This window comes from Notamacropus eugenii, chromosome 1, assembly GCF_028372415.1.
Source record: "Notamacropus eugenii isolate mMacEug1 chromosome 1, mMacEug1.pri_v2, whole genome shotgun sequence".
Lineage (NCBI taxonomy): Eukaryota > Metazoa > Chordata > Mammalia > Diprotodontia > Macropodidae > Notamacropus > Notamacropus eugenii.
In genome coordinates this window covers 280,725,308-280,796,106 of record NC_092872.1, presented here as the reverse complement: position 1 = coordinate 280,796,106, position 70,799 = coordinate 280,725,308, and the positions used below count along the sequence as shown (strand labels likewise).

The following is a 70,799-nucleotide window of genomic DNA, read 5'->3' as shown; positions in this document are numbered from 1 at the left end:
CTCACCTGTAAAATGGAAACTATAGAGGAGATGTGGGATCTAGAGGGAAGACCACTGGCTCTGGGGTGAGATGATCTGGCTTTAAATCTTGGCTCTGTGGCCACCTGTCTGACCATGGATGACATTTCAGCTTCTTTGGCTTCAATTTACCCATCTGTAAAATGAGGGACTGACCCACGAGGTCCCTTCCCACACTAAATCTGGGATCCAACATTGGTTAAGGTGATCTGTGACAACTATAAAGGACCACAAATGTTTTCTTGTATTGTTCAAATTGAGAATTATTTAATAACTCCTGTGAAAGCTTTAGAAGGTTTCTTCTGGGAGAAATGAGACCACACCCTTCAGCATCAGATCAGACTCCTTAGGTCTTTTTTGCCTGGGCCAAAAAGCAGCCCTTCAACTAGAATCTTATAATACTTTATCCCAGCAAATGTTAAGCTAATCTGACGATAAGTGTAAATTCAAATTGATAAAGTTTTATATGTATTTCTTAATATTGCTAACGAAAATTAAGTATATGTCTGTATTGTGAAACTTGGTAACACCGACATAGTTAGAAAGAGATTATTTTATTTTATTTGAATTACAATGAGGAAAAAATGTTTTTGTTGTTTTTATCCATTAAGATGTTTGACATGGTTATAAGTTTATTTCAGCTCTGCTAGTGAAATGTTATAAATTCTATAATATTTAAACCTAAGAGCTACAGAGAAGAAAATACCTAGCATACCTAATTAGAATGAGGAAATCTGCAGATCAATTTATGTAATTTCCACTTACTTTTATTCAGGATGATTTTCTATGGAAAGTAATTTAGAAATACATTTGACTGAATTGAGGTACCTTGACTAGAAATGAGTTTTGTTTTATGTTTCAGATCCATAATTTTGTTTATAATATTGTACAGATATACCATTAGAGTCATAACTTCTTTCTAATTTGGATGTTGTTACATTATGAACTTTACTGTTTTAAAAAAAAGAAAATGATTGAAAACTATTGATATTCAGAAGTACTTGACTACCATGAAGAAGAAATTTCACCTAAAATTATTTAGCTATCACTTATAAAAATTATAAGATTATTGGTTATTAGTGATTATTATCATAAGGCCAATCTAAGTGGGTATATTTTAGGCATTGCTTCACTTAGAAAACTGAATTTTCTCCTCTATTGATGAGGAAGTTGGTAAGGAGGAATTTATTTGTGGTAATTAGGAATTTATATTATAAGACTGTTGTGAATTATGAAGTTGTATTTGCAATGGTCTATACTACGAATAAGCTCCTCAGATGGAAGCAAGGTGAGGTCTCACTCAAATGGAAGAGGGAGGCCCTCATCTAGCTCAAGGGGAAATTCCCTGAAGTCTCCAGGGAAGCAAACTGGAAAGCAGAAACATGCTGAGAGGTCAGCTTTCCCTCCATGTACGGAATATTTTCTCTTTCTCCTTGTTGGAGTCAGGACTGAAAAGAATCTCAAAATAAGAATGAAAACTGTCTTCTCTCCAAAGTTCTTTCACCAATTCTGCACCTCATTCACATATGCATCATGTTAACATTTGTGCCACTAATTAGGAGAGTCTCATGCAAAATGCTCTAAACTTGTCTGGAAACTGGGGTTATATTCTATTATATCCTCAAACTCTAATTTGTTTAATCATTCTCCAATAAACAGGCACCTTCTTAATTTCCAATTCTTTGCTTCTAAGTGCTCTCTTAAGTATATTGCACTCATAGAACTTTTTCAACTTTCCTTGATCTCTTTAGGGTATAGGTTTATTGTTAGGATAGCTAGATCAAAGGGTATGAACAAAGTAGAGGCACTTTTATGGGCATAGTTCCAAATTGCTTTCCAAATTGACTTAACTAATTTGCAGTTCCATCAATAGTGCATTAGTGTTTCCGTTTTCTCCATCCAGCATCCCCAGCATCCAACCCCATCCAGCATTGATCATTTTTCTTTTCTATCATACTTTCCAATCTGATGGGTGTCAGATGGAATTTCAGAGTTGCCTTGATTTGCATTTTTCTATTAGTGATTTGGAGCATTTTTAAGAAATATGATGTTAGACAGTTTGAATTTCTTCCTTTGAAAGTTGCCTATTCATATCGTTTGACAATTTATTTATTGAGAATGACCCTAAGGTTTATAAATTTGAGTCAGTTCCTTATATATCTTAAATATGAGACCCTTATCTGAGACATTTGTTGGAAAGATATTTTCCCCATGCTATCCTTGCTTTTTTGAGTTAAACTGAACATAATGAATTCTGCTCCATTTGCCATTTTAACTCTGTGAGACTATTTAGATTTCAAATATGTTTTTTTTTTTGTAAACAGTATTGGGGGTAACTAGGTGGCACACTGGGCTTGGAATCAGAAGACTCATCTTCCTGAGTTTAGATCTGGCCTCCAAAACTTACTATCTGTGTGACTCTGGGAAAGTCACTTAATTCCATTTGCCTTAGTTCCTCATCTGTAAAATAAGGTGGAGAAGAAAACAGCAAAACACTCCATATCTTTGCTAAGAAAACCCCAAATGTGAGTAGGATACTACTGAAATAATTGTACTACCACAACAACAATAAACATATTGTTGGATTCTGCTTTGAGATCCATTCTGCTGTTCCCTCAGGTGAGGTCATACCATTCATGAGTATGGTTATGATTGTTAATTATGTATTCATCACCATCCTGCCTCTTGTACCTTTTTCTCTCTTTCTACTCTCTTTATAAAAAAAGTAAGGTGATGAAAGAGCAGTTTGTAAACTGTAAAGCATGCAATCTGTTTTAGTTCCTCCTCCTTCATTTCCCCATCCCTAATCATTTTGTTTCTCTTTCTTTTCTTTCAGTACTGAAGTTTGTGTTGCTTACCTAACCTAACCTTTCCTTTAAATCTCTCTCTCCCTTTTTCTTGTTGAGTTTGATATATTTCTATACCATACTCTTTGTGATTCCCTATGTGTTTGTATATATATTTAAGGGTGTGTGTGTGTGTGTGTGTGAGAGAGAGAGAAAGAGAGAGAGAGAGAGAGAGAGAGAGAGAGAAAGAGAGAGAGAGACAGAGAGAGAGAGACAGAGAGAGAGAGTTTTAAACTTTCCCTGATTCATTTCCCTGGCCTTTTTATACTTTTAGGAAGATATATATTAATGGTTCTCCTCTTGTTCTTCTATTGGTATTGTCCTTGGTTGCTGTATTTTGTATATTTCTGTTGTATAAGTTGTTTGAAAAGCAGATTATTTAGGTCGAGTTATTTTGTAGAAATACTTCAAACACCTCTTTTTGTTGAACATACTTTTTTTCATTAATAGTTTTGAGTTTGCTGGGTATGTTACCTTGGGTGGCATTTTGAGTTCCTGTTCTTTTTGAATCACATCATTCCCTTCCATGTTCTTTCTTTTATGCTTGAAGGACTTGCTTCTGGCTGCTAGTGGAATTTGTGACTTGTCACTGGAATTGTTAAATTGAAAGACTATGTATTTTGGAGTTTGCAGTATAGGCTTTTTTTTCTTTCTGGAGATAATCTGTGGATTGTCTTGACTGGCACTTAACACAGGAGATCTGGGCAGTTTTCCTGTAACATTTCTTGTATTACAGGGTTCAGATGTTTTGATGTGTTCTTCTGGAATCATTAAGTTATTTCCATACATCCTCTCTTCAAGATCAGTATAATTTGCTTTCATGGAGATTATCTTTCATTTTAGTGTTATTGCCTTTTCTTTCTCTTCTGTGTATTTGCTTTCCCAATCAGTTATTTTTTTCTTTTGTTTCTTTAGTGAAGTTACTGAGGGAGAGTGTCAGGAGGAGAGACTGGGAACAACAAAGGGAAGCAAGGAGTCATCCAACTCCCTTCCAGTGACCAGTCACTTGAGGAGTATGAGTGACAGTGGAATTAATGCCAAGTCGTCATGAGAGCCAGAAGATGGAGGATTGAAAAAGGAAAAGAACTGAGGAAAACGAGTTTGTTTATAACAGAGCAGGCATTTCAGAGGGCACAGTGGAAAGGCTAGCTAAATCTGGACTGAGAGACAAGGAGAACAGGGTTGAGAGGGATGGACTTAAGGGAACAGATAGCGATGTTGAGATAAAAATGATCCAAAGGTCCATTGATTAGGTATTCCTGTCAAATATTGAATCAATGATACAGAGAGAGTCACTGCAGTTTTATTACTCAAACCTCACTGGACATTGAGTTAGTGAGCTCAGACTGCCAAACTGAGTGGTCTTACAGAGAATGTGAAGACATCAGCAGGATGGGTACAGTGGAATTTTACAGAGAGCAGAAGGGGGAGGTAAGGGCTTACACATCAGGAAACAATTTACAAGAAAAGGAGAAGACAAAGATCTGTACATCAGGGGTCAGGAGTTAGGAAAGCTCTCCCGAGCACTAGACAAAAGACCTGGGGTGAAGACAGAAGCTGGGATTGAATTCCTTGAGGCTGGTAAAGGGACCCTTGAGAAGGATCTGTCCTGAAGAGGATAGAGGCAGGTTTTTGCTGTTGTTTTTCAGTCATATTTTAGTTCTGTCTGACTCTTCATGACCCTGTTTGGGATTTTCTTGGCAAAGTTGCTGGAATTGTTTGCCATTTCCTTCTCCTGAGGAAACTGAGACAAACAGGATTAAGCAACTTGTCCAGGGTCACAGCTAATAAGTGTCTGAGGCTGTATTTGTACCCATGAAGATGAATCTTTTTTACTCCAGGCTAGCAGTGTACATACCATGGCACCATTTGGATGGCTAAAGGTAGGGATTGCTAGGTTCACTGGGATGCTAGGTTCACTGGAAAGCCTTTGGAGTGAAGACAGAAGTCAGGAGGTAGCTGGGCTGGCTGGTCTCTGGGAGGTCTCTGGTGTGAAGAGGTTAGAGCAGAGTGGCCTGGACAGGGCTAGCTGGGAAGGCCTTGTGTAAAGACAGAGGCCAGAGTGATGAGCGCCAGAAAGGAAAAGCCAGGAGAGAAGCAGTTTTGTGTGCTACTGACTCGAATGGAAGGGACCACAGACCTTTCAAAGGCTTATACTCTAGAACCATGAGTGCCCTAGACACATGGAGTTTTCTCATTTATGTACTTCTCTGTTAATTTTCTACACATCTGCCCATTCTCCCCCATGGACACTGTGGGTATTTATGGGAGAGTGTGACCCAAGATGACATGCAGACTGATATTTGATTGATTACCGCATTTGTGTTGTTACGTTGGATAGCTGTGGTGTTATGTTTATTCCTGCTTTTAATGTTTAATTTTTTAACTAAATGTAAATTTATCTTTTTAGTGTTTAGTCTTTTAATGTTTAACTAAATGTTTGAACCAATGTTTAATTAAATTTTTTATGTTGAAGATCTAACAGTGTCCTGGTGGCTGATTTTTGGTGACTGGAATCTCCTAACTGTATGCTCCAGCTAGAGGATTGACTGAGGACCCGGAGAGAATTTGCTTCTGCAGGTAGGTAGCCCTTCTCTGAGAAGCAGAGCCCCAAACTGAGGCCAGCTTGGCTATTGGAGGCAGTCCAGGGAGTGAGACTGAGCAGCCAGCCGGCCAGCCTTTCCATCTGGAGGTGACAAGGACATTGTCATCATAAGGAATCACTAATGAGAGAAAAGCTGTCTTTGGGCTGTGTTCCTAATGGGGGGGGGGCAGTTCATAATTTCATCCTGCTCCTCCTTTTTACCTTTTTTCCCTCGAAGAATATACTTGGCATTTCCCTTTTTCAGCATCACCTGTGCCTGTTTTAGTGCATCTGTGTATTTATTAGTGGTGGTGGTGGTGGTGGTGGTGGTGGTGGTGGTGGTGTGTGTGTGTGTGTGTGTGTGTGTGTGTGTGTGTGTGTGTGTGTGTGTGTGTGTGTGTGTGTGCGCGCGCGCGCGCGCACGCGTGCTCATGTGTGTATACTAATGGGGCGAGGGCTCATGCGTGTACATAGGGTCCAGGAGAATAATGGTGATCCAGGTCAGCAGTGGGGACTTGGGAGGAGCTGGGTTGGAGGAACTGTTTTAATCGGTGGCCCCTTTCAGTTTCCTTTTCCTGATGCAATGCAAATGGTTTCACTTTTGAGTTTCTCTTTCTTTCAGTGGAGAAGTGGAAACCTAAGTTTCTCATTTACATAATATCGACTATTTAAATTCAAGGGCTAGGAGACTGAGAGACAGATCTGACTGCAACTGTAGCTCCAGACAGAGGGGGAGTCTTCAGCCGCATCTGGTCAAGTCTGTTCTTACCCTGCAGACATGAGGTAAACCTCTCTTGATTTCTCTGCAAGCTTGTCACTTTTCCCCTTTCTCTTAGACTGGACTTGGACTCAGGAGAGCAGGGTTACAACTCTAGCTTTGCTATAGCAGGGACACTTTGGGCAAATCACGTATTCTCTCCAGGCCTCAGTTTTTTCATCTGTAAAATGGGGATTATGATGCTAGAAGTGCCTTCCTTCCCTGGGTTGTTGTGTGTTGTTCAGTCAGTTTTTAAAGAGTGATAGGAATATGTTTCATGCTCCCCTTTTACCCGAGTGTTTCTGCTTCCTAATTTATCAAGTTGATGGGGATATCTCTTCAAATCCTTGCAAGCCCTCCGTATGTGTCACCTGAGACAGTTTAATCTATATTTGAATGTTTATGTGAATTTTAATGTTACAGCTCTGGCTTCAGCTCTCTGTAAAATAAGGTATAATAGAAAGAAAGCTGGGGTTTGGAATCAGACAAGGTGGTTTCAGATGATAGCAATCACCCTGGGGAGATGTGTGCCTTGGGAAAGTCACCTCATCTTGATTCAACTGCTTTTGTCCCAGGTAAAAAAAGACAGATCTCTTTCTATCCCCAAAGGCAAAGGGAGAGAGAGAGAGAGAGAGAGAGAGAGAGAGAGAGAGAGAGAGAGAGAGAGAGAGAGAGAGAGAGAGAGAGTCAAGTGCTTATCATGGAGGGTGATGGGTCATTGTCATGTAGACCAACATGGTTTAAGGTGAAGGATCATGAAAAAGTTTGGAAAGGGAGGTTGTGGCTAGCTTTCAGGTTCTGAATAGCAGGGAGAGGAATTTGCATGTCATTCTTTAGGCAATGGGGCATGATGGACGGTTCTCAAGAAATGGAACGATCTCAAAAAAGCCAGAAGAGACATTAAAAATCATTCAGTCCAACCTCCTCATTTTACAGATGTGGAAACTGAGTCACAGAAAGGCTTGGTGACTTGAACAGGGCCATGTAGCTAAAAAACATTGTTGGTAGTGGTCCTTTGTTCTCCAAGAGGACCAGTGACAACAGAGGGGGGTGTCTCGACTTGTGCATAAAGTAGATTGAAGTGAGTCATTGCTGCACAAAGTCATCAGCCTCACCTCACTCTCTCCTGCAGAGCAGAGACATCAAAGTCCAGTGGCAGGGCAGACAGCCTAGGATGGAGTGGATGACCTTGGCCTTCCTAAATTAAGGTCTTTCTCAGGCCTCAGTTTATCTGAGGTAATGCCCATTCACTGACTAAGGGCTAGGTAAGAAGTGAGATGAAAGATGGCCTAATTTACCATCAGTTAAATATAAATGGGGGGGGGAAGACCCTCAAAGTTTCTGGCCAGAACAGAAAACAATTGCTATTTACACTCATTCTAAGTCACCAAAACCTAAATCAGGAGCCCCAGAGACTCAGGCTGGGGGCTATGATTGGCCATTGTGCTAAGTGCTGGATACACAAAGAAAGGTGAGAGATGGTCTCTGATGCCAAGGAGGTCCCAGCACAGCAGGGGAGACAGCACCCAGACAGCTCTGTGTAACATGACATAGAGAGGAGGAAGAGAGAAGGCCCTATAGGGGACTGGGATCAGGGAAGACTTGGGACAGAAAGTGAGGTTTTAGATGGGACTGGAAGGAAGCCAGGAAGTAGAGGTAGGAGGGAGAGAATTTCAGTGATAGGGACACCATTAGATTGTGAGCCCTTTGGGGTAAGGACTGTCTTTTGCCTCTTTTTGTATCCCCAGCAGGCAGCCTAGTGCCTGGCATATAGTAGGCACTTAATAAGTGTTGATTGATTGACAGGCAATAAAAGCACCCAGAGTAGAATGTGGAGGGTCTTGTGAGAGGAGGAAGGAGGCCAGCAGGACAGGATTGCAGATAAGAGAGATGAGAGGTTATGAGAAGGGGTGACTGGGGTTGCTGTGTGCTGGAGTCCAGAAGGGATGGGACCAAGGGTGCACGTGGGCAGGAGCCACCTTGTTGTCAGGGACTGTGGGAGAGGGAGGGGGAGTGGGAGTGGAGGGATGGTGTCAAGGGGGTTGCAAAGTGTGGAAAGCATGTTACAACCTGACCAGGCTGTATAAATGTCAGGCCCCCGAGGGCCCATGGATAGATTTCAAGTGGTCTGTGAATTTGGATGACAATACACACACGTACACATACACACACACACACACACACACACACACATACCTCTTTATTTCACTCACCTTTGGTTCCTTTGTAATCCTATACATTTTTTTATTTTATGCACTTAAAAGCCTTATTTGGAAAAGAGTCCCAGGGGATTCAGCAGGTTGCAAAAGGGGTGTAGGACACAGAAAAGATTAAGAAGCCCTGGTTTGGATGTAGCCACACAGGAAGTGCTTGCCAATGAGCAACAGTTAGCTGATAAATATACAAAGCTGGACACAACCCAGTTCTTCCAGAATCCAGGTCCATAGCTCAACCCACCAGACCACTTCTTTGACCAGGTTACCTAGTGACTAGAGAAATGCCCTTGGAGTCAGGCAGACCTGAGTTCAAATGATCTGTCAGAAACTTATTAGCTCCTTCAGCCTTAGTTTCCTCATTTGGAAAAAGGGGTTAATTATAACATCTACCATGAGAATCAAACACACTCACATTCAGAGTGCACTACAAATGCTGTCTATGGTCCTTGGTACTATAAAAAAGAAGTGAGTGGTTGGGGAAGTTGGGAGGTGACTCTTGGCTAGGGCCAGCTGTTGGCTGTCTCTGAGATTGCTAACCCGATTGTTTTCCGATCCCTGCAGTGAGGTGACCAAAGAGTCACTGGAAACATCCCTGAAGCAGCTGAGCTGCACCTTTACATGGCAGTTATTCAAAAAAGAGCAGACCCTTGAAAACCTGGAGGAGAAGATCATAGACAGCATTGGGTTTCTCTGCCCTCAGTCGAAGGCATCTGCACACAACCTCCTGGCCTACCTGAAACACCTGCAGGGGCAGAATGAGGAAGCCCTGAGCTGCCTCAAGCGAGCTGAAGAGCTGACCTGTCAGGAACACCCTGACCAGGCTGAAGTCAGGAATCTGGTCACTTGGGGCAACTATGCCTGGCTGTACTACCACATGGGCCGACTGGAGGACTCACGCATCTACCTGGACAAGGTTGCGCAGACATGTAGGAAGTTTGCAAACCCATACAAGATCGACTGCCCAGAGATGGATTGTGAGGAAGGCTGGGCCAGGCTCAAGTGGGACATTCACAACGTAGAACGGTCCAAGGCTTGTTTTGAGAGGGCTCTGGAGAAGAAGCCAGACTGCCTGGAGCTTCGCGTGGGCCTGGCCATTGCCACCTGGTGTCAGGATGAGGGCAGCAGACCATGGAGGCCCCAACCCGTTGATGTCCTGAGGCAGACCATTGCCCTGGATCCTGACAACCATTTCCTTAAGGTGCTCCTGGCCTTGAAACTCCAGAAAATGAATGACATAGCCACGGGTGAAAAGTTAGTGGAAGAAGCCTTGGAAAAATCCCAGTCGCCGGATGTTTTCCGACTGGCCGCCAAATTCTACCGGAACCAATGTTGCCTGGAAAAAGCCCTCAGCCTATTTGAGAAGGCTTTGGAGTTCCAGCCTGACGTGAGCTTACTCTACCATCAGATTGGGTGTTGCTATCGGACCATGGCCAGCCAAATCATGCATAGAGAGAAGACTGGGGATCTGCAGGGCCCTGAGATCCGAGAGAAGGTGCAGAACCTGCGGGCCAAGGCTGCTGAGTATATGGAAAAAGCCCTGGAGAAGAAAGGCCCTAATTACCCTAATATGTACTCAGACCTCGCTGGCATGTACGGGGCACTAGGCTACCACATGAAGGCAGAAAACACCTTCCAAAAAATACTTCAAATGGAGCAGCTCACAGAGAAGGAGAAACAGCAGTTCCACCAGCGTTATGGGAACTTCCAACAGTATTTCCGGGGCCAGGAAGACATTGCCATTCACCATTATTTAGAAGGTGTGAATATACAAGAAAAATCTGTTGAATGTGAGAGAATGAAGTCCAGACTGCAAGAATTATATCACCAGGGAAACCAGAAACCATCCTCCTTGCAGGGCTGGCGGCTGCTGGGGTACTTTGCCAAGTTGAATGAAGATGAGTCCCTGGCCATTGAGTACTATGAGAAGGCTCTGGGCATCCTGCTCAAACACTCCAGCTCAGGGATTGCCAGTCTGTTCCCCTCTCCTCCCTCTCCAGAGGCAGAGAGAGAGGGGGACCCGAGAAGGGTCAACCTCCCATTCCAAGGGCCCAGAAATGGTGTTGCTTTTGTGCTCAATGGGGAGAATAAAACCAGGCATGAGACAGGAGATGCCTATGAAGATGTGAATGGGGCCAGGAAGGGCTAGTCCTCCCTTCTGAGGGCTAAGTGGGATGAGGAATACTGAGCAAGAACTAGTGACCTAGAACGTCCAGAGAGATGGGGGTGTTGGAGACATTGGCTTTGATGGAGTCCTAATAGAGCTGCCCCAGTCCCAATATTCTAATTTCATTATAGATTCCTCCTCAAGGCCCACTGTATTTACCTAGCCTCCCCCCTCTCACCTCCACTGTCCTAACTTCTTCATATATGACCCACTGCCCACTAGAATAACAGGTGTGCTTGTGAAACTCAGTTATCACAGAAACAACAGGCTTGGGAATCCAACCAATGCCTCTACCCAGCCATGACCCCTCAGACCCCTCCCCACAGAAACAGGTGTATGCTTGTACTCAACCACAATCATATCGTCGATTAGCCCAAGACAGGATCATAATACCTAAGTATCCATCTTTGTAGAGGGCCAGTACTGATGGAGTCTGGAATGTGAAGTACTATCTAGGTTTTACTTGAGACTTGTACTAATATAAGGGCTAAGCTTATCAGGAAAATTGGCTCACCATCCCCACTCTTGATATGCAAGGATGAGAACATCCTGACCTTGCAGAGGCACCCCAAGGTTGTCTCCAGGGAGGAACTAGATTAGGAAGTATAAGAAGTAAACTAAAAATATTCTCATGGGAATAACCTTGCTTGCTTGCCTGTAAAAACACTGTATAAATCTGTACCCCCATTATAATAAATGAGAGCTCTTCTTCACACTCTTTGCCTGGCCCGTGTCTATTCTTCTTTCACGGTCTCACAGCCTTCACAATTGTCACCCCCGAGGCAGATCTTCAGCTCACCTTGACCAAACAGGACCACAACAGCTAGCCAATCAGAAGACAGCACTACCAGGATGTAGATGGGATACTTGACCACCAAACTGTAGAAAGAGCCCACCCTTCCATAGCACTTGTGTAGTAATAGTAAAGAACTGACCTAGAATGAACTTAGGATATAGAGAGCCTTATTATAATATCAGTACCATATATACCCTCCAACTGAATGCATTATGGGTAACTACATGCGCAGTTCCACTGAGGCAAACCCCTCCTCCATTACCTTATCCCTTAACAAACTCTTCCTGTCTTTTTAATATTAATCATATTTCTATGTTCTATGTAAATTTTGATTGTGTAATCATATTCTCCATAAAATTGTATATCTTGCTTTACTGAAGTGGCTAAATTTCTCTAAGGGACTTAGCCACTTGCCACAGCATGAAACCTCAAAACTATACTAAGTCTTTCCAGCTGGCTTGGAGTCCACCTGAGTCTTTGAAATTCTTTAGAGATATCCCACCACAACTCTACAGGAACCTCATCAGCTGGACCTGGATGCTGATGGTTCCCTGACAACCTCCCTCTGGTCACAGCCACAGTCCTGTCATTTTTTAATGTTATGGGCAAAAGGACCTTTATCGACCTGGGGATGTGTTTGACTTTGATCCAAGACCGATGGATTTCTTCTTTGTCTTCTCTGCTCCCACACCTATAGCATCATTGCTTGACTCAGAATCTGTTAGTGGCTCCCCGTTGCCTCCAAGTAAAGTTTAAAGAGCTCAGCAGTTGAGATATGTGCCGTCTGACTGTCACTTATTCCTCTGGAGCCCTCACAGCACCTCCCTCCAAGAGCCCTCTGGGCTACATCTGAACTGGCTTCAAAACATGCTGATTCTATATACTACTGCACCCTGGATTGTGATATTTTCTTGACTGGAAATCAGTTCATCTGCCAAGGGGATCCATTTCCACCTATGGAAATCCCACCCATCCTTGAACAAACATATCCTTTCCTGTCCTTTTCCCCTAGCAGCTGGAAATAACCCCTCTCCCTTAAGTCTCAGACAGCCCTTATCTGCAGTTCTCTGATCCATGTGGTATGGTCAGTGTTGTTACATATAGTTCAATTCCCCTCCTGTTCCCCTTTTGACTTTGTAATATGTGGTCCTTAGGACAGTGCCTAGCATACAGAAGATGATTAATAAATGTTTGTTAATCGACAGGAAAGTGTTTTGGTCATCTTTGCATCTAGCACACATAGCAGGCTATATGTTGATAACTGTATTTCCACATAATTGTTTCTTTTGTCATCTATTTTGTCTTATTCATTTAAACATTTTATTTAGAGCACAGCTTTGCTAGAATGCTCAAGGGGTCCAGGACACAGAAAAGATCGGGAACAAGCCTTTTTCGTGGCTCTTACCACTGTTATCACCAAGACAAAGTGGGTGAGGCTGTCCTTCCTCTGGGTACACACTTCCTGCCTTGTTTCTATCTGCTCCCCGAAACGATCACTCTTATGTCTCTAACTGTCAGTGCTGGCTCTTCTCCATATCAATTTTACACCATTTTCACACCATTTCCTTTGGGACTACTCTCCATGTTCCCTTTTATATTCTGTCCCAAATGGGCTGCCTGGGAGAAAGAGCTCAGCCCAACTTGCTCTGGGTCCTATGTTCCTCTAAGGGTGTGCCTGTTATTGAGAGAAGGTAGCTCAAGCTAGAAAACATTCTAGGACACATTTGGTCAGGCAGTTTGGGGGCTATCACATTCAAGGGGGTCTTTGAAGGTTGTATAAAACCACTTAAAGATCATTGAACAAAACTGACCCACAGCTCAGAAGACTTAGAGTTGGGAGACACTTCCTTGGGGAAGTCATCTACTCTGGGCCTCAGTTTCCACATTTTAAAAATGGGAACAAGTTGACAGTGGAGTTCCTGGTTTTAAATCTGACGCTACTTGACTGATCTCACTTCACCAGTAAGAAGACTGAGGTCCAGTAAAAGAGAAAGCATATCATTCAATGTCACAAAATAAATGAAGATTAGAGCTGGGATCTATACCCAGGTTTTCTGACTCCTGATATATTCTGCTCTTGACCTCTCCTCACCAGATATGTGGTCTTCTTACTAGGACCTAGCTTGGCCAAAAAAAAAAAAAAAAAAAAGAAACAAATGTCTCAGACCAAAAAAACAAAAGTAGATGGGCTATTTTGGGGGGAAAGGAGGAACAGTCATAAATAGCAAAACAAGCCTCACTGCCCGCTGGCTATGGTTCCTTCTTCAAAGGGCAGCTGGTCCTCCGTGTCAAATGCCACAGTGAATACCACAGTGGCAAAATTTTCTTGGAATGGCTCAGGATCAGCAGCGGGCAGACCTAGATCGTCCCTCAGACTTCCTGACCCCCACCCCACCCAAAGCTGCCAGAAGGTAGTGAAAGGATCCTCCTGCCTCCCAAGAGGCATCCAGGCTCTGCTCAAGTACCCTGGCCATTCTTGGTCACAGGTGATGAAACCAATGGGGAAGCTGTAGGCTGTGGGAGAAGAGTGTTGGAGATGCTGTAAGATAGTGGGTGGGCCTTCCTTAACTGAGATTTTTGGTTACGAGGGAGGCAGTGATGTGTATGAAATGACGGGTAAAAAGCAAAAGGTGTCAAGAAAATAGGTTGTTTTTTTTTTAAATTTATTTTTTTAAATAATGAAGAAAAAATAGTCGGAGGATGGTTACCTTCACGTCCACTAGATGGTGATGGTGGACCTCAGGTTGCTGGCCTTCAGGATCCAGGCAGAGAAGCATCTCCCTCCCAGCCCTAGAAGACCAGACTTACCAGGTTGAGGCTTATAAGAAGGGCTGCCTGGTCTGTATTGAACTCGAAGAGTTTTATTTCCAGCTTTTGTTTTGACATCATAGTAATTTCTAGGTATAATTCCACTCCGGTCCTCCCTTGAAGACTTGCTTGTAACAGAGAAAGATAGCCAAGTAAAACAATTAAGTGGCTACTTCTGCTAGTGTATGTAGTATCTCACACCTGTAGTACCCCACTCCTAACACTTGTCCCAGGGGAAAATATTCTTAGTCAGGACTCTGCCTAGTTTGAATACTAAATTAAATGAGAGGATGAAGCAGATTAAAGACCCATTCCCCTGGCTCTGATTCTTTCTCTCCTTTTTTTCATTCAACTTTCTTCTTATTGTTTTTCCTTACTCTCACTTTTCTCTTTTTCCCCCTCCATCTCCTTTTCCTCCCTCCCTCTCTCCCTCCCTCCTTCCTTCCTTCCTTCCTTCCTTCCTTCCTTCCTTCCTTCCTTCCTTCCTTCCTTCCTTCCTTCCTTCCTTCCTCCTTCCCTCCCTCCCTCCCTCCCTTCCTTCCTTCCTTCCTTCCTTCCTTCCTTCCTTCCTTCCTTCCTTTTCTTCTTTTTTCTTTCTCCTCCTTCCCTTTTGAACCAGATTTATAATTTCATTGGTAAAGGGGATGCATTTTTTTTTTGGCTACAGGAACTCTCAAAGACCATCTCCTAAGTTACTGAGGGATTGTGACTGACTCTGGTTTGGAGAATATCCATAATGATGAAATTGCAGATTCATGAATTATTATTGAAGGGATGGCTGCTTCATCAAGGGAGGGCCTGTGTTGTTTCCTCCTTCTTTTAATAAAGATTTCCTCTATAATATCATGAACCATGTGTTTGCAGCTGGGGAGCTGGTCTTATGTGATGGGGGTGTAATTGTCTCAGGTTCCTAGACAGGGGTTGGAAATCCAAAGAGTGAAAATATCCTCCACCTTGAACCCAGAGTTACTTATGAGAATGACTCATATGTTGTGAAAGTTCTAGGGTTTCCCTTTTGTCTCTTCCTTTACCCACTTTCCTCTTTCTTTTGCTTCCCCTTGACTCTCTTTCCCTTCCCTTCCTTTGCTTCCTTCTCTTCTTTTATGTTATTTTTTTATCCAAGTAACTTTCTTTTTATTAGTCAGTCAACATGTATTTATATATTTCAGCATTTATTAAGTACTTCCTATGTGCTAGGCACTGGGTTAAGTGCTGTGGCTGCAAAGAAAGCCAAAAAAAAAAAAAAAGGAAAAGAAAGAAGGAAAGAAAAAAGAAGGAAGGAATGGAGGGAAGAAAGGAGGAAGGGAGGAAGGTAGGAAGGAGCAGGAAGAGCTCTATGGTCAGGACTACTTTCCACACAGAAAATCACATGGGAAGGAGAGAGATGGGGGAGTCTCCACCTCAGCAGGGTGTGTCTTGAAAAGCACCTGGTGCCCAGGTTGCTTCCCCTGATCTCTGGCACCAACATGGCCTTGGATGAGATCACAGAGCAAGAGAGAGGCTGTTAGGGGCAGACTATAGAGATCAGAGAGTCAGAGGATCCCACATTTATAGCTGGCAGGCTCAACCCCCTTGTTTTACAGATGAGAAAGGGAGGTTGGCTCAAGGTGAAGTGACCTGCCCAAGGTCACCCATCTTGGTAGTGTCTCCAGCAAAATTTGAGCTCATACTCCTGCTTCAGGCCTAGCCCTCTACCCATGGTGCTGCCTCTCTATAAAGTCATGCCTGGAGCTGACATGGAGGGCTGGCTCACTTTCTGAGTCAGAAAGCACTGGACTAGAGTCAGGAGAGACCAGAGTACAAAATCCTCTTGGATACCCACTATCTGTGTGACTGTGGGGAAGCTTCTGGGAGCCTCACTCTCCTCATCTGTAAAATGGGGATATTGCCTGTAGAACCCATCTCACAAGGATGCTGAGGCTCCAGTGAGATAATTAAGTGCTATATAAAGATAACTATTATTGTTATTATTATTTCTGTGAGGTGATATGGCTGGAACTGGGCTACCAGAAACTGCTTAGACTTCCACCTCAGCACGCCCTACTCTTTCTACCACCCATCCAATTGCCACATGGATGGCTACAGCATTTACCTCCTGTAACGAGGAGAAGGTGACTGGGACTTTGTCCAAGGTTGTCACCATTTTTGAGAGGGCATGATTCTTTCTTGGAAGTCTTTCAGCTTGCCATCCCTGTGACACCCACTCTACTTCTGGGTCCTGCCTTCCCTGCCCCCCCATTTTCTACCCTCCCAACCCCTGCCTGCTCTTCTCCAAGTCAAAGACTCTGGCTGTGACTGCCACCTGGAGATCACACTTAGAACGGAGGCTTCTATAGGTTTTAGGGTTGATTAAATGCTTTACAGACATGGTCTTATCTCAGGCTCCTAACAACTCTGTGAGGCAGGCAGTGTAGGAATTATTATCCCCATTTTGCAGCTAAGGGAACTGAAGTTCAGAGGGACCAAGTGACTTCTCCATGGTCACATAGCCAAGGAGTACATGAAGTGACATTTGAACTAAAGTCTGCTTCCTGGGCCAGTGCTTTCCCTCCCACTGACTTTTGGTGAAGTCTGGTATGATGGAATACAGCAAACGTAGACTGTGGACCCTTGGTGATTCTGTATAGACACCAGCCAGCCAGAGATCCAGGGCTGCTTGGAACAGAGACAGTGATGATCTAGAACCTGTCACCCTGGGGCTCAGGGCACATCAGTTTTGGTTTCTTTGGACTCATGATTTCATCACTGAGGGAGAGGCAGGAGGGGAAATGCCCTCTGCTCATCTGGAACTTGGCATCTTAGGGAGAAGTCACAGGCAGGGTATATCAGAGGGGAAACTTGACCCCAAATCCTCACCTTCAATCCATGGGGTTTCTAGCTTCTCTTTGAGACTCAGCTCAAGAACCCCTTGGGCACAAAGACTAACCCTTCCAGATGCTAGTTAGTATCTTCCCCCACAAATGACAGAGTGTCTCTTTGGTAGAGCTAGGCCCATAGTGGAATATGGATGACTTGGGCCCCACCCTGTCAAGGCTGTTACATCTTACCCTGTCATTTTAGGGACTCAGTAACTAGCACCCCAATTCCATTTAACTACTTAACATTGGATGAGATACTACAGAGGAATATTTTCTTCAAAGATATGGCAAGAATAAACATACAGACATTTCCTCCACACTGTAGGAGCACCGCCTCCCCTCCCCCCCCCCCCATACCTCATCAGTCTCTGAGGCTGAAAGAGATAAGGCTCATAGCTTTGCTCAGGTCCCTCATAACATTAGTACCACCAAGTTCAAGTCCACAGCCCTGCTGGACTGACATCTTCCTGGGACCCTTGCTCCTTAGGGCTTTAAGGCAGGGTTGCCTGCAATACCTAGTTGGAATTCCTGGATCCTGAACGTCTTCAGAAGGGCAAAGAATGAACAGAAAGGCCAAAGACCCAGGCCTGTTCCTGGGCATCAGGTGGGGGAGACCAAGGGAGAGGAGAGAGAGGAGGTAACCTCTTGTCTTCCCACAGGGTCTCAGTCACTTTAGCTATCAAACATGGAATCAGGTTGAAGTAAGGATGCAGACAGTTCCTAGTGTGTAGCCAATAGGAAAAAAAGCTGCTCCCAACCCCAGGGTAGTCTAACAAAGAGGGTCTGTGCAGGCTCCAGCCCTTCAGTCTCCTCAAAGCTGTCTCCTAACATCTTCCACTTGACCAATGCCATCTTAGCTGGTCAAGGAATGTAACAAATGCCTATTACAATAAGATTATAGAGGTAGAGTTTGAAGGGATCTCTAAGGCAACTTCATAATTTAATAGATAGGGAAACTGAGGCCACAAGAAGTTGAGCGAACTGCCTATAGTCATGTAGGCAGTAAGCATCAGATGCCCATGTTGTCTCTCCAATAGAGTGTAAGTTCTTGGAAGCCAGAGACAGCTTCATTTTTGTTTCTGTGCCTGGCATTCATAGAGTGCTTTAAGTTTTGTAAAGCACTTTACGAATATTATCTCTTTTGATCCTCATGACAACCCATGGGAGGTAGGTACTATTATTACCCTCCTTTTACAGCTGAGGAAACTGAGGCAGACAGAGTTTAAGTGACTTGCCCAGGGTCACAGAGATGGTATCTTCCCTTAAGCCCAAATTGCTTGATGACTATGCTAGCACATGAAAGCCTTTCCTGACACCGCCCTGACTCCCCTTCAAATGACCTATTTGAATATATATGCTTAAGTCTGATGAGAGAGACAACAGGAAAACAAACATATATGGAAAAAGCTATATTTTCTGTTTTGTTGAGTGCAGCTATGACTATGGATAGAAAGTTGGGTCTGGAGTCAGGAAGACCTCAGTTCGAAGAATGGAATTTATAATTTTTATATTAATCAATATGATATATGTAATGAATATACTAGTAATTTCATTTTCTCAAGGGCTGACTGGCTTGGGAGTCAGAGTTCATAATGCAGCTTAATCAAAACTCTGGCAATGCTCACAATCACTGAACCTGAAGTGAAGTAAATCAAAGATTGTAGAACCTGTTCCCATCACAGAACTCTGGTTCTGTACTTTAGGGGAGGTGGTACAATCCCCAAAAACTTGACTCCACAATTATTGTCTTGTTGGACTTAAGGGTTTTCTAGTGGGAAATCACTAAGTGATATTAACCCACCTTCCCCCTTCCTTTCCCAGTTGTGATTTAAGTATATAATCTGTTTTTACTTTAGCTAGGAGAACATTGTTCACTCTGAAACTGATTAATTAAACTACTTGATTACTGCATTCCTGTCCCTAGGCCTGCTTTGTGGGGCTCTGAGCATTCTCAGATTAGAGACTGGCTCAGTAAAAATCCTGTGAACAGTTCAAATCTGGCTTTACACACTTGGTAGCTGTGTGACTCTGGGCAAGTTACTTCACCCTGTTTGCCTCAGTTTCCTCATTTTTAAAATGAGCTGGAGAAGGAAATGACAAATCACTCCAGACAAGAGAGTCAGACAAGACTGAAACAACCAAACAACAATATGGAAAAAGCTGTTGACAAGATAAATTGAAAATAATTAATAGAGGGAAGGCCCTGGTATTAAGAGGAATGGGAAAAGTCCTTTTGTAGAAAGTGGAAGTTTAGCTGAGACCTGAAGGAAGCCAGGGAAGTTGGGAGGCAGAGATGCCTCAGAGACTCTGGGCTTTAATCCTCCTACTGCTGCTTTGTAGTTGTGGGACCTTTGGCAACTTATTTCCCCTACTGGACTCTTAGCTTCTTCATCTGTGAAGTGGAGGTGGGTGGGGTTTGACTTGCTATTTAAGGTCTTCTACCCTGATAGCATGCTTCAGTGGAATCAGCAGGAACTCTGGGGTCAAAAGACTTGGGTTCAAACCCTATCTCTGATAGCTTGTTACCTTGGGCAAGTGACTGAAAGACCCGATTTGTTTCTTCAACTGTAAAATGAGGAGGTTGGATTAGGTGACTTCAGAAATTCCTTAATTCAATTCAATTCCACAAACATTTATTCAGGACCTACTATGGACCAGGCAATGTCCTAAATGCTAGGGATGCAAAAAGAGGCAAAAGATAGTCCTTGCCCTCAAGGGGCTTACACTGAAATGGTGAAGACAACATACAGACATCCCAGTACAGGCTAAACGGGAAATAACGGAGAGGGAAGCCATTGGATTACAGAGGGCTCTCTAGTCTGGTGACAGTCTGTGCATGGACATTGCAATCTCTTTCCAGGTATCTAAGTTCTTAATTGTCCATGTTTCAAAATTTCTCCTGTTTTTATGGAAATTTTAACCTGCGTTTCAAAATTCCTTTTACATAGAACATCTAACCACAAAATGTTTCATTTTATGTTGATTTGTTGTTCAGCCCTGTCGGATTCTCCCTGGCGGCATTTAGAATTTTCTTGGCAAAGATACTGGAGTGGTTTACCATTTCCTTCTCCAGCTTTTTTACAGGTGAGGAAACTGAGGCACATAAGGTAAAATGACTTGCCCAGGGTCACATAGCTAAGTTATGGCCCCAAACCCTTTCCATTAGTAGTCTATTTTCTGACATTCTACTTTCCCTTCCACTTTGACCTTCTAAACTCCTTCCCAGCTCAGGCATTTTCTGTTCCAACGCTCAGTTTCAGAAACCTTTTGCTTGGACAATCCACCTCCTGTTTCATGTTCTGGGCTGTTCTTATATTCCGGATTGTCCCCATATTCTGGATTGTTAGGTTCTCATATTCGGGACTGTTAGGTCGCTTTCCCTTCGACAATTTCTGCTGTATGTGATGTGACACTCAGTTCTAACGCCCTCAGACACTCCGCCTTCTAAAGCTCCCGGTACTGTCCTACGTTCTAAGCTCTTCGCTCTCAGATAGCCCAAGGCTCAGGTGGGATCTGATACCCAGCGTTCCCAAGCTCCCTGCACTGTCCGTGCCCCGGCGTTCTAAGAACCCTCCCAGTCTGGTCATTTAAAGTTCTCGGCCGTTCTCCACCAGCCGCGGCTTCTCGGGCTCTCTGCGTGGCTCGGGTGCTGAGGGGCGGGAGGGAGAAGGGGGAGGATGTAAGGGCCGCTCCTTTCTCTCCCTAGGCCCGCCCCGAGCTGGCGTGGGCTGACGGAGCACGCCGGGGCCTGCACCCGCTGTCATAAGCGAGTCACCAGGCGCAGAGCCTGACTTAGGAGGAGCTCCGAGGGCACTTCCCTGGCGCCGGCGCTCCTGATTGGCGGCCCGCGGTAGCCTGAGAGGGGTCCCGAGGGGCTGGGGCTCTTCTTCCCCTCCCAGCTCCTCCTTCTCTGGTCCTGCTCGTTCGCGCCCCAGCCAAGGTTGCCAGATCGGACCGATTGCGCGTCAGGTGAGTCGTTTCCCGCTGCGCGCAGCTGGAGAAGACGCACTGGGACGGGTGGCGGGGCCAGAGTTTCGGGGCTCCGGGCTTGGGGGTGAAGTGTGTGTGGGGGTACGAGACCAGCGCTGCAGGAGAGCGCTGACCCTTGTCCTCCAGGTCTCCCCTGCCTGTGTACTTGGGTGGCCTTGGGCAACTCAAGTTCTCCCTGCCTCAAGGTCCCCTGCTGTAAAATGAGGCAGGCTGCTTTCTCAATAGGATGTCCAAAGTCCTTTCCAGCTCGAAGCTCTTGCGACCATTGGACGAGGCATCCAGCCTCCCATAGCCTCGGTTGGAGGCTGGACTCGTTGGGTTTTAGGAAGGTTTCGAGAGCTAACTGGCACCTCTAGTCATCGGCTGGCAACTAGAGCAACTAGAAAGGGTTTCGTGTGTGTGTGTGTGTGTGTGTGTGGTGTGTGTGTGTTGGGCATGGTGGTAAATACTACCACTTTGGGTCGTGTGTGTGTGTGTGTGTTGGGCATGGTGGTAAATACTACCACTTTGGGTCGTGTGTGTGTGTGTGTGTGTTGGGCATGGTGGTAAATACTACCACTTTGGGTTTTCCTCCCTTTACCTCGCTTTATTGGTGCCTGGTACCCAGATCCTCTTACTTTCCCCTTGTTTAAATTTCTGCGAGCTCTTTGTAGGCGTCGTGAAGCTTCTGTAATAATACAGAGACTGGATTCAAGTCCATTCTCCTCGAGGCTGTTTGGAAAGGCTTCGGTTGTGAAATTGAGCTTGTACAGAGCTTGTGAGAAGGGTCATCTACCGACAGAGCTAATTTCGGTTTTGGAGGGGAGGAGGCTAAGGATCAGCTGTAATTTTGTCTGTGTTCACCTACCCATCTTTTATTTCTTTCCAAATTGTCTTAGCTGTAGCTTCTTGCCTTCTAATTGGATGTAAATTCTTTGAAAGATTTTTTTTTCTTTTTAGGTTACGTATACCTAATGCCTGACAGTCAGCCGACCAGCATTTATGAAGCCCTACTATGTGCCAGGCATTGTGCTAAGTTCTGGGGGAACAAAGAAAGGCAGGAACATAGCATAGTCCCTGCTCTGAAAGAGTGTTTTCTAATAGGGAAAATAGGATGCAAATTGACCCCTGGATCTGCTGGATAAATACTTTCAAGATGTTGGAGAGGTGGTGATGGAGTGGACAGAGAACAGCACTGGGTTCCAGCTCCATTTCTGAAACTCTCTAGATATGAGGGGGTGGGGTGTTGGTTACAATGGAAAGAGAAGAAAAGGAGTCAGCCGATCTCGTTTCAATCCTTTATTTAACCTCCGCAGGCTTCAGTTTCCTCATCTCTAAAATAAGGAGTTTGGGCTAGCTGGCCTCTGAGGCCCCTCTGATCCCACCCCGGTAGCCTTCCTAAGACGCAGCTGCCTCTCAATGAAGACTGTGGACAGGTCATCAATTCCAAGCAGAGGGTGGGTGGGGGGAACTTAGAAATCAGCTAGCCCAAATGGGAAAACTGAGGCCCTGAGAAGTTGGAAGTTTTAAAATGTCACACAGGCAAGGGGGAAGGTGGCAAAGGCAGGATTTGAATGCAAATGCTTCTTCAAAACTATCTCAGCCTTGGAGGTCTCAGCTTTAATGTTGGGTCGTTGGAAAGTACTATCCTTTGATGTTAGTGTAAAGGCTGGAGGTCAAGAAGCTGGAGGCTCCTGTTCACTCTTCTCCTCATATGCAGTCCCAGCGTGGCATTTCACTTTTCTTAGAGAAAACCAAAGATGACTGTCTTGATGTGTCATTCTGCCAGAGATCAGGAGAGAGTGGAGGCTGGAGCTAAGAGGGTAGGAGAAGATTCAAATCTAAGAGAGAGACAGCGCAGGAGAAAAAGGGGGAGATAGAGAAGGAGAGAGAGAGGAGAGAGAGATGGAGAAAGAGGAGAGAGCAAAGGAGAGAGAAAGAGAGAGAGAAAGAGGGAGGGAGAGAGAGAGAGATAGAGAAAGAGACAGAGGCGGACAGAGAAACTGAGAGTGTGTTAGGGAGAGATAGATTAACCTTAATTGTTCTTGAATTTTCCTCTCCTGTGATCGCCCACTCAGGCTTTCTAGGAAGGAATTTAACATTAACGTTGAGGGCATTGGGTATGGGGGTGGTGGAAAGCTTAGTCACTTGGTCAGATGGTAGTCAGGCCTGAGGGGAGGGATCATCTCTCCTCTCTTCCCTCTTTTTCATCTCAGGCATTTTTTTTTTTTTGCTTAGTCAAAAGGACAGAATAAATTTTTTCCTTTGAATCAACTGTCATAAAAATTACTTTTGGTAGTTTCTTAGAGGATTGTAATCCAATTCAAAACAGCAGTTATTTTTGAAACTCCTGCTCTATGCACAGAGCACAGTGCCAGGGGCTGAGAGGGAGGTGAAGCTGCGAGAAGGCTCCCTTAGGGACCTCACAGTCTTTTTTTTTTTTTTTTAGGGTTTGGATTAATAATTTATTTGTTTTCAGTTTTCAACAATCACTTCCATAAGTTTTAAATTTTCTCCCTCTCCCTCCTCCTAACTCCCCATAATGGCATGTAATCTTATATGAGTTCTACGAATACATTCTTATTAACCACATTTTCACATTAGTCATGTTGCATAGAAGAATCAAATGGGAGAAACCATGAGAAAAAACAAAACAAAACAAAATAGAAAATAGTCTGCTTCATTCTGTATTCTGACTGTAGTTCTTTCTCTGGAGGTGGATGGCATTTTGCATCAAAAGTCATTTGGAAAGGTTTTAGGTCCTTGCATTGCTGTGAAGGGCTAAGTCTATTAGAAACAGCCCTCGGACTCTGTGGCTGTTACTGCGTATAATGTTCTCCTGGTTCTGCTCATGACACTCAGCATCAGTTCATATATATCTTCCCAGGTTTTTCTGAAGTCCACCTGCTTGTTATTTCTTAGAGTACAATAGTATTCCATTATATTCATATGCCACCAGTCTTTTCTTTTCTTTAAAAAAGTTATTTATTTAGTATTTCATTTTTCCCCAGTTACATGTAAAAACAAGTCTTAACATTTGTTTTTAAAATTTGAGTTCCAAATTCTGTCTTCCTCCCTCCCCACACCCTCACTGAGAATGCAAGCAATTAGATATAGGTTATACATGCATAGTCATGCAAAACACCTCCATAGTAGTCATGTTGTGAAAGAAAACAGAGAAAAAAACTCAAGAAAAATGAAGAAATTTAAAAAAAAATCTTCCATCTGTTTTCAGACACCATTAGTTCTTCCTCTGGGGATAGAGAGCATTTTTTATCATAAGTTCTTCAGAGTTGTCTTGGATCACTAAATTGTTGAGAATAGCTAAGTCATTTATAGCTGAGCATCTTACCAGATTGCTGTTACTTTGTGCATAGAACTTATCACTTTGTATCAGCCCATGCAAATCTTTCCAGATTTCTCTGAGAGCATCTTGTTCGTCATTTCTTATAGTACAATAATATTCCATCATAATCCCATACCACAATTTGTACAATGATTCCCCAATTGATGGGCATCTCCTCAATTTTTTATTCTTTACCCCCAGAAAAGAGCTACTATAAATATTTTTGTATATATAGAGCCTTTTTATTTTTAAAATCTCTTTTGGTATTGCTAGGTCAAAGGATATGTGTGATTTTATAGAACTTTGGGCATATCTCTGAATTGCTTTCCAGAATGGATCTCACAGTTTTTTAGCTGGTTACTAATAGCTGGGGCCATCTTAAGCAAAATCAACCAACGTATTTGTAGAATCTGAAAGTATATCCAGTGCTTTCCATCCCTACTCCCCCAACTCTGCATTTAAGGGAGAAATGTACTCTCCTCTAGGGTCAAGTTTGATCATTATCATTACGATGTCCCCTTGTTAACAGAAATGTTATTTTGCACAGAATGACAAAGTGGCTCTTTGGCGTGGTGGCCTGTGTGGTCCTTGGCTTAGTGCATTCAGAGGAACATTCCAGGAAGAAGAGATATGTGGATCCTGAAGCATACATGAATATTGTGAGTTTCCTCTAAGAAGACCTGGGAAATACTTGGGAGAAAAAAGTCTATGGTAGCTTACTTCCCTAGGAGAAGCCATTGGGATTCTCCTCAAACCTGCTTCCCAGTCTTTCTCTTGGCCTAACCCTTAAGAGGCTGTTTTCACCCTCATCTTCTTTGTTTTTCTTTCTGTGTCCCCTCTCTTCCCTTCCTCCCCTCTTTCCTTCTCTTCTTTCTTTCCTTCTCTCTCTCCACCTTTCCTATCTCTCCTCCCTTTCTTTCTTCTCTCTTCCTCTCTTTTCTCTCTCTCCTTCATCTCTCCTCCCTCCCTCTCTTCTTAATTTCTTTTCCTCTTCCTCTCATCTCTTTTCCTCCTTTTCTCTTCTCTTCTTCATCTCTTCTCTTCCTTCTCCCCTTCCCTTTCCTCTCTTCCTTCTCCCATGTCTGTCTCTCTCCTCTTTCTTCCTCCCCTTATTACTTCCTTTTTCTCCTCGTCTTCCTTCACTTTTCTAGCTTTCCCCCTCAGTCCAGCAGGAATAATCAGATAAACCCTTGCTTGTAACCCCCAGGTTGTCCTTTACTTCACTCAATATAGGAGTGAGGTGGTTTTTTCAAGTCAGTTTTGGTCTCCCCTGTCTCATGATAACCATTAGGCTAATTAAATATGGCACAGTCATGCAAAGTTGCAATAGTTCCAGGATGATTAAAAAGTGGCATGATTGATGTTTTTAGACAAACACATGAGGCCTTATTTGTCATATCCACAGATTTTAAGGCCCCAGAGCTATAGATGGAAGGGACCTCCAACAAGCTCATCTAGTCTGACCTTATTTTACAGCTAAGGAAATTGAAGCTCAGGGAGAGTACTTTACCCAAGGTCACACAGCAGGACTTGAACACAGGGCCTAAGAAGCTAGAGCAAATTCTCTTCCTACTGTACCACACTGCCTCCTTTTTTTCAGTATCCTAATTGCCATTTGCAGAGCAGTTTGGTGAATACAGTAGGGGGTCTTCTCGGGGGAATCTTATTTTTGCTTAAGAAATGAGGTAGGTTCATAAAGTAGTTAGGCTGATCATTCAGTGTGGTTTATGGGGTCTCATAAAGGGGAGCTCTGCAGAAGTTTTGGCATTGTTGGAATAAGTATCCATCCTTCCAAGGTGACTACTTGGATGGAGTCAGCGCATGCTGAGATGGATGAGTGCTATGGCTCTCAGATCTCATCAGAGTGGGCACCCCCTTTTCTGGTACAGCCTTTGCTTGCTGTCTGTGTCTTGCTGAAAATTCTCTATCAAGAATCTTCCCATTTTGACAACAAAATAAGGATTTTTGGAAAAGAACTTAAAAGCCTTCTTTTCATGTTTGGTAGGATCCTCTGTGCTCCCAGTATTTGCACATCCATCATGGCAGGCTGTTATTGTCATGTTGTGAGCTTGATCTGTGGTTTGTCCCATCCTCTGAAAAGAAAATGCATAAAAACCCTTCCTACTCTCTTGCCAGCCAAGCTTTACGGACTTATTTCCCATTATTTCCCTTGGCATCCTCCATGTTCCAGCCAAGCTACTTTACCCATTGTTTCCTTGGTCAGCCTTCCATCTCCTACCTCTAGGCCTTTGTCCAGGCATGTTTCCTGCTTGAAAGGCAACTTTCTCCTCCCCTCCAGCCCTTTGAATGGGCTTCAGTCAGGTGTCACCTCCTCCAGGAAGCCAGTCCTGCTTTTCTTAGTCCTCGGTGTTTTCTCCCTTCTCAGTGCAAGTTTCCCATTTTATTTCATTTCCATGTTGCATCCTACCAGCAGAATACAAGCCCCTTGAAGGCAAGCTCTGCTTATCACTTTTGTCTTGAATTCCCCACCACCTGGCACATAGTAAGTAATTAATAAATGCCCTTTGGATAGAGTTTTAGTGGAAGATCATGACTGATAAGTGGGCCAGGCTTGTCCTTGCCATGACCTTTTGGGTTAGCTGCCGCCTACTTGGTCATTTTGCTGAGTGAGGTGGGGCACTTTTGGTCACTGGTTTTAATTTCTCTTCTTTGCTTCCTGTTTAGCCTTCCGTCCCACTCCTTGCTCTTTCCCAAGACTTTTGAGTAGAATCGGTTGCCTTGGCTTTTGTTCTTCCTGTTCCCTTTTAAATCCTCCAATTGAAGAAAGTATGGGTTGTGAAAAGGAGAAGTAGGGGCCTGAAGAACCCACAGGGGTGTTGGGGTTGTGAGGGTGTTGGGGTGGTGGGGGTAGTTAGTCCCCTGATTCTCCACTTGAGTGCCTCAGAAGCAATCTATAATATGTTCATATGGAAACTGGATCAAAGGTCACCCAAACAGGCAAAGAGAAGAAGTCACTGGTTTCTTTCCCCTTGACTTCAGTTCCTTCTCTCCCCTCAGCTTTTGAGTGGATCCATAGGATTACGTTAACAACCTAGTAGAGTGGTGTGGTGGGACCAGAGAGTCCTGGCAGGAGGAGGGGATCCTTTGCAGTGCAGGACATCAGAAGGGCAGTGGGAGCAAATCTGAGCCAGGAGAATTTGGCCCTAGAAGAGGGCAAAGAAGTCCTGGGAGGTTCAGCTCTGTAGGAAGCAACCAGTGAATAAACATTTATTAAGACCTGTGTGTCAGGCATTATACTAAGCACTGAAGATACAAAAAAAGGCAAAAAAAAAATGATGCCTGTCCTTAGGGAGCTCCCATTCTCATGGAGGGGAGACGCATGCACCTAAAGATGCACATACAAGAAGCATACAGAGTAGATGGAAGGTAATGGGAGAAGAGATGGCATTGGCAGCAGGCAGGACCAGGAGAGGCAGCCTTCAACAGCCAGGGAGGTTAAGAAAGGAAGATGAGGAGGGAGATCATGGCGAAGAGTAGGGTTTCAAAATCCCTGACAACAAGAGGGAGAAATCTCTGCTCTTTTGTTGGGATGAGAAAGGCTCCCAATGCCTGTACCAAGCTGGGGATCCACTTAATAAAATCCTTTGTTATTATGAACATATCTGTCACCAACAAAAATAGGCATTTCAATATGCAAAAAACAATGAGATATGAGACTGAACTTAAATGTCTGTTACATGGAAAACAACATATATTCTATGTAACAAAGTTGTAACTGGATTACTGTTCATGTCTATCACTACCCACCAATTCACGCCCCCCTCCCCCAAAGCCCTCCTGTATAAAAGATAAGTATAGTCCTATAAAACCAATCAACATTGGAAGATGAACGGGGATCCACAGCTATAGCAGATGGAGAGTTGGTTTGAGTCTCTGGACGCTAGACTCCCTTGATATGGTCAGTGGGATTGGAAGAGACCTATTCAGCGATGTCCTGTGACCTGCCCCCTGTGAATGATCTTGAGAAAATGGGGTCTCATTTAATAATTGGAAAAATACTGTCACCTGTCAAGGCTGATGAGTGTTATTGCTGTCTCCCCCCTCTCTTCTCCCCTCTCTTCTCTGCTAATTCCTTGACTGTCCTTCTCAGGATTTCTCCCTGAGTCACCATTTGATTTTTCTTCTTACAGAGTGAAATTATCTCCTACTGGGGCTTTCCCAGTGAGGAGTATAATGTTGTGACTGATGATGGTTACATCCTAAGCATTAACAGAATTCCACATGGCAGAAAGAACGGATGGGATAAAGGTACAGTGGTTTACAAGGGCAAATGCCTTCTAATTACTTTGTGGATATTATGCCTATGACTTTGAATTTTTGCATTATTTATTTTTATTGATGATTGCGAGGTTCTCAATGACATAAAACAATTGCCCCCTTTTATGGAGTGTATTGAATTTCTCTGTCCCTACAGTGGGACAGAAACTGCATGAAGGCAGAGACAACTTCATTTGCCTGGTATCCCAGGGAGTATGGTGCTTATGTACCTAGTAGGTGCTTAATACATGCTTATCAAATGGATGAATGAATGAGGAGGGGCAGCCTCCAGGATGAACTAACTGCAGCTGGAATATGATAATAGCATCCCTTTGTCATGATTTTTTCAGTTTGAGAACCCAGAAGAGTTCGTCTGTAAGGCTCTCTAAACCGAACTCTTTAAACAAAGTTTAGAAATGCTTCCTGTTTTAAAGGAGAAAAACAGAGTAAGAAAAAGCATCTTTCATGATCCTGCTGGAGGGAAGGAATGTAGGCTCAGGTCAGTGCTGACCTGGGGATCTGGGAGGGAAGCTGTTGTTCAATCATGTCTGACTCTTTGTGACCCCATGGACCAGGGCATGCCAGGCGCTTCTGTTCCCCACTATCTTCTGAAGTCTGTCCAAGTTCATGTTCATTCTCTATCCATCTCATCCTCTGCCATCCCCTTCTCATTTTGCCTTCAATCTTTCTCAACATGAGAGTCTTTTACATTGAGTCCCATCTCCTCATGACGTGGCCAAAGAAAGTAAGCTTCAGCCTCAGTATTTGAGCTTCCAGTCAACAGCCTGAATTCATTTCTTTAAATATTGACTGATTTCATCACCTTACTGTCCAACAGACTCTTCAAAGTCTTCTCCAGCCCCACAGTATGAAAGTATCAGCTTTCCTTGTAGTACAACTCTCATAGCTATCCACTGCTACTGGAAAAGCCATAGCTTTGACTATGTGGACCTTGGTTGGTAAGGTGATGGCTCTGCTTTTGAATCTGCTGTCCAGATTTGCCAGAGCTTTCCTTCCAAGGAGCAAGTGTCTTTGAATTTCGTGGCTGGTCACCCTCTGCAGTGATCTTTGAGCCCAAGAATATGAAGTCTGATCCTGTTTCCATTTTTTCTCCCTCAGTTTGCCAGGAAGTTATGGGATCTCTCACCAAGATCCCAGTTGTTCTGAGGTTAAGCTTCAAGCCAGAAAAACTTGTTAATTCCTCTTCACTTTTTGCTATCAGAAGAAGGGGGGGAGGGCATGGAGCTTTTCCTAGAGCGATGGAGAAGGGGGAGAACAAAGCAGGGACCTCTCTTGTTCATTTCCATGTTGCTACTAGGTGGTGTTGCCATGGGACTCTTTGACTTTTGCTATCCTCAGGTTTTTCTCAGTTCCTAATCTACCCCAGCTGGGTCTGCACAGCTGTTTGTTTTATCTCAGAGATCCTGTGATTGTGTTTTGTAGAAAGTCTCAGTGATCCATTGATGACTAGGGCGCTTTCCCAACACTAGCTCTGGGATTAGGTCCAGAAAGTCCGAGCCATTGAAGAGGCCCGAATTTCTCCTTCCTCTGCCTCGGTTTCCTTCTGGTCCTTGGTTGAAAGAGCTCCTGGGCCTCCAGGAGAGCTCAAAGAAAACCCTATCCCAGAAGCTTCTTAGAGGTGTAGGAAGAATGGTTTGCCTGCACAGAATTAAGAGAAAATTCCCTGATAAAACTGGAAGTTCCAGAGCTAATCCAGGCCAGTTAGAGACTCCAGAGATAATGCAGTCCAGCAGGAGGCTCCAGAGCTAATCCAGGCCAGCCTCCTCACTTCCCAGTTGAGAAAAATGAGATACAGAGAAGGGAAGGACCCAGAGAAGACTTGGGGAGGGGAGGGTAGGCAGGCTAGGAAGGAGGAGAAAACTTGGTGTTTGCGTTCAAATTTTTTGAAGGAGTTATTAGATGTATTTTGCTTGATTCCCCAGACCACAAGCAGGAGCAGTGGATAGAATCACAAAGAGGCAAACTTGGGCTGAGTATCGGGAGAGATTTGCTAATGATTAGAGGTGTCCAGAGGTGTGGTGAGTTCCCTGTCTTTGGAGGTCTCCAAGAAGAGGCTGAATGAACATTTTTGGGGGAAGTGTGGCAGAAGGGATTCCTTTTGTGGTATGGTTGGACTTGATGGTCACTGAAGTGTCCCCTCTAACTCTTAAATTCTGTGACTCGGTGTCTTGTAGCCAAAAGCTATTGACTGAGAGAGTGAAAAGTAGGACGTCTCTGCCCAGAGAGTAGTCCATCTACTTTGTGGCCTCTGAAGATGGAGAAGAGGCTGGAGAATGTAGCTGCTGGGCCTTCATCAGTCTCAGTTCCCTCATCTGAAAAGTAAGAGTGCCCAGGCCCTGGCTAGCTCTGTGTCTGTGACTGGTTTTAGGAAGGCCCTGGTCTTCTATTCCTGCCTGTCACCATGATGGGCCCACTCCTTTGCCATTTCCTTTCCTAGATCATTTTACAAATGAGAAAAGTAAGGCAAATAGGGTTAAGTGATTTGCCCAGAGTCACACAAATAGCATCTGAGGCCATATTTGAACTCAGGTCCTCCTAATTGTTCTTTGGGCAATTCACTCTTGAACACACTGGTCAACAGCCAGCTGAGGGCAAGAGAAGGCTCTTTACTGGAGAGGATCATGCAGCTTATAACTGGAAAGGTCTGTAAAGACTGCCCAGTTCAACCTCCTCATTTTACAGAGGAGGGAACCGAGGGTCAGAGAGGGAAAGGGATTTGCCCAAGGTCCTATCTGTGTGACTCCAAATCCAAGGTTCTTTCCACTGCACTGTTGGAGTTATCAGGGAACGGGGAGGAGAAGAACCTTGGATGGAAAGATGGAGCTCAGGCCTCCAAGGACCCCCTGTTACAGACATGTGATTGAGCAAATGAGCTTCATGACTGTCAGAGGGGCATGAGACCTGTCTGTGTAGATGAGAAGAGGAAACAAGCCAGGAGCTGGGCTTTGCCACTTGACTGAATAAAGACAAATACCTAGTCTTTCAGGCAATGAAATTTAAATCAGTGCCCACCCATCGCTGGTGGTGGCCTCTCAAAATATAGTCAGTGTCTATTCAAGGAGAAAGAGAGGGTTCCCTCCCTGAGGTTGGGATAGCAGAGAGGACTTGGAGCCTGGTGGCCAGCCAGAAAGGCGAGGTCATGTGTGTGCTTGCTTGGTCATTAAAGTCAAGGATGATTCAGAATCACGAGTAGTTGGACAGAGAGTTTGCTGGAGAGCAAGGCCAGTTGGGTCTGTTTTTGTTCTGATTGTTTTTTGGTTACATTTTAATTTCCTATCTCCCTCCTCACCCCCCATTCTGCAGTAGATAAGGCCACCATTTGACACAGATGTATAACTATGTAAAACCACACTCTTCACACTTCTCTTCTGAAATCCTGTCTCTGCAGGTGGATGGTATCTTCCTCCATGGGTCCTTTGTAGTGGATTTGATTATTTTTAATATTCAGAATAGCTTAATTGTTCACAGTTGTTCTTCAAACAATATTTTCCCCTTCTATCCTTTAAGCCAATTCAGTAGGTGTGAGTTCCCTGTGTTCCAGGCATAAATCCCACTTGGTCACTATGTCTAATCTTTGTGAAATATTGTTGTAGTCCCCTAGCTAGGATTTTATTTAAGATTTTTGCATCCATATTTATTTGTGAAATTGGCCTTTAATTTTCTTTTACTGTCTTTGCTCTTGGTTTAGGGAACAGTAGGATACTTGTTCATAAAAGTTTGGTAGGTTCCTTTCTTTGCCTGTTATTCCATATGATTTATTTAATATTGGAATGAATTGATCTTTAAATGTCTGGTAGAATTTTCTTGTAAATCTGTCCATTTCCAGTACTTTTTCCTTAGGAAACTCATTTATGGTCTGTTCAATTTCTTTTTCCAAAATCAGTTTATTTGGCACTGCTAGTTTATTCGAGGATGAGGATCTGGAGCTGGGCCTTGATGACTCTACCCCCTCCCTCTGGGGTGGAAAGGAAGCTACAGTTAAAAAAAAATCCTCAACTTCAAACTCCCAAAAAGAGAACATTTCCATTTACTCGGTAGAATACAAAAAGAGAATTCTCTGTGAAACTGCAAATCTCCCTTTTGTACTATTTTGCTTAAAAAAAAAGAAGAAAAGAAACATGGGTGTAATACATTCTGCATGTTACAAGCTTCGTGCTTGGTTATGTCTCCTTCTGACTTTGCTGGCCTAAAGTGAAATGGACCCCATTGAGAGGTGGTGGTCTCCCTATCACTGGAGGGCTTCAGGCAGAGGCTGGATGAGCATAAGCTCCTTGAGGGCAGGACTGTGGTTTTGAACTTAGTAACTACTCATTGACTGACCAGTTGTCAGGGATACTATCGAAGGAATTCTCAGTGTATTTCAGGTTGGTCTAGATGGTCCCAAAGACCTTTCCAACTTGGGATTTGGGGACTCTGACTGTCTTTTGCCTTTTTTGTATCCCCAGCACTTAGTGTCTGGCACATACTAGGCTCTTAAGAAATGTTTATGATTGATTGATCCTATGCAGCCGGGCAACTGATCAGTAAGTTGGGCCTCCTAATGTTCAAGCCACTCCTTGGTCTCCTGCCTTTAGCACTGTGCCAAGAGCATTTTATTTGGAATCAGAAGACCCGAGTTCCGAAACTACCTCTGCCATTCACTCTGTGTGACCCTGAGAAAATCCCTTCCCTTCTCTGGGCCTCAGTCTCCTTATCTGGAAAAAATGTAGGAGTTGGTTTAGAAGCTCTCTAAGGTCCCTTCTAGCTCAAGGCATGTGGCGTTCCCCACAGCAACCCTAGATTGGGGTGGGGTTGGGGAGGAGGATTGCGAGTATGATGCTCATTTTATGGATATGCACACTGAGGGACAGAAGTTGTCCAGAAAGTGTCTGAGGTAGGCTTTGAAGTGGGGAAAAATAGCTTTCACCAGTCGGGGTTATTGTGAAGGTCAAACCTTTAAGGCACTTTGCCAATTTGAGTTATCATCCTAGGAATAATTATGATTTATTGGGATGAACCTGTGCTTTCATCACCACAGGGAGCAACCAGTGAAATGTTTTCTTTACCAATTCACATGCCTTCCTCTGTGACTTAAGAGTCTTAGAGAGTTAACCAGGGTCAAGTGACTTGCCCAGGGTCACACAGCCTAGATGGATCAGAGGTAGGACTTGAACCCAGGTCTCCCTCACTCTGGAATCAGGTCCCTATTGACTACATTTCTCTTTTTTCCCTCCTTTCCGCTCCTATTTCTCCTCCTCCTTCCTTCCCCTTCCCCATCGCCACTTCCTTCTACTTCCTCCCCCTCCCCCGGTACAAGTTCAGAGCTCTGGTCACAGAGCAAGGTTTCTGGGACCACGTTCACTGAGGTACTCTAAATGGAGGTGCCATCTTGGCCCTTGTCATCACTCCCTTTTCCTCTCCCCCACCCTAGTCCTTATGAACACCAGTTGATCATAAACAACACATTGGTTGTGGTTGTGGCTCAGGAAAAGATGGACAGATTGGGAGAAAGGAAGTAGATGAGCTGTAGTTTGTGGCATTAAAGATTTGCAAAAGACCTTTCAGTTTGTATTGGCACAGTGCACAGAGTGCCTGGAGTCAGGAAGACTCCTTTTCCTGAGTTCAAATATGGCCTCAGACATTTACTAGTTGGGTGACCCTGGGCAAGTCACTTCAGTTTCCTCCTCTGTAAAATGAGCAGGAGAAGGAAATGGCCAACGATTTTAGTATTTTGGAGTGTAAGGGTGTTCAGGGAAGACTAGCATCTCTAGTATGTGGACTTACTGAGCCCTTTTCAGGGCTGCTCATCCATCTTTGGTGAGCACTTGATTCATCCAACTCTCACCTGTGGCTCCAAGAAGTTGTAGCACACACAGCAGCCCCACTGTGGAAAATGACGGGCCACCCAAGGTGGGGGGACATGACAGGCTTCGAACCCATCAGTGAGTTAGGGAAGGGTCTGCCCTAAACATGTGAAGACTTTCTTTGGTGGAATGGACGAATGAGAACAATTTGTTCCAATGGCCATTAAGGTGGCTGAAGCAGGCTCTTAGAGCTTGGTCAGGAGTCAAAGATGCCAAGGCTGCCCTTTGCATCCCGGCTCTTCTCCTGCTATCCTGACTTTTGCCCTGTCCTTGGACTCTGATGACTCTGGAAGACACAGAGAGGCTGATGACTTTGCACAGCTCTGCCTCACTTAGTTCATGCATAAGTCAAGATATCACCTTATGATGTCACTGGTCCTCTTTGAAAACAAAGGACAAACAACGGTTGTTTATACAAACATATGTTGGCTTGTTTGATCCTCTCTACAACCCTGTGAAGCAGGTGCTATTATCTTTCCCATTTGACTGATAAGGACGCTGAGGCTCAGATCCTCCAGCTGACTCTGGATCCTGACACAAGCCTGTTGGGATAAACTTTAACAAACAGCTAGGCATTTGCTAGAGAGCTAATCCACCTAGATTGCTAGATAGGTTGTCTGAATCCTCTAAAAGGTCTCCTATCTGATGCGACTCACGAGCTGGGCCTGAGAGGAGGTGTCTCCTTTACTCTGGGCCTCCTGCCTTGGGACTGGGGCCGATTCTCTGCTTGTATCTCCCGCGGGAGACCAGATATAAAGCTTCTTCTGGGCTACAAGCAAAATTAGGGGTTGTTGATTTTTAGAACACCAGTCTTGGCAATCTAACTGATTCTACTCCAAATAAGGAGCTGATGAACAGAGCAGGAGAATGATGCTGCTTAGAAGTGGCAGGTTCTCTGGGGCCCTATCAGGTTCTTTTAGTACCTGTGAGAGCATCTCCTTCACACCTTTCCCAGCCAGGAGTCATCCAGCATTTGCTTGGAGACCTCACTGGATCAGGGAACTCTGGAATCAGGCATGATTGGAATGCAGTCCTGTGAGATCAACATTAGTGTTGTGTCTGCTAATCCAGAAGTCTTTCTAGCTGTGGAATCTTGGAAACCTGCCAGAAATTCATTCATTCACTCATTCATCCATCCCTCCCTCCATCTCTTCATCCCTTCCTCTCTTTCCTCATCCCTCTCTCCTTCAATGCCTCCCTCCTTTCCTCCATCCATCCAGCCTTCAGAATATGATGGGAAATCATTTGTATTACCTTCTTCCCCGTGTTATTTGCAGTAAAGTGTTTCATGAACCTTAAACCATGATAGAATATGAGTTATTCCTTAACTTGCCTCTTTGTTCACTGCTCTTACTTACTGTTCCCTTCTGGGGCCAAGCTCAGTGTGTTTAATTTCTGTTTTATTGGGCAGCCCTTCAGATACTTGAACCCAGTTCTCAGATCCTTCCTGAGCCTTCTCTTCCCCAGGCTCAATGTGCCCAATTCTTCCAAGAATCATAGGATTTTGATCTGGAAAGGACCGTAGTTCAAATTAGTACAAAGGTCTTAGTACAAATGCCCTTATTTCACCAAAAAGGTAAGGGAGAGTCAGAGAGATATGATGATTTCTCAGATCTTTGTAGGCAAGAAATGAATTATTTGATTCTTTTCTGGGGTTTCCTATTCTGTCATACTGCTTTATTTCTGTATGTTTTTGGAGGAAGGAGGTTCTAGTATGAAACTGCCTAAAGGAGACTTGCCTAATAATATATTTTCTTTTTTTTAAAAATTTTTATTATTATTTTTAATGGTTTACAATCGCTTCCATATAATTAAGATTTTATCCCCCCCACACCTACCCCCCACTACCCCCCTCCCCCACCACGATCGCATACAATTCTGTATAGGTTCTACATATACTTTCCTATTGAGTATATTTTCACTATAGTCATGCTATGTAGTCGAACTAAAATAAATGGAAGAAATCATATAACAAATCAAAACATGATGCACAAAAACATGCATACACACAAACATGATCTGCTACATTCTGCGAATGACTTCCATATTTCTTTCTCTGCATGTGGAAGGCATTTTGCCTTAGAAATCCACCATTGGGATTTTTTTTTAAATAAGTTCTTGCATTATTATGGAATTCCAAGTCTACCAGAAAAAACTCTCGCACACTGTGGTCGTTGCTGTGCACAAAGTTCTCCTGGTTCTGCTCCTTTCACTCAGCATCAGGTCATATAAGTCCTTCCAGGCCTCTCTGAAGTCTTCTTGTTCATCATTTCTTATGGCACAATAGTACTCCATTACATTCATATACCATAATTTATTCAGCCATTCCCCAATTGATGGGCATCCCCTTGACTTCCAGTTTTTGGCGACTACATAGAGTGCTGCTATAAATATTTTTGTACATGTTGGACCCTTTCCCGTTTTTATGATCTCTTTGGGATACAGTCCTAGTAGTGATATTGCTGGGTCAAAGGGTATGCACATTTTTGTAGCCCTTTTGGCATAGTTCCAAATTGCTCTCCAGAATGGTTGGATGAGCTCACAGCTCCACCAACAATGAATTAGTGTTCCAACTCTCCCACATCCTCTCCAGCATTTATCATTTTCTTGTTCTGTCATGTTTGCCAATCTTATAGGTGTGATGTGGTACCTCAGAGTTGTTTTGATTTGCATCTCTCTAATCAAAAGTGATTTAGAGCAGTTTTTCATATGATTATAGATATCTTTAATTTCTTCCTCTGAAAATTGCCTGTTCATATCCTTTGACCATTTATCAATTGGGGAATGACTAATAATATATTTTCAAGTCTGAGATAGGGCAGTCCAAATAGAAGGACCTGAATTCAAATTCAGACACTTACTAGCTGTGTGACCCTGGGCAAATCACTTAACTCAGTTTATCTCAGTTTCTTCATCTTTAAATGAACTAGAGAAAGAAATAGCAAATTGCTTTAGTATCTTTTGCCAAGAAAACCCCAAATGGATCACAAAGACCAAGACTGAAAATGACTAAACAACAGCAAAGTCTAGAATAACAAATCTACTGTTATGAGATTTTGTTTCCCCTTTTAAATCAGCCCATGACATTCTTTGCCTCTTTGTTTTTCCATGCAAATTGCATAGGGGAAAAAACAGCTTCTCTGGAATCCATGGACCATGTTCAAATTCAGTTTCTGAGAATTTCCTTGTCTTTACAATGCACCACTTGGATTACTGGCTTCTAAGTTTCTTTCCAGCACTAGAACAATGACTCCACAGTTAAACCTATTGTAATTCTTATTGGTATGATCACAAATATATAAAGTTGTTTAGAATGTATTGTCATTTTTATTATGTTATTTCAACTTTCCTTCCAATTATTTAGGTCTTCCTTACCCCGCTCCCAGGTCTGTCAGTGTGTTTTGATAGTTATTCTTTTATACTTGTCACACTTAAAGTTTTTTCCAAATATTCAATAATTTTTGTTATCAATGAGATTTCTTTTTAAGTAATATTTTCTTGATTTTTTTCTTTTTTTGTTGCTTTTATTATGAAAACAAAACAAATGCCCCAGGAGAAGGGTCTGTGATTACCAGTAACATCAAAGAATACTTTCTACCTTTTGTTTAATTCATTATGGCCAACATTGCAGTAAACAAGCTAAAGCTACTTTACATTGACTCATTTTCAATAACCGACATTTACAGTAACATGCTAGAAACAGCACTAAAAAGAAAAGCGTTATGGTAAAAACTTGCATGCATATCATACAGAAAAATAACATTTTAAATATAAAAAAGAAAACCTTTCTGGAAGTGTCATGCTAATATCATGGAACAGTGCTAAACCTCTCCGGGTCAAATCCTATATTGTTAGTTTTGTGTCTTTTTTCTCCAAATAATTGTAAAAGGTATAAATGCTGTAAAAATGTATCTTTACGCTTTAAAAGCAAGATAATGCTGCCCAGTGTGAGGAATTTTCTCTAAGTAAATTATGAATTCCATATAAAGCCTACCCTATAGCCTCTATGGTTTAATTTACATTTTGCAGTAGATTTTATGTCCTTTTTCGTCCCCTTATTAAAAAGCTTTTCTGGTAGGACCCCCTTGATCCCATCCTAATTTTAAAATTATTCTTTCCCCAAAAGTGAAAATTTAAAATTGATCCACAGTTTTCAGTACTAGAATGATTCTAATTCAATAACTGCAGGCTTCCTTATCACAGAGAAAATGGTAAATAACTCACAACCTGGTACTGGGTCTGTTGCGACCTTTCCTCCTCATTTCCTCACCCAGAAAAAAAATTTGAAATCAGTTTTACAGTTTGAAATAACAAGGTTATAAAGTTTTAAAACATAGCACCAGTTGTTTGCGTTGATTATACCATGAGTCAAATACAAAGTCAACACATTCTTTCTTGAAAAAGGAGTTAATTTCATTAGCTTAAGAGAGATCCCTGTCCTTTTAAAACAAATTGATAATGAAATGCTATGAAATTTTTCCCCTGCACTAATTTTCAGGATGACTAGATTCCTTCCCTCTCTCATTTTTCCACACAAGTGAAACTTTTTTTCATTCTTTGTTTATTAGTGACCATAGTCACCAAAGGAGGGTTCATAGGAAGCCACTACTCTCATCAGCTCTTGGCATTTTTGCAGTATGTATTTTACACTAAGATCAGTGATTTGTTCTGTATTTAATAGATGTTACAAATTATGCCATATTTAAGACTTATTTAGTTGTCTATTCGTTCCTCAGAGTAATAGCTTAAATATAGATTTTTAAATCTCTTTATAAAATATTTTTAAAAGTCAGGGCAAAATTGTAAAATGGTAAAGTAAAAAATTATTCATAATAGAACAAAGGTGAGTAAAAATTTTAGTAAACTGGCTCAGTACTCCCTTTTGCATGTTAATTTAAAAAAAAAATCATCAAAACAAACTAAAAAACCGGTAGCTAGCAACTGATATGCCTTCCTCCATTTCCTCATCACAGTATGACAAAACTGAAGAGGAGGTGGTAGAGTTAGAGGACATTTTCTTGATTTTGGTTGCTTCATTAGAATAGTAAAAATTTTTGGTAAGCTTGTTTTATCACCTGCAAACTTATTTGAATGAACTCATTGCCTCAGTTAATTTTTTGTTAAGACTAATCTTTTGAACAATCAGTTGAATTCAGTAAATATTCTGATCCCTGTAAATAAAGATAATCTTGTATTCTTCTTTGCTATGTTAATCCCTCCAGTTTCTATTTCCTGAGCTAGCATTTCTAGTATTACTAGAGAGAAGATGCTCAGTCATCATGAGTGGCAATGCTTCTACTGTTTCCTTATTGCAAGCAATTAATGTTGACTTTCATAAGTTTTCTCATGTTGAGGAAAAATCTACTTCTTGTTCTTTTTAGTTTTTTTTTTTAATCATGTGGTATGGTAGTATTTTATCAAAAGACCTTTTCTACATCTATTGATATGATCATGTGATTTTAATATGCTTTTTCATATTAGCATGATATATATTTTTCTAATATTGAGTAATACATATTTCTGTTACTGGAATATATATGGTTATGATGAATAATTTTTTTTAATGTTCCATTACTGATAGTTTTGTTTACTATTTTTACAGCTACATCCATTAAGGAAATTGACCAAAAATTTTCTTTTTTAGTGTTGTCCCTATCAGGATTAAGAATTGAAATCATATTCTAGAAAGAACTGAATAGCATGCAGGGGTGGGTAACCTACAGCCTCAAGGCCACATGTGGCTCTCTAGATCCTCAAGTATGGTGGACATTTGCTTGAATCCAAACTTCACAGAACAAATCCCCTTAAAAAGGGATTTGTTCTGTAAAACTTGGACTGAGTCAAAAGACCGCTCCCAAAGACCCAGAAGGGAGGCTGCAGGTTCCTCATCCTGGATCGACTTGCAGAAAGACTTTTGGAAACTTCTCAGAGCAACTGGATTTCTCCAGAATTAGAAGTTTGTTCGCCAGTTGGTCCTCCTGGAAGGAAGAAGAGAGAAAATCTCAAACCTAAGATTTCAGATTGGGCACAGCAAGAATTTGATAGTCATAGTCACAGGAAAGGTCATCCCCATGAGATAAGGAAATAAATTTTTAACCAGTTCTTCTCTGGATTAAGCAATCTCAGTTCTTGGATGTGGCTTTTTTTGGGGGGTGGCTAAGCTATAGTTCCCATCCCTTCATAGTTCAATACACTGAAGCTTCACTGTGATCTCTTTGTTGAAGACACTGTCTGTCTCTCCTGGACTGTGGCTCCTTTGTAACTTTGTAGGCAGCCTTTTGAACCCCCAAAGAATGTAACTTCTAACTTACCCTTCCAAGATGAACTTAGGCGCTTAGCTAAGCAAGTCCTTCAATGATCATCTAGTCCAACAAGCATTTATTAAGCTTCTACTGTGGTCAAGGACTGAGGATACAAAAAAAAGTGAAAATCAGACCCTGTCCTTTATTCAGGTGTTTTCATTCTGCTGATGAGGAAGTGGATTCCACAAAAACTGTGCTATTTTGATTCTGATAATTAAATGGCCCAAGCCCAGGTGTTCCAGTTCCAAGGCCACTGTCCTTTTCACCATATCCCACTGCTTCTTTAGATAGAGGTTCAGTTTAATGCCCAATTCAGCTCAGATACCAACGGCTGAAGAGGCCTTTTCCTATTCCCCTGGGCTGCTAGGCTTCCCCCACCCAATTGGGTTGGTTAGGTTGGTGTATTATTTATACAAAATAATATGTATCAACTTCTCTGTGTTCATGTTGTCATTCTAGGTAGAAGGTAAACTCGTTGAAGGCAGAAATTTATTTATTTTTGTTCTTTTTATTATCAGTGCCTGTAACAAAGTGGCACTTAATAAATGCTTGTTGAATGAATGAATGAATCAGGAGACATGACTGTGTGACAAGCTCTCAACCTCAGTTTCCCAATCTTCAAAATGGGTACAATAATGCTTATACTATCTATCTCATAGGGAAGATAATGAGGAAACTTTAAAACATGATAAGAATTTGTGCTATCGTTTTCATTGTTATTTTATACTTTTGTGACTTTCTTTGTCAGCCACTTCCTCTTGGTCTCAGTTTCTTCATCTGTAAAATGAAAAGTTGCCTCTTTTTAGGTTAGATCTTTTTTATGCTTTTTGACTTAAAAAAGTTTCCTTGACTTCTTTGTGCTTGATGCAGACCAATTTCTGATCTGTTAAGTTTCCTTCAGTTTTATACTCCAAGGTGACAGGAATGGTGGTAAGCTTGATTCTTGGCAGGCCCAGTGAGTTCACTCAGTTTCAATCAACTTAGCTGTGGGCCCTGGACCAGCTATTGAATTCACCCACTAGTCAGTCAACTAATGTTTATTAAGAGTCAGATTTTGTGTTAAGCAATGGAACTTAGGTCTTCCAGGCTGATTTAGGGTCATACTTGTTGACCAGTCTAGACCCACCTCCTTTGATCCTCTTGGCTCTGCCTGAAGTTCTGCCCCCTCATTTGTGAGGCTACCAAATGTGGCAAGGATAGCTATGTCTAGGAGGCAGAGGAAAGAGTGCCCAATTTGGAGGCTCTGCCACTTACTGTATGTGTGACCTTCAGCCTCAGTTTCCCCTTCTGCAAAATGAAGGAGTTGGACTAGGTGATCTCTGTCCTTCTGAACAGGAGGGAAGGAATAAACTTTTATTAAGAGCCTACTATTTGCCAGGCACTGGTGCTTAGTGCAGATATAATCCTTAAAACAACTTGTGAGGTAGGTGCTATTATCATCCCCATTTTGCAGGAGAGGCAGCTGAGGCAGGCAGAAGTGGAGTGGCGTGCCCAAGGTCACCCAATTAGTCAGTGTCTAAGGCTAGATCTGAACTCAGGTCTTTCCAACTCCAGGTCTAGCACTCTACTGTGTCCCCTACCTGCCTTTTAATGAATAAAACATACTGCCTCAGAGCTGTGCTGCCAGTAAAACCATGGGTAATGGTAAGGTGATTTTCTTGGCAGATGGGCACCTTGGGCAGAATTACCAAGTTGGCCCACCTGAACTTGAACCAAATCCTTTGTGATAATACCAAGAAACCATCCTCCAATCCTAGGTCTGTCCAAGGTCTGGTCATCATCTGCCAGGGCTGCCCAGCTCACTTTGAGATGGCATTAGCAGGAAGTTTTCTTTATCTGAAGCCAAAGTTGGGCTCTGGATCCTGGATCCACCTCTCCTGGCTCTGCCTTCAGGGGTGTCAGAACAAGGCTGGCCCCACTTTTGCTCTTCAGACTTTCGAAGTTCTTCAAACTGAACTCACTCAAACCCTCCAGATGTTCACCTGTGATTGATAATGATACAGAAGTGCTGGAGGGTGGGGAGGAGATGCCACACTCAGCTTAAATGCCTTGTTTAGGGGCACACAGACTGTATGTGCCAGAAAGGGGTCCTGCACCCAGGCTGGCTCCTTCCCCACTCTTCCTTTTTCTCTCCAAAGTGATGCTGATCACGCAATGACTGCTCTTGACCTCTGGTCACTTAATCAGTTTCAAATTTACCTCATTGTTCTGCCATTTAGCCCATCTCTCTCCATGTTCTCTGCAAGAACAGCATGAGATACTTGATCAAAGATTTTACTTAAATCCATGCAAATCCGTATGCCGCTGTCTCCTGACCTGCCAGTTTAGAAACTCAGAAATGGAACAGAGGTGAACCTCGTGCTTCTAGGCAGGCCTGTGATCACGACTTCCTTTTCTAGATGTAACTAACCATCCCTTTTGTAATAATACCCTTTAATGTTTTGCCAAGAATAAAAACCGACCTTTAGGCTGAATTCTATTTCCTTTTTTGAAAATTGAGATGTTTCCCCTTTTCCAGGTTCTGGGGCACCTCTTCTTTTTTGCCTTGATCTTTCAGCTATGGCTGACAGTGGCTCAATAATCATAGCTGTTTTTTTTTGTAGCTCTTGAGATGTTCTTTGTCTCAGCTGTGGGACCTGCACTCATTCAGGGTAGTGGAGTGGTCTCTTACTAACCCCTTATCTTAGGTGTCAGTTCCCTGTTAGTCATTTTTTTTTTTGTCCTGTCCAACCAAGTGGGACCCACACTCATTCAGGGCATAGGGGTGGACCCCCCTTATCTTGTGTGTCAGCTCCCTGTTAGTCATTTTTTGTTCTGTCCCACTCAGTGGGATCTGCATTCATTCAGGGCAGTAGGGTGGTCTCTTATGATCTCCTTATCTTGGGTGTCACCTCCTTATTAGTAATTTTTTATTTTTTTTATCCCATTCCAAAGATAATTTTCCTTGGCAGAAAAAAAAGAAGCAAAATGTTTTGCTCTCTCTTGTCAGTTTTTGATGTCTCCTCTCCCTCTTTCCCCTTCCAGTATGGTCCTCTAATTTTTTTTAATTAAAAAATTATTTTGAACAATCATTAAAAAATTTTTGAATCCTAAATCTTCTCCCTTCCCTCCCCTATCCATTGAGAAGGCAGGCAATATGATACTAATTTTGCATGTGAAGTCATGCAAAACATTTGGATATTAGCCATGTTGTAAAATAGAACACACACAAGAAGAAAAATAAAGGAAGTGAAGAAAGTATGTTTCAGTCTGCACTTAGAGTTTATCAGTTCTTCCTCTGAAGGTGGAGCATTTTTTCATCATGGGTCCTTTGGAGTTGTCTTGGATCATTGCCTTGATCAGAGTTGCTATGTCTTTCCCAGTTGATCATTGTTACAATATTTCTGTTATTGTTTACAATGTTCTCCTGCTCATTTCACTTTGCATCAGTTTGTAAAAGACTTCCTAGGTTTTTCTGAAACCATCCATTTCTTACAGCACGATAGTATTCTATTACAATTGAATACTACAACTTGTTCAGCCATTTCCCTATTGATGGACCTCTCCTCAATTTCCAATTCTTTGTTGCCATGAAAAGAATTTCTATAAATATACTTTTGTACAAATAGGTTATTTTCCCTTTTCTTTGATCTCTTTGGGGGGTACAGACCTAGTAGTGATATTTCTGGGTCATAGAGGATGCACAGTTGTACAGTCCTTTGGGCTTAGTTCAAAATTGTTCTCCAGAATGGTTGGATCAGTTAGACAACTTCATCAAGAGTGAATTAGTGTCCCTACTTTTCCACGTCCCCCCCAATATTTGTCATTAACCAATCTGGTAGGCATAAGGTGGTATCTCAGAGTTATTTTAATTTGCATTTCTCTACTCAATAGTTGTTTAGATATTTTTTCATGTGACTATTAATAGTGTTGATTTCCTCTTCTGAAAACTACTTGTTCATATTCTTTGCCCGTTTATCGATTGGGAAATGACTTGTATTCTTATAAACTTAGCTCAGTTCCTTGCATATTTGAGAAATGAGACTTTTATCAGAGAAATTTGCTGTAATATGTTTCCCCTAGTTTTTTGCTTTCCTTCTAATTTTAGCTGTATTAGTTTTGTTTTGGTAAACCCTTTTAATTTTAATATAGTAAAAATTATTCATTTTTCTTGTCATGATGCTCTTTGCCTCTTGTTTGGTCATAAACTCTTCCCTTTTCTATAGATCTGACAGGTACATTTTCCCTTGCTCCCCTAATTTGTTCATGATGTCACTTGTGTCTAAATCATGTATCCATTTTGAGCCATATCTTGGTATATGGTATGAGATGTTGGTATATGCTTAGTTTCTGCCAAACTGCTTTTCAGTTTTTCCAGCAGTTTTTGTCAGATAGTGAGTTCTTGCTCCATAAGCTTGGATCTTTGGATTTATCAAACACTAGATTACTATGATCATTTATTGTTGTGTATTGTGTACTTGTTTACCACTCTATTTCTTAACCAGTCCCAGACTGTTTTTGTGATTACTGCTTTGCAATATAGTTTGAAATCTGGGGTATTTGGGGGATGTGGGGTATTCAGGGATGATAAACACCTCTGGTGTGAGGGTTTGCTGAGCCCTTTCCAGGGCTGCTTATCCACCTTTGGTATCCACTTGATTCACCCAGCTCTCACCTGTGTCTCCAAGAAGCTGTATCCTACTTGATGACCATAACCTGGTAAGTTTTGGCAGACTGACTAAACCAGGTTGAGGGTAACCATCAGTGAGTCTGAGGGATGTCTACCCCAAGCATTGAAGACTTTCTTTAGTCAAATGAATAGATGAGAACAATTTGTTCCAATGGCTGTGAGGGCAGCTGAAGTAAGCACTGTGCAGTGTGGAGTGTGAAGACACCAAGGGCATCCATTGCATCCTGGGCCATCCCTAGTGGTCTTGACTTTTGTCCTGTCACTGGACTTTGATGGTTCTGGAAGAGAGAATGAGTCTGAAGATTCTGTGCAGCTCTGTCTCATTTAAATCCAAGTCATGCACAAATCCACACATCGCCTCTTGATGTCATTGGCCCTCTTTGAAACAAAGGATGGAAAATAACAACAGTTTGAAATCTGGTACTACTGGGCTGCCTTCCTTCACATTTTTTCTCCCATTGATCCCCTTCATATTTTTGCCCTTTTGTTCTTCCAGATGAATTTTGTTATTATTTTTTTCTAGCTCTATGAAGTAATTCTTTGGTAGTTTGATTGCTATGGCACTAACTACAGTAACTTAGGCAGAATTGTCATTTTTATTGTATTGACTTGACCTGCTCATGAGCAACAAATATTTCTCCAGTTGTTTAGATCTTATATTTATTTGCAAAGCGTTGTGTTATTGTGTTCATACAGTCCCTGGGTTTGTTTTGGCAGGTAGACTCCCAAGTATTTCTTATTGTCTGTAGTTATTCTAAATGAAATTCCTCTTTCTATCTCTGCTGGGTTTTGTTGGTAATACATAGGAGTGCTGATGATCTATTTGGGTTTATTTTATATCTTGCAACTTTGTTCAAGTTAATTATTTCAGCTAGGTTTTTAATCAATTCTTTAGGGTTCTCTAAGCATGACATATCATATACAAAGGGCAATATTTTCTTTCCTCATTGCATATTTTTATTCCTTCAATTTCCTTTTCTTGTCTTATTTCTATAGCTAGTATTTCTAGTACAACATTGAATAATTGTGGTGATGATGGATATCCTTGATCCTTATTGGGAAGGTTTCTACATTAGACCCACTACAGATAAGGCTTGCTCTTAGTTTTAGATGGATACTGCTTATCATGTTTGAGAAACATGATACATTTTATTCCTATTCTTTAGTGTTTTTAACATGAATGAATGTTGCATTTTGTCAAGAGCTTTTTCCGCATCTGTATAATCATGTGATTTTTTTTTTTTGTTGTTATTGATAGGGTCAATTATGCTGGTACTTTTCCTAATATAGAACCAGTCCTGCATTCCTGGTATAAATCCCAGCTGATCATATATGATATCTTCCTGCTATTTTGCTGTGATCTCCTTGCTTATTTAAAATTTTTGTTTCGATATTCATTAGGGAACTTGGTCTACAGTTTACTTTCTCTGTTTTTAGTCTCTCTAAATATTGCTTTTTTCATGATTCTCTTTTTTGAACTTTGTAAAGACATGGTTTTGTTACCAAAAAATACAGAATGGCTATGGGCTTGTCATTTGAGGTTCAGACTAGCAAAATCTGGAGTGGTTCATCAGTGCTGAGTGGCAGTAACGAAGAGTAAAGCCACTGTGGCCTAGTAAATAGAATGATGGAGAGAGGCCTGGATTTGAATCATCTTAGATATTTGTAGCTGTGTGATCCTGGGCAAATCACTTTCTTTCACTGAGCCTCAGTTTCCCTATCTGTAGGACTATAGACTTAGAGATGGAAGGGATCTGAGAGTGCATCAAGTCACACAGATGGTGTTACACCGCCTCCCTCACGGGGCTGTGACGAGGAAAGTCCTTTGTGAAATGTTCTAGGAGTGTGAGGCATAATAACCAGGTGGATGGAACACCTGGCCAGGAAATCCTGGATCCTTGCCATCAGTGATAAAGAAGAAGCACCTTGCTAGTGTGCAATGCTCTGACAGCCTGGCCCGCACCAACTGTTTCTGTACTCTTGAGTCCCTCTTGTGGGATGGATCTACTGCCCCTGGAGCTGAGTTGTAGAAGGGTGGGAGGGATGGGATTTGGTGATTCTCAGAGGGTCCCAGAGTCCCCAAATGCCCCCCTGAGGGCATATCTCCTCATTATAATGGTTCCCTAGCTCAGCTCTGTGTGAGCATGTGTATTCTGTCCTCTAGGTCCCCGGCAGGTGGTGTTTCTGCAGCATGGTCTGCTCGCCGATGCGAGTGACTGGATCACGAACCTGGACAATAGCAGCCTGGGCTTCATCTTGGCCGATGCTGGTTATGACGTGTGGATGGGGAACAGCCGAGGAAACACCTGGTCCCGCAAGCACGCAACCCTTTCTGTTTTCCAGGATGAGTTCTGGGCTTTCAGGTAGGTGGGGGTGAAGTAGTGAAGGGCAAGTCTGTGTGCTGGGCACTGACCCTCGCTCTTGAATGACTTCTGTGGGAATGCACACCTTTTACTTCCCATGATTCAGGCGCATGGGCTGATGACAACAGCTGAGCTTTCTCTGGTGCATTTTATATTCGAGGCACCATATGAGATGTAGACTAGATAGCACATATGATCTGGCATTAGGAGAGACATGAGTTGGAGCTCTGTGACCTTGGGCATGTCACTGCACCTTTGGCCTCAGTTTCCCCATCGTAAAGTAAGCATGTTAATAGGAGTGTTGGGAACATCCACTCAGTGTCTACAAAGTGCAATAACTGTCACCTATTTCCAATAGAATATAAGCCCCTTGAAAGCAGGGGCTGCTTTCTTTAAGCAACTGGTGGTGCCATGGAAGAAGTGTCAAACTTTGGAGTCTGGAAGACCTGAGGACAAATCTCTCTCCGCCAACTCCCAGATACTTAATAGTTTTTTGACCTTGCACAAGTCACTTAAGCTCTGTTTGCCTCACTTTCCTCGTATATAAAATGGGGATAATAATTACCCTTACCTTTCTAGGGTTGTTGTGAGGATCAAATGGAAAGACGTTTGTAAAGTGCTTAGCATGATGTCTGACACATAATCAGTGCTATCTAGACGTTAGCCATTATTAAAGCGTTTTTGAAACCTTAAAAGTTGAATTGACTGTTGACATATAAGTTAAGGATCCTGGGCTTGGACTCAGAACCTGTTTCACCTCCAGCTCCTTTGAGCTAGGTGACCAAGACTCCATTTCACTTAGCCTCTCTGGGCCTTAGTTTCCTTCTCTGAACAGTGAGTGAGCTGGACTTGCTGATGTTCCTCCAGCTCTGGCTCCCACCGTCTCCTCCAGGAGATGCAGGGACTGGCTGGAATTTCTTTTGGGCTGTTCTCTTTTTGCTCTGCAGCTTTGACGAGATGGCAAAGCATGACCTCCCAGCTGTGATCAACTTTATCCTGAACAAGACTGGTCAGGAGCAGCTGTATTATGTTGGCCATTCTCAAGGCACCACCATGGGTAGGTCGAGAGGAGTCCCTGCTTCTGGGTTCCCAATGGCGGTTTTTGAAATGGGAGTTGTGCTCAGTGTGTGTCCTGGTGTGTGTGTGTGTGTGTGTGCGTGTGCATCACGTGTCTGTGCACATGTATGTAGGAAGAAAAGTTTGTGCTAAATAGTGTTAGTGGTCAAGACCAGGAAGGTCAGGTCCTGGGGGCCCCAATGCCCAAGTATGGGGATGTTGGAGAAAGCCTTCCTCACCAGGTAGAGGATAGGTCCTAAGACCGCTTCCAAGTGTCCCATTCTGATGTTCTCTTTGAGTATGATATTAAAAAAAAAAAATAAAAATTAGCATGCATTTCTATAGTTAAGATTTGCCAAGCACTTTCCGTATATTAACTTGTTTGATCATCACAACATCCCTGTTTTACAGATGGGGAAACTGAGTCACAGATTCAGTGACTTGCCCTCAGACAGCTTGGTGGGCAGGGTCATTTCCCTCTCCAAATGTCCCAATTCACTTGCCCATCACAGGATGGGGTGGGAAGGAGAGCTTTCCTTGGAGTCAGGCAGGACTGAGGTCCAGACCTGGGTGGGGGGTGAGACATCCTGGGCTTAGATTTTTAGGAGTTGAGCCCTTGACTGTTGACTTCCCCAAGCCCCAAGGCAGGGGTCTCCTGGGAAGGAAGGGCCGAGTGGGGGCCAGGAGGCTCCATCTGTGCTTGGGTTGCCTTTCTCTTAAACTGGTAGAAGACTGCAGCTAAGGCTCTGGAATGGCCTTGGAGGGTCCTGGATTCTTTCCAGCTGATCTTGAGGCAGTTTTGATAACATGCACTTGACATGCCCTTGAGGCCCTGTGCAACCTGAATCCACACCTTGGATCAACAGCAGACATGGGGCCCAGCTTCAAGAGTTTTGTCAGACTGGGACCTGGAAGGGCTGTTGGAGGGCTGCCCAGGGGCCCTTAGTGACTTCAGAGGGGCTGGGAGGCCAATACAGTGGGGCTGGATGGGTAAATATAGCCTCTTTCCTTGGTGGGGGATCATCAGTGTTTGGGGGTTCCCTGGGCAGAGGCCTGAAGTCCTGTTTTGTGTGTTCCCCTCCCCCCAGCCTTCATCGCCTTCTCAGATTTGCCCCAGCTGGCCAAGAAGATCAAGATGTTTTTTGCCTTGGGTCCTGTGGCCACTGCTAAGTTCAGCACCAGCCCCATAGCCAAGCTGGGAAATTTCCCAGATTTGTTCTTCAAGGTAGGGATTCTGGATGGAGCTTGAAGCACCATAGACCAGGACTTCCCAGGCTGGGGAGTCCCATTTTACAGAGGAAGAAACTGGGACCCAGAGAGGGGAAGTAGTACCTTAGGATCATAGGTGTCAGGCTTGCAGGGACCTTGGAGGCCAGCTAGTACAAAGTTTGGTTTTGTCTTGTTTTTAAATTGTGACATGTCCTTTCCCAATGGCAGGATTGTTCCAGGGTCCTGCTCTCCAGATAAAGAGTCAAGAACCTTGTGTGTTTGCCTGCCCTTAGATCTGGGGGTCATAGGGTCCAAGGTTCCTATCTATTCTGTGGAGCCAGAAGAGAAGCTGCTAGTCCAGTGATGATGTTCAGTTGTGTCTGACTCCTTGTGGCCCCATTGGGGTTTTCTAGGCAAAGATACTGGAGTGGGAGCTGGCAGGGGTCCCCGGGGTGGAATCCCCCCCTCCAAGGCTATTTAGCCTCTGCCTGAGGGACCCTTGGATATCCCCCACTTTGGCAAAGCCCTAATTGTTAGCAAACTTTTCCTGACATTGAGACAGATTTGTGGCAGCTCCCAGGCCTGGCTCCTGATCCCATTCTCTAGGGTCAAGCCCTCTCAATCATGACAGCCCATCCCATACTAGAAGGTGATTCTTGTGTGCCTCCAAGGGCTTCTCTTCTCCAGTCTAACCAGGCCCACTCTCTGGCTCCCGCTGGGGCTTTGCCAGCTGCCATAAGCCAAGAAGCCAGGGGCAGAGTCTATGTCGCAAAGGTCACTCCTTGCTCCCCATCAGGGTGGTCTGGTGGCCACGATAACAGATGGTAAAGCTTCCTTGCACGCCTTGGACTTGTCCTGCATAGAGCAATCAACAGATATTGTTGCCTTTTACATACAGTGAGAAGCACTTTACAGATGCGATCTTGTGTGATCCTTGATACAGCCTAATGAGGAAGGCACTAAGATGATTCTGGTTGTATAGGAAGCACAAAGCTAGTATGTGTCTGAAATGAAATTCAAACCCAGATCAGTGTCTCTAGGTGCAGCAAGCTCTCTGTCCGCACAGCCTGTTCCCTCCTGTGGATGCCATCATGTTTTGGCTGTGTGCCTACGAATGTTCTCACTGGAGATGACCGAGCCAGGCCATTTTAGGGGTCCAGAATCACTTTTCCTTGGCTGTTGTTTATTCTCTAGTTTTTCTTCATCTAGTAATGGGGGCTGCTTAGCATGATGACAGGCAGACCAGTACAAAAAGTGTAGATGGGGAAAGACATGATCATGCTCATAGTGTTCAAAGATCTGTCATCTGGAAGGGATGGTCAGCTCAGCTTGCTTCCCCTGGCAGAAGGAGGACTTTGGAGCAGAGATCAGAGAGGCAGCTGTTGACTAAATCCAAGGATGAACTTTCTAATAATCAGTAGGAGCTTAACCAGCATGGGGGGAAGGCTTTGCCTCAGGGCACTAATATCCAGATCGAGACAGTGTGGTTCAGTGGTTAGAGTTCTGGTCTTGAAGCCTGGAAGAGCCAGGTGTGTGATCCTTTGTCAACCCTGATTTCTAGGGTCTTTCCCAGCTGGAAATCTGGAGAGGCCATAGAACCCACACCTTGTGGTGCTTTGTGTGCTAAGTAGCTGCACCCCAACCCCCTCCAGTCCCTGTCCCCTGGCTTTGCCCCTCTCTAATTATGGCTCTGATAATTAAAGCTGTTCAAAAAATAGTGAGCTCTCCATCACTGGCAGGATTCTGAGACAAATAAGCACAAAGAGGGTCAGCTTGGTGTAGTGGAAAGAACAGTGAATTTAGAGTCATGGGATGTGAGTTTGAATTCTGCTGCTGCCTCTTAGACAACTCACTCCCCCTCTCTGGGCCTCAGTTTCCTCCTTCAGAAAATAGAGTGGTGGGACTTAATGGCATCTTGGGTCCCTGTCTGCTGCTGACCTGTGAGCCAGAGGCCTTTAACTGTCCTGGGGACCCCCTGAAACGTGCTGCCTGGATTTCTGTTTCTGTGCAGGACATATTTGGAATGAAGGAATTTCTCCCTGAAAACTGGATTATGAAGTGGCTGGGAACCCACGTGTGCACCCACATGCTTCTGAAGGAGCTCTGCGGGAACCTGCTATTTGTTCTCTGTGGCTTCAATGAGCGCAACCTGAACATGGTATGAAACTGTAGGGACTGGCTTTTAATGAGTGTTCACCAGCGCCTTCCCTTCCTTCTCTTCTGTTTGGGTCCGTCCTTCCTTCCTTCCTCCCTTCCTCCCTTCCTCCCTTCCTTCCTTCCTTCCTTCCTTCCTTCCTTCCTTCCTTCCTTCCTTCCTTCCTCCCTCCCTCCCTCCCTCCCTTCCTTCCTTCCTTCCTTCCTTCCTTCCTTCCTTCCTTCCTTCCTTCCTTCCTTCCTTCCTTCATTCCTTCCTTCCCTCCCTCCTTCCCTTCCTCCCTCCCTCTCTCCCTCTCTCCATTCCTTTGCTCCTTTCCTTCTTTTTTATGCTCCTTAACGTATGCCTTTCTTTTCTTTTTTTTGGACAAAGCTTGCCTCTGTCTTCATGTTCTGAAGTCCACAATCCTCCCCTTAACCCCCATAAATCAAACAACTAATAATCTGGTGGGTGTGTTGGCAGTTACCCTTGCCAAGGCCTGGCTCTCTCCTCAACCTTTGCTGTTGCAGCCAGTCTGTGGCAGTCACGGGGTTGGGGAGTAGGGTGGGGAAGGGCTGGGAGTGGGGGTGAGGAGTAGGGGAAAGACCTGGGTCCCTTTAATTGGATGATTCCTGTATATTGATGCAGCCAATTTCTTTCTGCCTTTAACATCATGGTGAGCCTGGTGTGTTTGCTGGGCTCCATCTTACAGAGTGAATGTGGGAGGAGGGCGGTGGGCATAGGACCTGGCTTCTGAACCCACATCTTAGGATCCTAGGCCAGGACTGGAAAGAATCTCAGAGATCACTGAGTGCACCCTTTTCATTTTATGGATGAGGAAACTGAGGCCCAGGAAGAGGCAGCCTGTCCCAGCTGATGGGTGTGGAGCAAAGATTCCACCTCAGGTGCTCTGGGTATGAGTGCAGCATGCTCCCCAGGAGCTCATCCTCACTCCTTGGCTGGTTGCTTTCCCTGTAGGGTCTGTTTCTTCCTTACAAAATGAAAGACTTTGGGACCAGAAGGTCCTGGTCAGTGCTGGGCTCTATTGCAGGCTGCCAGTGAGCCCTTGTTGCTCTGGGGTCTTGGCTTTCTTGGACAGCTACCACCCTTTTTAAGCAAGCCTTGCAGCTTTGGAAGTGCTCCCCTCCCCCCCACAGGTTCCTCTCTCCCAGCCCTGATCTCATCCTTTCTTTTCCTTGTGTTGCAGTCTCGCGTGGATGTATACAGCTCGCACAATCCAGCTGGGACATCTGTACAGAACATGCTACACTGGAGTCAGGTAGGGGCACATGGCAGGGCAGGTGTAGGAGGTGGCAGGCTCTGAGGACACAGTCCTGAGGCCAGAGTCCAGGGCCAAGCCCTCTCAATCATGACAGCCCATACTAGAAGGTGATTCTTGTGTGCCTCTAAGGGCTTCTCTTCTCCAGGTTAACCAGGCCCATTCTCTGGCTTCCATTGGGGCTTTACCAGCTGCCATAAGCCAAGAAGCCAGAGAGGCTCCCTCACTGTCAGGGAGTCTCTGGCTAAGTCACTTCCAGTCTCTGCCTCAGTTTCCTCCTCTGTAGAGTGGGTGGCTTGAACAAGGAGCCCTCCTAGCTCTAAGCTCTCTCCTCTCTCTTCCCCTACTGCCTGTCCCAATGCCAGGAGCTCAATCCCAGCAGCTTTACTGTCATTCTGCCTGTGAAGTGGTGAGTCACACATGTCCATCTGGTCCAGTTGGGTGCAAGCCCGTTGTGGGCAGGCCATCTTTCACTTTTGCTGTTGTATTTCCTGGCACATAGGAGGTGTTTGATAAATGCTTATTGATTGATTGCTAAGGCGTGTGTGTTATGTCATTGTACTAGCTTCTAATGCATCAGTGGACTCTTTCTAACCTATTATCTTAAATTTTGAATGTTTAGGCTGTCAAATCTGGGGAATTTAAAGCCTATGATTGGGGAAGCCAAGATAAGAATTACTTTCATTATAATCAGGTAAGCATGCAAGAGCTGAGATGACAGTGGAGGTTCCTTGGTGGGTGTGGAGGATGGGTCCCTATCTGCCATAGTAGTAGGAAGTAGTTGGATGAAGCTGGAGGCTTCTTTCTTTTGCTCATCACATCCATGGTTAAAGGTGCCAGTTAAGGCCCTTCTTCCCTTCTGTCCTCCCCCTCCTCCGGCAGACCATGGTGGGGAGTGGTGTCTGTAGCTCAATGCCATCCTTTCATGCTCAGTTTGGATTCTTCCAGGGGCTTCAAAATGAAGCCAACAGGTCCCAGTTTTTAACTGGAGCTCCTAAATTTCAGACATGTGGTTCTTGGTTTATTGTAGCTTTAAAAAAAATTGATGGCTTAAAAATGAGTTTTCCTTGGCCTTTTTTCTCCCTCAGACTGAGCCTCCCTTCTATCGAGTTAAGGACATGCTGGTCCCAACAGCCCTTTGGAGTGGTGGCCGAGATGCTCTGGCAGACCCCAGGGACATGGGTCTCTTACTGACTCAGATCACCAATCTTGTGTACCACAAGAACATTCCGGAGTGGGAACACTTAGATTTCATCTGGGGTATCGATGCCCCAGTGAGACTCTATAGTGAAATCCTGGGACTGATGAAGAAGTATGAATGAATCCTCACCTGGAGTCTCACCTCAGACCATTGGCTCAGGGCTGTCCCGATCATTTTGTTGTTCCCTCTAATTGATTTGCACTTTGACAAAACTTTTTGTTCAATGAGGTGGGGGGCCCATTCTCTGGCTCGTTCTGACTCTGTCCTACCACACACTGTCTGGTCTCGTCCACATGGCCTTTGAGCCTACCTGGAGAGGGCAAGATGGTGTCTCAGGAAAGATCATCTCTTCAGATCCCTCAGACTCTTAGAACTTGAAATCTAGAAGGGGTATTAGAGCTCATTTTAAAGATAGGGGAACTGAGGCTCAGAGATGAAGTCATTAACTCAAAGCTCTTTGGGCATTTTTAAAACCTCACAGACTGGGGTGAAGGTTACTGCCCCTTTCCCCCCCGCCAAGCTCCCAAACTTGTGTTGCTTATCTGGATAGCTTACAGAGTGGTCCCCAGGGGCCAAACTCTGCTAGAGCCTTACACCTCTAAATTCTTGTGTTTCTTGATGAAAGCCCTTGTGACACTGGCAACAAGGCCACTCTCAAACTGGAGAACTTAGGGGTTGAGAGCTGCATTTTATTTTCCCTTATGTTTATAAGGAGGGGCAGTGGTTACTTGACACTGAACCTCAAGATCCCTCTTTGCAGCCCTTTGCTCCTGGTTCTGTCCACCAGGCCAGATAGAGCAGGTCTTGTCCCCTTGCAGTGGGGAGAGCTTCAAAGCTTAGAGACAGCTACCATCTCTTCACCACCCTCCTAACCCCCCCTGTCTCCCAACCTTCCAGGTCTTCTCTGTCAGGTTATAAATCCTCAGCTCTTTCAAGAGACACATGACCTATTGGGTGCAATGCTAGATTTCAAATCCTTAAGACTGGGTTCAAATCCCACCATTGAGTTTTACTAGTGTGACCCTGGGCAGATCACTTAACCTCTAGACCTTTGACCTTTATGAGCTTTGTGATATAGGGCAGGTCACTTAACCACAGAATTTCAGTTTTCTCATCTCTAAAATCAGGGGAGTAACCTTGAAGGCCAGTTTACATTCTAAATTTGTGGCCCTGTTTGGTAATCATCTTTTCCCCTCCTTTTAAACTAACAAATGTATGGAGTGGCAGTGACCCCTCCACCAGGGTGAATTCCTCTCCTGGCCACAGGCATTTCTGGTACCATGGTTGGCAGATGCCAGAAATACTTCCTAGACAACTGGTCAAGTGTGAGTAACTTTGAATGGCCTTGGGGGTAACTTAAAACTTATTTGCTTGATTAGCTTGAAGGCTAACACCACTGAACTGTTTGTACCTAGAAGTCTGAAGTTCTAGGGCTCTGTTGTTCAGGGGTCCCAGAAGCTGTGAATAAAGTGCCCATATTTCATTGTGTTGGTGAAATCCTAAGCAATGTTCACTCCTTCCTCATTCTCCCAACCACTCCCCAAGAAGGGAGCCCCACCTCATGTCCTCAAACTTGGTGCAGGACAAGGACAACAACTGCTGCCTTTAGCTTTTCCTTTTAAAATCACTAAGGGAATCTGGCTACCCAAACTCAGGGAGTCCTAGCCTTTGAATCTTTTCATTTTAGTTGTATAGATGATTTTATTGCTTCTGATTTGAGTGTATGTGTGTTATGGGTAACCAGAGCATGGGGGATTTGATACTCCTGACATATTTTTCTCCTTGAATTATAGACCAGGCTAGAATTTAGGGATACTAGGTTATGATGAAAGTTGGGAGGACCCCAACATGTGCAAAGGTTATTTTGTTGCTGGCATGTCTAAAGTTGAAAAAAAATGTGTTCAGTAAAATTGAATGATTTTTACAGTAATACAGAAGTTGTCTTTTTTTGGGGGGGGGGAGAAGGGGAATATTCAAAAAGCTCTGCTTTCTCTATTTTCTCTTTTGCTTCTGCACCCTTTCTTCCTGTGTCCAAGAAGTGTTCATGTCCAGTCTTGGGGGTACATGTAGGAAGCAGATATTCTTGTAAAAGAAGAGCTGGAGGTTTCAATGGACTGCGGGCTCAGCATGGATGACCTGGGTGCCAGGGCAGTGATCTTGGACTTCTTTGAGTGTCTTGAATGAGAAGCAGAGGGTCATGGTTGATAGTGGTGGGAGGGGGGCTGTAGTTGGATCCAGGAGCCTGGCAGAGCAGAAAATGGCTAGATGTGGAGTTAGGAAGACATAGGTGCAAATGTCTCGTATTAGCTGTGTGACCTTGGACAAGTCCCTCAAACTCTTCAGGTCTCAGTTTCTTCCTCTTTAACTTGAGGGTGTTGGACTATAGGACATCTGAGATCCCTTCTCCATCCATGGAAATAATAATAGCATTTATTAAGTCCCTACTATGTGCTAGGCTCTGTGCTAACCACTTTATAAATATCTTATTTGATCCTCACAGTGAGGTAGGTGCTGTTACCCCTGTTTTACAGTTGAGGAAACTGAAGCAAACAGAGGTTAAGTGACCTGCCCAGGGTCATATAACTAGTAAGAATCTAAGGCTGGATTTGTACTCAGGTCTTTCTGATTCCAAGTCCAATACTCAATCCACTGTGACACCTAGCTGCTTAATGCCATGGTCATATGATTAGTCTATAGTAACAAAGCCATCAAGTGTCAAAAGTGGGCTTCCAAATTCATTGCTCTGTTTACAACGCTGCTTCTAGTTCTCTGAGTTGTTACCCCTGAGAGTACTCAGGGCTCAAGACATGTAGGGAAGGGAGAGTTTAAGTCCGAGGTTTGGCCTCACCAGAGGTCCTCCAATTTCCTGGGGTGATACTGGAGGGAGGGAGGCTGGACGAAGGGTCATGTGATCTTTGACCCATTACCTGCATGTAATCTTGTAGCTATCCCTCTTCCATGCTTGGGCTCTGAAAGGTTGCCAAATGTGGGAAGGAAGTGCTGTTTGAGATGTGCTGGCTACAGCAGCCCACCCTGACCTCATGCTAGAATGTGGCGACAGGAGATGGGCCACCACTTTTTAGTCACATGGGAATCCCTCAAGGGTTTTTTGTTCTGAAGTTTCCAGAAAATGAACATTTCTGAATGCATTGCAGAACACAAGAAGAGGATTGAATCTGAAAATGAATTTCATAATACTGGCTTAAAAAAAAGAAATGCATAATTTCATGCTTTTTGAACTCTCCTGCTCCTCTGTGCTTTCTTCTGATCACTTCTGTGTAGACTTTTAAAAAATTTGTTCTCTTCTGTGCAGTGTTTTTTAAATTTACATTTTTAAAATTTCTAAGTCTTTTGGGGTATATTTCTATTGCTAAGCCATCCCCTTCCCCCCTCAGAGGGCAAAAAGAAACCTTGTAACAAATTGGGATAGTTAAGGAAAATGAATGCATACAATGGCCATATTAAAAAAAAAATTATGTTTCTTTCCCATCTTGTGTTTACCTCATAGTTGTTGCTTTGTTTGCTACATCAGCATTCTAAAGTCTTTCAAAGCTTTACAATGTTGCTATCCTTTTATACATTGTTCTCCTGGTTCTGCTAATTTCATTCTGTATCAGTTCATGTTTCCCAGGATTCTCTGGCATTGTCTCTTTCACCATTTCTTAGGGTACAACAACATTTCATCATATTCCTTCTATGACTATTTGTTCATCCATTTTCCAGGTGATATGTGGGAAGCCTTGGATAGCCTGGGTCTTTGTTTTCCATTTTTCCTCCTTTTAATTCCCTGCCTCAGGATCAAGAAGTTGGCTTTGCTGGTAGCATTATTTCTGAAGCATTATCCTGTCTTTTAATTCTAACCCTCTCTCCCCATTTCTGCTAGATTTCCTGTTGAATTTGACATATTTCTCAGGCTGTGTGTGTTTTTGTTCTCAACCATCCTTTCTCTATTTCAAATGAGTGGGGTTCATCAAATGCCTGTTCCCCCTAGTCCTTCATAGTTGTTTCCTCTTCTTGTTCCCCCGATTGTGAGAAAGAACAATTTATTCCTCTTTCTTATCTTATTGCATTCCTTTTATTTACTCTTCCTCTCTTTTCCCTCCTTAAACTGTCAAAATTGATGCAACCCACCTCTGTTTCTTATTTAACTCCCTCAATACCCCCAAAGACGTTATGCTTCTAAAAGAATACTTGTTTCTTTTTCCCCTGTTAGAATGTTTAGCTCCTCCCAATGGCTCAAATAAATTGAATCCAGGTTGTTCTGGGTGATTGAGGTTGTATTTTAAAGTTCCTACTCAGCTCTGGTCTTGTCATCAGAAAGCTCATCTACTCCACTCAATTAAAGGATAAGGAGCTGGAGTCGCAGGGGTCACACAGGTAGGGAACATCAGAGGGTGGCATTTGAACCCAGGTCCTTTGATTTCAGGGTCAGTGCCCCCTCCCTTCCCCAATCACAGTTTGCTTCACTGGCCTGTACAGGAAGCAGATTGGCAATGGAGCGGGATGCTGAACTGACATCTGGGTTACCTGGGTTTGATTCCTGTTTTCACTGAGTATCGGCAATGTTAGTTAGCCTTCACTTCTGAGACAAAATCTTCTCATTTGTAAGATGGGGTTAATAATATTTTAATAATTTTTTGAGGGAAATTAAAGAAATGGGAAATGTTACTAGGAATCTGGTACAGGATGTAAAACTGGGCAAAATGTCTTTGGCTTTCCTTTGGGCTATTTGGGGTAAAACAATCAGTTTTGAAACCATGCCCCTTTCCCAAACTAAGACCTGGGCTATATATGCCTCCCTGGATAATCAGGGTCCTGAATATCATAAGGTGTGAGTTGCTTTTGCACAGGTGTTCCTGATGTGCTCATCTCTCTATTTGTATATTCTCTATGTGGCACCACTCTTCCTGATGGCATTGTGTGTATTTGTGAGAATGTGTTCCAGGGTTATGGGGAGAGGAATGTTTTGTTATTTTTGTTCATGCTATGTTATTTCAATAAGTGTTTTTATTTTGAGCTGATTATATCCTTTAGGGGTACTAAAGTAAATGTAAACACACCAGTGGGGGCTCATGAACTATAGTTTAGAATTTTGAATCCACAGAATACCTGCAACCCAGTATAGTTCTTCCAAAGGACCCAACCTGCTCTTCTTGATTTTCCATTTATGCCAGACCTCACCTGGGGGTGAGTTTATCTATTTTTGGTAGTTTCTTTCAGACATCTGTTTCTTCCCTCTTACATTCTTGAGCCCTGAGGCTGTGATGCAGATAGAGGACACATTCAGACTTACCTGGGTGCAAAAATAAAATAAAATGAAACTGTCAAGTAAGTAGATCCACAAATAACAGGCTAGCTTGGTAGAGAAACAAATATCTTTCCAGTCTTCTCACTATGGCCTTCCATTTATCTTTTGCTCCAGCTGAATTTAATTCAATTTAGTTTGACAAACATTTATTAAATAGCTCACACATATAGGGTTTGTGACCCTGGGCACTGTCACTTAACTTTTTGGTGCTCTAGGGAATTCTCATCCAAGACTCTAAGTGGCAAGGCAGGTGTGGACATACATTGGCTGGGGGAGGGGGGGAGAGAGTGGGAGAGTTTCTTCATAGGAATTCCTATACCAGTGAAACCAGAAGTCTGGCCTCTGCTGTCAAAGAGTTACAGAAACTCTGAGTTGGAAGAGACCTCAGTTTATCTGGGCCAGCGCAAAGCTGAACAACAATCTCTGTGGTACCACATTATTCAGAAAGGGCAATCCCACCTTTGCTTGAAGACCTCTAGGGATGGGAAGCTCATTACCTTCTAAGGCAACCTATTCCACTTTTAGAAAATCTGAACCATTTGGAAGTTTGTCTGGATACTTAGCCCAAACTGGCCACTTTGTAATTTCCACTCATTGCTTGGAGGTTGAGGGGGCAGACAGGCAAACAGAATGAACCTGGTCTCTTGTAGTTGCGAGCCCTTCAGATATTTGAAGATTCCTCCCCCCTAGTCTTTTCTGCTTCAGGCAGAATCTCCTCAGTTCCTTTGACCAGCCCTCGTATGGCAAGGGGAAGGGAACAGGCATTTGTATCATGCTTCCTCTGTGCCAGACACTTGACAATTATTATCTCATTTGATTCTCACAGACCTTTGAGGTAGGTACTAATAGAATCTCCATTTTAAAGTTGGGGAAACTGAGGCAAACAGCAATTAAGTGACTTGCTCAAGGTCACATTGCTAAGAAATTTCTGAATTTGAACTCAGGTCTTCCTGACTTCAGGCATAGTTCCCCATTAACATCATCAGTAACTGCCTCAAGCATGGCCTGAGATCTTTCCCCAAACTCATTGTCTTCCTCAGGTCATACTCTAGCTAGTCAATGCCCTGTGGGGTGTGGTCGTCTAGGCCAGAGTATGGCCACCTCCTTATTTCGCATGTGAGGAAAGTGAGCTCTAGAAAGGTTCTGTCTAAAGTCACAGAGGTTATAAGTGGCTGAGCTGGAATTGGACCTCAGCCTTCTTTCTGAGTCACCTGTTAGTCATGCCTACGGCCTCATTGAAGGGGAGGAGGAAAACAGCCTCATCCACACACTTACTGGTGATGGAATCCTAATAAAGTGGCCCCCTGCCCCCATATTCTAACTTCCTTATGGCCCCCACTGAACAGCAGGTCCATGGTCCCTACCTGGACACTCATTCTATTCCCTATTCAATATCCTGACTTCTTCATACAAGCCTCACTGCTCATAGAACAACATAGGTGTGTCCATGAACTCCTGTTTCCCACAGAAACAGCAGGTGTGTCCAAGCACTCAACCACAACTGCATCCATCCAGTCTCAGGACCACAGTATGCAGTCAGTACCAGGATGCCCAAGCAGCATGTTAACCCCAGAACAATGGAAGGGATTTTCCTTAAGTAGGCACCTGCACAGTAATAGTAAAGAACTGACCTAGAGTGAACTTATCATGTGGAGAGGCTTATTATAATATCATTATCATACATACATACCCCCGCAATGGTTTTTCTGTACGCATTGTAGGTAATCACATGCACAGTTCCACTGTGGCGAAGACCCCTCCCCATTACCTAATGCCTGAACAAAGCCCTCCTGCCTTTTTAATATTCATAATTTCTGTTATATAATTGCATCTTTACCCTATGAAAATCCATCTTGCTTTCTCTGAAGTTGCTCTTGAAGCCTAACCCCGCTTCATGAGAGGTGTCAGTCTCAACAAATGCCTGGACTTGGATTAAAGGTGGTTTGATTGTGAATGCTTTGAGATGGTTCTATCACAACACATCATGAAACGGCAACACTGGAATCATGTGGCTTGGTCTTGGAAAGGAATCCCCATGTGGAAGCTGCTGGACAGAGGATGTCTTATTTCCAGCGGTCTCCCAGGGACTCACCAAGCCACAACCCCCCACCCTAGCCCTGGCTGGCTACACATGGGCAAAGCTTCCAATTTCACTCCTAGGACTTTGGAAATCTCTGAGCTCATTGAACTGACGATGGAAAAGCATAGAGCTGATGAGAGGTAGCATGGGTCAGTGGTCTGAGCACTGAAGTTGGACCATTGAGTAACTAGGTTCATATCCCACTTTGGGACTTTGGGAAAATCTTTTCCTTCTCTGGGCCTCACTTTTCTCATCTATAAAATGGGGGTGGACTGAATGATATTTAAGATCTCCTTTAGCTCTGAATTTTGGTTCCTGAAATAGTAGAAGTCCTCCCACCTCAACTATTGTATTTTTATGATGACAGACTTAAGGGATGGACAGCTGCAGACCCTTATCTGGTGGATTCTGTGATCCTTCTCAGCCCCAGATGCCATTCTGGGGTAGAAGGAGGGAGCTTCAATCACACATGAATCCCAGCATAGGCTGTTAGATGCCTTAGTTCTGATAGCTATCTGCACGAAACCAGCAGGACCTCAATGAGGGGGCTCCAAGCAGGCCCATCTTCCTATTCCCCCTCCCTCATTTCTCCAGCCCCCCTCCAGTGCCAGGCACAGGTTTGCAGCTCTGTGGGGACCAGGGATGGAAGGGCAGTTCAACGTGACCCAACTCAGGGATGAGGAAATTCTGAGGATGGGAGCCAGGCTGCTGCTTGGCCACATGGTGGTAGTGTGGGTCTTGTTTTCAAAGCTTCCTGGTCTGTCTGCCCATTTCTAGGAGACATAGAGACAAGTGGCTTTCATCACCTGCTGGGGAGGTGGGGGTGGGGGTGGGGTGTTCAGGGCTCTGCCACGTTCCCATAAAGCTACATGTAGCCTTGCTGGCTGGTTGGCTGGGCAATGCCCTGTGTCTGAGTGTTAAGGAGAAGAAGGGTGCCAATGAGTGATAATCACAAGAGATGGACCACAGCTCATTTCTATACCCTTCAGAGTCCATCCCATGCACCCTCTACCTGAACAGGATCTCCTCAGCCAAGAAGCCATCCCACCCTTTGCTGGCATACTCCCATCGATGGGAAACTCACTACCTACTAAGGCAGAGCAATCCACTTGGGAATACTTTGGCGCTTGCTGACATCATCTGCCACTTCCCACTTTGGCTCTGGAGGTGATCATTCATGCTAGCAGAATCATGAGGAATCATATTTTATTCTGGAAGCCTAATTTTAAAAATAAGAGGCAAAGAGTTTCTTGATAATTCCTATTTCTATAGTGACTTAAGGTACCTAGAACCAGAGATTTAGAGCTAGAAGAGACCATGTTGTTCAGTTGTTTCAATCTCTCCATGATCGCATTTAGGGTTCCCTTGGCAAAGATACTGGAGTCATTTGCCATTTTCTTCTCCAACTCATTTTACGGATGAAGAAATTGAGGCAAGCAGGGTTAAGTGACTTGCCCAGGGTCACACAGCTAGTCAGTGTCTGAGGTGAGATTTGAACTGAAGTTTTTTTGACTCCAAGTCTAGCATTCTACCTACAGCACCACCCAGCCTTCTTCTCATCCCCCAATCTCCCAAGAGTGTGGAATAAAGATCCCCACTTTACAGGAGAGGCATCTGAATCTCAGACAGGAGAAAGAGCTTGCTTGCAGATACAAAGAAGATGCAGGGAAGAGCTAGGATTCATGGGTCCACTCGCCCCTTTCCTCATTAAACCATGAGACTTCTTATACCCACCTATGGTGCAACAAAGCTGCAAGATTCAGGAATCACAGTTTCCACTTCCGCTACCCCTTACGGACCTGTTGGAAAAGATGAAAATACCACCATTGCCACTGTCATCTCCACAGCTCCCCTCAGGGGTAATACCCAGGAAGGTGCTGGGTGCCATTGGTTGGAAATAGGGAAATCAGTCAGGAGACGCACCAGAACTCTTGCAGTCACTCCACAGCTCCAGAGCTCACCCCTACTCTCCATCATTGTCCAGTGGACTGGACCAAAGGCCACCAGCAGGTGGCCAGTTGAAGTGGCCTCTTGTGTGACTTGTAGATGAAGAGGTATGTTGTGAAGCCCAGTAACCTCTAAGCCAGGGCAGGATGTCCAGTAGTGATGCTCAGCTGTCCTCAGCAGACTGCTCAGCTATTTCCAACTCTATAGAGCTAAGGGGCCTAGCAAAAGCCAGCCCTGCTACTTCCTGTGGCCTTCTGTGGCCTCTGGTCCTGGGCAGGGTGGGAAGTCAGGGATGGTCTCCAGGTGGCATCACTGGGGAATTTGGGGCATCATACATTGATATGGTCATAAGTCTTTTTGAGTACAAGTCTATGTCTTAGTGAAGATAGTTCGAAGCCTTAGGTTCCTTTTCTGTAAAATGGGAATCCTCACAGCACCTACCTCACCAGATCATGTCTGTAAAGAGCTTTGTAAAAACCTCCAAGGGCTGCTACCTCATGTTTTATCTTGCAGTCAAATGCAGACTTCTGGAGTCCAAGATTGCTTTGGTTTGGTCTTTGCCTTCCTAGCACTGAGGACAGTGCCTTGTTCCTAGTATGCATTTAATAAAGGCATGTTGAATGGAGTTAAATTTGATTTACAGCCGAAGGAGACCTGAGTGATCACTTAGTCCAGGGGTTCTCAATTGAGGGTCCAGGAACTTGTTTTTAAAATATATTTTGACAACTATATTTCAGTATACTTTGCTTTCTTTGTTATTCTGTATATTTTCTTTGATCCATTTAAAACTTTCTTATGAGAAGGGTCCCATAGGTTTAGCCTTCCACAAGAGTCCATGACACTATGAAGCCTTGCTTCAGTCCCATCATCTCATTTTACATGACAAGAAAGCATATTCCTTTTTGGACAGAGTAAAGAGTTTGGGGGAATGCTGTTGATGTGTAGCCTTTGGCAAAGTCTCCTCTGATCTCTTTTCTTGGTGGAAAGATAGTTGAAAGATAGATGGTTTCAGAACTAGTTATGGGCCAAATCATTGAGTCATGGTTTAATGGTTTAAGTGTTAACTACTAGTGAAAATATAGAAGGGATATCTAGCCAGGGAGTGGGGGGATGGGGGAGAGAATGCCCAGAGATCTGTCTTTGTTCTTGTGCCATTGACCATTTTTATCACTGAGTTCGACAAACAACAACAACACATTTGTTGGGTGCAAAGACTAATTAAGATCCAAACAGCTCATCATGGGCCAGACGCTTTGACATACAATAGTATTCACTTAGTGTTTGTTGGTTGAGTGACTGATTGAATAAATAGGCTGAACTTTAATAGAGATAAGTGGAAAGTCTTACAGTTGGGCTCAAGAAGCCAGCTTCACTATTACAAGGTGGGGGAGAAGAAGAATGCGAATTCAGTGGGCTTTAGAGTAAATGGCAGCCATCAGTATGACATGGCAAGTCTGAAAAATAAATGTAATCCCTGACTGTATTGAAAAGCAAAGGGTCTAGAAGACAGAATGGGATATAATGTCTACCTTAGTCCAATAACTTTTAGGGTCTTGTATTCACTACTGGTCTTCAGGAAGAATATTGATGAGTTGGAGAGTGTCCAGAGGAGGAAGCCAAAATGGGGAAGGGCCCCAAGCCATCTGAGAACCAGTAGAAGGAACTTAGAAGACCCAGGGAACTCATGGTGGTTGTCTTAATGCATGGAAAGGGCTACAAATGGAGGAATGATTAGACACATCTTGCTTGGTTCCAGAAAACAGAATTAAGGGCAAAAGGGGGAAGGAGCAAGTAAGCAGATGGTGTAAGGAAAAAAAGCTTCCCAAGGTTTAGGGTTATCCAAAAGTGAAATGTACCTCCTCTGGAGAGAGGTAGTAATTCCCTTCCCTGGAGGTGTTTAAGCAAAAGATGGGTGATCACTTGTTTGGGTAAGTCCTAGAGGGGATTTTTATTCAAGGATGGGTTGCACATTTCACTGAGCTTCCTTGCAGTTTCTAGAGTCCATGAACCATGCCTAGAGATGTGAAAGGACTTGTCCAAGGTCACCCAGTAGTGGTGTGTTTATTGGGATTCACACTCAGGCCTCCTGAAATCACTCACTACTCTTTCCATTACATGACACTTAATTCCCTTTGTATTTCCCTACCTGTGCCTGGCATAGAGCCCATGACTAATTCCTTTTATGACTCTCCATAGGGTAGAGCACAGAACTCAGCACTTGTTAGGTCTTTAATGAATATGTTTTGAATGAAAATGAATAAACCCAGGTCCTCTGACTTTCCAACTTCAGGGCTTCTTCCATTGCACCATACTGAGATAGTAAGGAAAATGGTGTAAAAATATGAGTCATAATTATGTTAACTCCTGCTTTTAGGAAACTTAGAGTCTCATAATGGAAGAGGGAAGGAGGGAGTGAGCCCATCAATAATATGTGCAGGAATTAGGGGAATAGAAAAGTGAATAGTTTAAAAATTATTAAAATTGCAAGCAAGATTGCTCTCCTCTTTGTGCTGCATTGGCTGGTTGACCAATATAGTGCTCCTAAGATATGAATCAGCAACATTTCATGCCAGACTAAATAAAGCCACATGACATGTAGATGTTTTCAGTGCCCAGTAGAGCACCATACACCCACTTTCCCCTCCAACTTATGGCAATAGGCTGACCCTAATTCCATTTCTAACCTTAATTCTCATTGGCTCACATTGATTGCTTACCATTTTGATGCTGATGAATCTACCTCTCCTGCCCCAATTTCTCTGCTGACCTCCAGTCTTACATCTCCAAATGCTTTTCAGACATCTCCAACTGAATGTCCACCCCTAAACTCAAAATGTCCGAAAGAGAACTTAATATAGTTCTCTCTAAATTGCCCCTCCCTTCACCATTTCCTACCTTTCCTGTTACTGTAGAGGGCACCACCATCCACCCAATCCCTCAAGCTCCACAATCATTCTGAATTCCTCACTATGACTCACCCTCCAAATCAAATATGGTACAAAACCTGTCAATTTCACCTTTGAAATTTCATTCCTTGAATGTGCCCCCTTCTCTTCTCTGATGCTGTTCCTGCTCTAGTACAGCCACACAACACTTCATATGTGGATGATTGTAATAGCTGCTGGGAGTGGCTACCTGCCTCAAGTCTTTCCCCACTCCAGTCCATTCTTCATTCTGCCACTAAAGTGATTGTCCTAAAGGGCAGATCTGACTGTGTCATCACACCTCCCTCCTCAACAAACTCCAGTGGCTCTCTATAACCTCCAAGATCAAATACAAAATCCTCTACTTGTCATTCGAAGCCTTCCTAACTTGCCTCCTTTTCCAGTCTGCTTATACTTTACTCCCCTCCACATATTCTTTGATCTAGTAACTCTGACCTCCTGGCTTTTCTATGAACAAGACAACTTATTCCTTGGTTCTAGGGATTTCCTCTGGCTGTACCCCATGCCTGGAATGTTCTTCCTCTTTATCTCTAGGCTTTCCAGCTTCCTTTGATTCCCAGCTAAAATCCCACCTTCCACAGGAAGCTTTTCCTCACCCATCTTAATTCTAGTGCCTTCTCTCCCTTAATGATTTCCTATTTATCTGTATATAACTTGTTTGTCCATATTTGCTTTCTTGTTGTCTGTTCTATTAGATTGAGAGTAGGTAGTGTCTTTTGACTCTTTTTGTAGCCCCAGGGTTAATACAGTGCCTGGTACTGGCACATAGTGGACTCTTAATAAATGTTTATTGACCTACTGACTTCCCAAGATTCCCTTGTGGTTTTGGATTATTTGGGCAATACAAATCAAAGTCGACCCAACAGGATTGTCATTCTTGGAGGCACCGCTGGGTGGTAGCCTTGAATCTTGGAAGAAAACTTGTCCCACTTCCAAGCTGGGAAAAAATAGGCCACCCCTGAGAAGCAGCTCTCCAGTCAGACGCTGGCTTTCACTTTCCTTATTGCTTACATAATTGCTATGAACCCAACCTAGCCTGGGACCCTGTCTCAGGTTAACATTCACAAGGATTCAAATTATGTCTATGGAACCACTTTGTTTCTGGGATGTTTTAGACACAGGGAAAGGATTCTCTTACTGACTGCTATTAAAAGAACAAGGACTTACTTAGTTTGATAATCTTTCTAGTAGCACCAAACCTGATTCCCAATTCCAAATGAAGTGAATTGATTAGCTTTGTTTTTTTGTTTTTAAAACGATGTTTCCACATCACGGTTGTTTCCGGAAATATCCCTCCTCTTCTCCTCTCAAAATTGAACCCTCCCTTGCAACAGAGAAAAGCAGCTAAATGGAAACACTCGATGCAGTGGCTGTGTGGTGATGTCGTCGCCCTTCTACCCCTTTCACTTCCCTACCGAGCGGAGGGATATTTCTTTTTATTACCTATCCTCCAGAGCCACAATGGGTCTCATCATTTATATTCTTGTAATTATTGTGTATGTTGGCTTTCTGATCCAGCTTACTTTGTCCTCTATCAGTTCATTCAAATCTCATGTTCCTCTGAATTCCTCAGTCATCATTTCCTATAATAATAACGTCGCATTGCCATCCTATTTCCCAATTTAGTCAGTTTCTCTCCAATCAACGACACCCACTTTGTTTCATGTTCTTTGGATATTTTGATATATGCTGGACTTTTGTTGCTGTCTTAGATTCCTCTGGAATTCATGCTTTCCAGTGGAATAATGTGGGTCAAAGAGAATGAACGATTAAGTCCCTTTTTCTCACACATTTCCAAACTGGCTTTCAGGATGGTTGCTGGACCACGCCCACCAATTTCCATCAATCCCAGCTCTACCAACAGTATATTGGCATATGGTTCATATTATTCATCTCTTTTCTATCAACATTTTTACCAATTTTGCCTGCCCTTAAGAAGGGCAGTAGAGTGTGGAGAAAGAAACTGTGGACCTGGAGACTGAGGACTTGGTTTGAGTCCTGGTTTTGCCTGTTATTAGCTGTGTGACCTTGAGAAAGTCACCTCTCCTCTCTGGGTGTGGGGGTCAGGTTGGACTCAATGTTCTCTGAGGTGCTTTCTCATCCAACATATCTGTGATCATGATTCTACGAAATAGTGCCTATAAATGGAAGTAATTGGGGAGGGAAAGAAAAAGTGACTTGCAGAGAGGGATGGGCTGTCTCCCAATGTCCCATTGTGGTCACAACCTTGCCCAAAGTCTTCTCATAATCGAAAGTCTAGCCAGCACTAGATGGGTAGAGTTGGAGTGGGAGGGTGTGTGCAGGAGAAGGTCAGGAAGTTGGGAGAGCTGATTGATTGTCAGTCCTTCCAAGATGAGCTAAATTCTGGTTAATATAAACAATTCATATTTGGCTAGGGTCTGGAATTGATGAAATATTTGGTGGCACCTACTTCACAGCTATTTTCCCAGGGGATCCTGAGAGCTGAATGCACTTGCCTAGGGTTATGCAACCAGTTTGTGTTAGAGACAAGACTTGTTCTGAGGCTAGCTCTTTAACCCCTTTTGTTGTTTGGTCTTTTTTCCAGTTGTGTCTGACTCTGTGACCCCTGTTTGAGGTTTTCTTGGCAAAGATGTTAGAATGATTTGCCATTTCCTTCTTGAGATCATTTTACAATTGAAGAAACTGAGGCAAGTAGGGTAAAATGACTTATTCAGGGTTGCACAGCTAGTAAATGTCTGACTTGGGAGATGAGTCTTCCTGACTGCAGTTCAGCACTCTATCCACTGCACCACTAGGCTGCCCTATTCTCTACCCACTATACCATCTCTTGAGGTTTGGATTTTGATGCCCATGTTCCATAGGGGGAAACAGAGGTCCAGAGAGATGAAATCCCTAGCTTCCTTCAAGGAAAATGGTATCTCCTACCAGAAATCTTGGTGGTCAGTGACCTCCTCTTCTTCAGATCATCATATAAATATCAGTCTGTTTACTTGTTGTTCTATTTCTCCTCCCCTCCCCTTACTCAAATAAGCATCTTTAAGGCAGAGTTGGTTTTCGTTTTTTTTTTTTTGCCTTTGCCTGGTACATATTGGAAGCTTAATCAATATTTGTTGTCTTGGCTCATCCCTAGTCACCCATCTGGACCGTGGAACAGGTGAGACCCAAACCTCCTGACTCCTCCTCCAGTTTCTTTCCTCTGTACTGGACTGGGAAAGAATCTAAGCAGAAAAAAAGAATAAAAGCCCACTACAACAAGAAAACCCCAAAACAAACAGAACATGTGTTTGCCAAACAAATTGACCATCATTCCTTTGCAGGCAGGGGTCAAAAAATCCCCTTTTCTTTTGCAGAAGAGGTTCATCTCCTTGACCAAAATTTAGGAATATTCATTTGGTAGTGAAGCTGAGGGGCTGCTCTGAGTAAAGGCTGGATTGGAGAGGAGCTGCTTCCAGGGAAGGTTGGATTGGAGAGGGGCACCAAGGGAGGCAGGGCCAGCATGGCCATTGGAGCATTGGAGTAGCCAGTCTGCCTGCCTCTCCAAGCTGTCCAGAGTGTTCCCAGCTCCAGGGAGGAGGAGGTGACTGGAAAGCATGATGGGCAAGCGTGGGTCCACACAGCAGTCCTGGGGCTAGACAGTGAGCTTCCGTGGCCAGCTGGAGTCCAGGCTCTTTGGGGAGGATGCCATCCCAGGGGTTGGCCAGCTTGTTCCAAGGCTCACTCTCTCATAATCACCACCTCTCATCTCATCTCGGCTGTAAGCATATGTATATGATTTGTCTTCTTTCTCTTTGCTTAGCAGTTCCTGTTTATGCCTTGTTCA

At 43.6% G+C, this 70,799-nt stretch overlaps 3 protein-coding genes across 5 annotated transcripts in view; all 3 read left to right on the top strand.

The window, feature by feature from the left end:
* Positions 1 to 4,619: 4,619 nt before the first annotated feature.
* On the top strand, positions 4,620 to 11,300 carry LOC140517597 (interferon-induced protein with tetratricopeptide repeats 3-like). Its single transcript, XM_072628989.1, has 4 exons — positions 4,620 to 4,747; positions 5,341 to 5,444; positions 6,128 to 6,231; positions 8,983 to 11,300. The coding sequence occupies exons 3-4, from the start codon at positions 6,227 to 6,229 to the stop codon at positions 10,565 to 10,567; spliced, it is 1,590 nt and encodes a 529-aa protein (XP_072485090.1). The 5' UTR covers positions 4,620 to 4,747; positions 5,341 to 5,444; positions 6,128 to 6,226; the 3' UTR covers positions 10,568 to 11,300.
* Positions 11,301 to 20,797: 9,497 nt separating this feature from the next.
* LIPA (lipase A, lysosomal acid type) lies at positions 20,798 to 56,647 on the top strand. Of its 3 annotated transcripts, XM_072628986.1 has the most exons (10): positions 20,808 to 21,016; positions 24,910 to 25,021; positions 28,514 to 28,631; positions 47,640 to 47,838; positions 48,786 to 48,895; positions 49,983 to 50,119; positions 52,115 to 52,261; positions 53,445 to 53,516; positions 54,139 to 54,210; positions 54,605 to 56,647. In XM_072628986.1, the coding sequence occupies exons 2-10, from the start codon at positions 24,911 to 24,913 to the stop codon at positions 54,836 to 54,838; spliced, it is 1,200 nt and encodes a 399-aa protein (XP_072485087.1). In that variant the 5' UTR covers positions 20,808 to 21,016; position 24,910; the 3' UTR covers positions 54,839 to 56,647. The 3 variants fall into 3 exon arrangements, with proteins under 3 accessions (XP_072485089.1, XP_072485087.1, XP_072485088.1); XM_072628987.1 differs by lacking the exon at positions 28,514 to 28,631 and having other exon boundaries at positions 20,959 to 21,016; XM_072628988.1 differs by lacking the exons at positions 24,910 to 25,021; positions 28,514 to 28,631 and having other exon boundaries at positions 20,798 to 21,016.
* A 13,395-nt stretch (positions 56,648 to 70,042) lies between these two features.
* Positions 70,043 to 70,799, top strand: part of CH25H (cholesterol 25-hydroxylase) — a 3,187-nt gene continuing 2,430 nt past the window's right edge. Inside the window, exon 1 of the mRNA XM_072628985.1 lies at positions 70,043 to 70,799. This exon is cut by the window's right edge and continues 2,430 nt beyond it. The gene's annotated coding sequence lies outside the window, so the exon portion shown is untranslated.

Bases quoted from the DNA above. Each gene is read 5' to 3' on its own strand.
- LIPA (XM_072628986.1), top strand. From the start codon at position 24,911: ATGACAAAGTGGCTCTTTGGCGTGGTGGCCTGTGTGGTCCTTGGCTTA. The intron at 47,839-48,785 runs GTAGGTGGGGGT...TTTGCTCTGCAG, and splicing joins GATGAGTTCTGGGCTTTCAG to CTTTGACGAGATGGCAAAGC. The intron at 50,120-52,114 runs GTAGGGATTCTG...GTTTCTGTGCAG, and splicing joins TCCCAGATTTGTTCTTCAAG to GACATATTTGGAATGAAGGA.